The sequence below is a fragment of the Polyergus mexicanus genome, unplaced genomic scaffold (genome assembly GCF_030449975.1).
Source record: "Polyergus mexicanus isolate NDT 795.1 unplaced genomic scaffold, iyPolMexi1.0 SCAF_3, whole genome shotgun sequence".
Lineage (NCBI taxonomy): Eukaryota > Metazoa > Arthropoda > Insecta > Hymenoptera > Formicidae > Polyergus > Polyergus mexicanus.
Genome location: NW_027223323.1, coordinates 10,799,399 through 10,871,487, shown reverse-complemented (window position 1 = coordinate 10,871,487; position 72,089 = coordinate 10,799,399). Strand labels below are relative to the sequence as shown.

Sequence of the window (72,089 nt, the reverse complement as noted above, 5' to 3'; positions counted from 1 at the left end):
CCAGCTGGAAAAGCGACGATACATGATCTTTGCGCTGCAGACTGGCAGAAAAAATGCTGAGTCAAAAGATATTACTACGTTCGACGACTAAATTGACCAACGTTAAACTCTATCTAAACTCCGAATTTTATCCCTATGATGATTTGAATTCAGATTTCGATAAAAATAGATTCGCCCTCTTGTTCGATATGTACTCTCGTTTTCGCAAATCTTATTACGGATGTGATAATGATGATGTGCTATTAAACATTTCAAAATTTCTACATTGCGGTCCTCTCACGGTTATTGACTGTTCGCGACAAAACGAGTTTGTCAAAAATTCTACCGTGGGCGAGAGATTAGAGTTTGAGTGCAAGGAGGATATATCGGCAAACATTATCGCCTATTGTCTCATCTTGCACGATCGCGTTGTCGAATATTGCCCATTGACTAACGTAGTTTGTAAGATTATCTAGATCAGCTAATATCCCCTCCAATGTCAAAAATATATAAAGATTGAAATTTTGTCGATCGACAGCAGTCGTACATCATTCTTGCAATCGTACAGTAATATTATCAGCATGATCGCGCCAACGTTTGTGGATCTGCAAGGATTCATTATCGGGCGAAACTTTGTCGTGAAGGAAGTAGCGATACTGAGAAACGGATTATTCTCTCTCACTACCTTCCTGCAAGTCCCGTACCATAGCGTGCCCTTACAAAATCTGAGAAATGTCAAGCTTCATGGTTAATCGAACATCACCATGGACTTCAATGGAAGGATGGAAACGTTCCATACAGCTTCGCTAGGCGATTGATTACGAGAGCTGTAATGGGTGCAACGGAAGAGGAAGATGGAACATCTTCTATCGTGTACGTTAAAGGACATGAAAAACGAAAATGGCTCGCCGATATACTTGATGATAATGCGAAAAACGACGTTATTATCGAGATCTTGGATGTGGACTATGAAGATATCACTTCGTTAAATAAGCTAGATGTTACTAATACTATGCGCTGTTGTTGTGCCTCCGGGAGAGCCACGGTAGTTGGGATTGTTTGCCGGAAGGAATTTAGGAATTCGGGCTCCGCCCGAGAACTTCACTAACTTTATTTAAACAATTTAGACACTTTCCACATTAAATAAATAGATAAATTTGTGCTTTATTTGTGATTTGGCTTATTTACAATGTTCCCGCACTTTCGCTCGCGTCGCGTATCGCGATAGCGGATATCTTGTCGTGCGCGTGTCTAAAGTTGAGTTTCGGTCTCGAGACTCACTTCTCGCTTCTTTGTATGTATTTCTGCCGACTGTTAGCGATTTCACACGCGTGGAGGTAATTAGGAATAAAGATTGCCCGTTTGGTAGTTATTGTGACTACCCGCGTAATATTAATTAATGATGAAGACTGCCCGCGTAATATTAATGGTAAAGACTGCCCGCCGTTCGTTAGCGGTGAGCCTTTTTATTAACTCCCCTTGGCTTCCCGGGAGGGGGTCGTTTAGCGACAAGGCTGTGTGTCGTGTCGCTCGATTTTGGCAATATCCGGATGCAAGCTAAGAAGTTCTAAGTAGGACTTCTTTGCTTGCACTTTCGCAATTTCTTTATTCTTTTTTATTTCGCAACGAAATGATTGCGCAGTCGCTCGGGCTTCGCACGTGGCTCGCGTTGTCAGCGCTTTGTTCGGTCAACGCTCGTAACGTGATCTGTATTCGCGTTACACGTTGAAGAATGCTATTATATAAAATAATATATATCTAAAATAGTATATATCTAGAATAGAATAGTATCGGGTTATTACACTGTGAAAAACATTTAAAAAATTGCGTTTTACAAAATGTACTGTATTTAAAAAATTCAATTGGTGGACGAATCATCATAAAGACTCACCCAAACATTATTTAGAATAAACTATTGTCAAAATATATTTTTATTCTCTTTTATTCTTCCCTTTTCTTCTTTCTTATCCCAGTATGCGAATATTAAATTTTAGTACGTGATGATATCGGCGTCAGTCGTCTTATCAGACGGCTACAGATGTTGCATTTCAATACATGGGCATAGACTTTAAATATTTGAATGGTGTATAAATAATTATTTTGTCGTTCAATAGTCGTTTATAGCCATTCAATAGCCGTTCAGAGCTATTCATAACCGTTGGATAGCCGTTCAATAGCCGTTCGATAGTCGTTCGATAGTCGTTCAATAGACGTTCGATAGTAGTTCAATAGTCTTTCATAGCCGTTCGATAGCCATTCGATAATCGTTTAATAGCTGTTCAAAGCCGTTCATAGCCGTTCGATAGCCGTTCAAAAGCCGTTCGATAGCTATTCGATAGTCGTTCGATAACCGTTCTGAAGCCGTTCGATAACTGTTCAAAACTGTTCGATAGTGGTTTACATATTATAATAATATATTATTCATAGTTAGAAAACTTTAGATAATTGTCCGTGGAAATGTGGTCACTTTTGTCTTCTTATCATGTGCAGAAGGTAAGTATTCTTTGTAAGTGATACATCCCTTACTCTAAAATGTTCGAGACATGTCTATTTTGTTGTGTCCGTCACAAAGTTTCGAGCAGTCTGTGAATATAGTTTGTTTAAAGTATTCAACTGTTTGTGAATAACGTTTGTTTAATGTAGAAAATGCCGTCGTTAATAGAATTGATATTACAACGAGGACGGTTAAACGCGTCGTGGTGGGCGCAGGATTTAGCGATGGGATTGTTAAGAGCCCTGTTAAATCTGTTGTGTTTTAAAGAGTAAGTAATGTTTCCGCATATTTTACATTGTATTAATTATTTATAACATATATTATAATTCGATTTCATTTAATTTATAGTATCAATGTACGAGCAATATCGAAATTCCCGGATTCGTGAATATAAAACGCTGGAAATTCATAAGAATTGTGCGACGCCACGAGCACGAAATACGCGAAGACGTCTGGGAGGATAACGGCCCGGACGGCCTCCACGTAGATCTGAGATGCCTCTTCGACCTCTTCATGCCCTACGAAGAGGACATAGAGGAATCGTGGGACGAGCCTCCGAGCAAGAGGTCGAAGGGTTGATTGTATCTTTTTAAGATTTGTAATATATTAAATATTAAATATTAAAAATTAAATTGGTATACTAATAAGACTTGTATTTTTCTGTTTCAGATGGAGCGCTACCTTATTATATTTTTATATTTTTTTATATCATTATTATTTTTTTTAATATACACACGCGCGCGCGCGCTTTTGTTTTAAACACAATTTTGAATAAATATTATTATTATATTTAAAAAATGTCGATTATTCCTGCGCCTTTTTCTTTCCTTTTCTTACTCCTGCATGCCTCGCGCTATCTTTCTTTCTCTCTCTCTCTCTCTCTCTCTCTCTCTCTCTCTCATACCTGTGCGCTATGCTTTTCTTATACGTGAACGCCTCGCGCTATCCTTTTTCCACGTTCATGCGAACGCCATCCTCTTCCCATATGCATGCTGACGCCTCGCGCTATTCCTTTCCCACGTTCATGCCATCGCCATTCTTCTCGCACCGCCTTGTGAACGCTCTCTCTCCCACACATTGCGGACGCCTCGCGCTATCTCTCTCGCACCTACTCGGCTTCGCCGCGATCCCACTCTTCCCCGCAGACCCCTCTCCCACAGATTTCGCCGCGGTCCTTTTACCCCCTCTCTGCGGATTCCTCGCCGGCAAGTTTTGCCGCGGTCCCCCTTCCCTCCTCTCGCGGATCTCTCGTCAACCGGTTAAGACACAGTCTCCCCGCGTGACGTCATACCCCTGTGCCGGTTTCCCCTCGCCTCTCACCCCCCCCCCCCCCCTTAGAGAACCTGTGTTAGAACCGGCCTTATCACTCTACTTTACGCATATTACGAAATATAATGCGTAATATAACCCTAAACATTTGATATCTTCGGTCTGAGAATTGGTATCCCATCTGCTTTTCATTGGCGTCGCAATGACCAAATATATTATGCCAGCCAATCACGAAAAGTCTGGTTGGGTTGGCGCCTCTCTCTCTCTCTCTCTCTCTCTCCTACAGACTTTCTATTGTAAATAGAATAGAATGTAATGTTAAATAGATAAAAGAATGCAAAATTTTATATTTTTAATATTTTCTGCATCTTACATTAAATAGATCTACTTTAGTTATAAAAAATAATTCAATTGAATATTATGCATTATATTTTTTTAGATTTACTTAGCGCGATTTTTTGATTTCACTTATTTTTGATGCTAATATTTTAAGTTTTGATAAATCTGCATAAAAGGTTATACCTCATCGATTTTATCGCTACTTAAATATGTTATAGGGGAGGTTTTTCTGAGTAATTCCCCGTAAGAAAAAAGTAGGGGAAAGCATTTGTTTAGAGGATATAATAAATTGAAGTTTCACAATTTTAATGCTTTCTTTGAAGCATTATAAAATAAAATTAGGAACTGTGATATTTGTGTACATTTTATTTCTTGCAGAGGACGTAGGAAATGTTTTTGTTTACATTTACGAGATAAGTACAGTCATAGATGGGTTATATAACCAAATTAAATTTTAGTTTTAAATCAGAAATAGGTTTGGGTTTGGTTACATTATTCGGGAGTGGAGCCTCCTAGAAGAGGAGATGGAACTACTGCACCCACGCATATATTGTACTTTCCTATTCACACAACAATTGTGGGGTGGACCTCGCTTCGCGTTGTAAAGTATATACGTGGACGCAGTGGGTTCTGCCCCCCTCTACGGGGGGGCTCCACTTCCGGAAGATATAACCTAACCCAAACCCATTTTTAGTTTTAAAAGTAAAATTGAAGATATGATTCAAAAATTCATGTAGTCGCATATTGAAAGCTGTTAATAAATTGCGAGAAATAGGTGAAACCGATTATTGACAAAATATCTATGATCATGTACCTATCCCGTAAACAAATATTTTTTCCATGTCCGCCCTACAACAAATACAACATACACAAACTTCACTTTTCCTAATATTACTTTATAATATCCGAGAAAAAGCATTAAAACTGTGAAATTTTAATTTGTCATATCTTCTAAACCAGTGCTCAGATGTAGTTGCACATTTCAGCCCGATTCCGTGGCTCACGCCTATTGCTCCTTACTCACCGCTCGTGCGTTAGCGATGAGTCGCCAGATACGCATAATTAAGGAGCGCGACGCTTTGTCTCAGGAGCGTCCGTATATAAGAATGCCCAAATATAATAATAAGACAATACTTCTCTATAATTAAAAATTCTTCGATACTTTGTATCAATATCAAATATAAAATATTGAAGAAAAACTTTTAGAATTTTGAGAATTTTTGCGGTGCATTTAAAAAAGTATTCCCAGTCACCAAAGTCTGTTCAAACAGATTTTACCAAACGTCTGCTACAAATTTTTGTCAGCAGAAAGACTGCAGATTGTATACAAAATCTGTTATATCAAATAATGATAGCAGAATGTCAGCAGAAATATTACAGAACCTGCTGACATAATTTGACAACAGATCAGTAGCAACAAACCGAGCAGGATTTATACAGAATTATCATAGCAGATTGGCAGCAGAAACCAAGCAGGATCTGCGCAATGCAGTTTGATGCCAGATTGATGGCAGAAACCGCGCAAGATTTGCGCGTGCTTAATTTGATAACAAATTGGCAGCAGAAATCGAGCAGAATATGTAGCTTTTAGCTATTTATTGAAATAATATATTTTATTCGCTTACGGCTATGCGGCGCATTATTCACTTTGTATACTCGTATTCAAGTTCTTGTCATGAGCATATATAAAGCCTGCAAAATAAGGCTAATAATATATGTAATTATTTCCATCAGTTTAATTTCTGATATGGCTCTCGTACAGGGAAATTCAGATATTGAACTGATTTTTGGGAAATCGGACAAATAAATGTCTGATTTTCACTTATTCGGTCAATTTCTGTCCGAACAAGTAAAAATATTTTGTTATTACCTACTTAAGATATAAAAAATAGAAATTAACTTCTATTGTATATAAATAAAATCTTTAATTTTATAAATTAAATTATTTAAATTTTTCATTATATTATATTAATAAATGTTATTAATATTATATATTTATATGTTATTAATACAAATGTCAACAAATGACGTCCCGTGAATGTGATGTCAATTATTGACGTCATTTTCGAATCTTATGACCTAATTTAGGACGTCTAATTGGTCATTTGTGACCAAAATTTAACATTTTTTGTCTCAATAAAACAAAGATATATTATATACATTGTATATTTCATTTATTATCTTTTAAGCAAAACGAGCAATATAAATTAATGAAGCATTTAAATGCTCGCAATTCAATTTAAATTATGATGAAAGATCCTGCTCGATTTCTGCCACTAATCTGACATTAAACTGCGTTGCGCAGAATCTGCTCAGTTTCTGCCGCCAATCTGGCATTTAATTGCGTTGTGCAGATCCTGTTTGATTTCTGCCGTTAATTTGCTGTCAGCTTATGTCGACAGGTTCTGCCGGCAAAACACAAGCTTAATACGGACGCAGTTGATGCCAATCTACTGCAATATTCTGCTTGAATCTGCTCGCAAACTGCTGGCAGACTGCTAACATTTTGCTTACTGGATTGCCATAATCGAACAACTTGGCGATTCTAAAGGCGTAGCTTTGCGTCGATTCTACACATTGGAGCGAAAACTGAATAAGAATTAAAGATTACGAGCTCAGTATAATGAATTTCTTGACGAATATCAACAATATGGAATTGATCGAGGATTAAGATTCAACGTCAGCGAGCTATTATTTACCTCATCATCCGGTCTTCAAGGAGATCAGCTTAACCACGAAATTGCGTGTTGTTTTTGATGCATCCTGCAAAACTTCGACAGGAATTTCACTGAATGATGTGTTCATGGTAGGTCCAACTTTACAGCAAGATCTTTTGGACATAATCCTTCGATTTCGTTCCTAGCAATACGTCATGACATCAGATGTCGAAAAGATGTATAGACAAGTTCGTATTGACCAATCTCAAACTCAATACCAACGCATTTTGTGGAGAGCAAAACCTAAAAAAGAAATCAAAACGTTTGAATTCAAAACTGTAGCCTACGGCACGGCTTTCTTCTTGGCAATACGAGCGTTACAAGAAGTTGCGCATCTCGAAAAAGCAAATTCCATTGGGAGCAGCAACGGTGCTGTCAGACTTCTACGTTGACGACTTGTTGACCGGAGCAAACGATTTGGGCCGAGCAATAGCGATTCGTGATGAAGTGATAACCGCACTAGCCAAAGGCGGATTTAAATTAAGAAAATGGTCATTGAACTCTAAAAAATTGTTTCCGGATTCAGTGTCATCGGAGCCGATCTTGACCCTAGACAAAAGTGAGTATTTATCGACGTTGGGATTACAGTAGCATTTGCTCAACGATACCTTGCAATACAAAGTGAAGAAGCTAACGCTCTCTAACACCGTAACAAAAAGAGCTATTTTGTCAAGTATTGCTCCAATTTTTGACCCTCTCGGGTTACTCGAGCCAGTCATCATCACCGCAAAAATCCTGATACAGAAACTTTGGTTACTCAAAATCGATTGGGATGAAACAGTGCCCTTGGAAATTGAGACTAAATGGCGTGCTTATGAAAATCAATTGAGTCTTCTAAACACATTAAGAATTCCTAAAAAAATTATCGCACATTCGCCGCCTTACACTATCGAAATACACGGTTTTTGTGACGCCAGCATGGATGTGTATGGAGTCATGGTATATATCAGAAAAATAAGCTTTGATGGTCATAGAGAGACTCGTCTGTTATGTGCAAAGTCGCGTGTCGCTCCGACGAAAAGTGTCACCCTGGCAAGATTGGAACTTTGTGCGGCGCACTTGCTGGCCCAATTGATTCACAGGATTTCACAAGCTCTCGGGATCGAATTTGATGGCATTCATCATTGGTCTGATTCCATGATCGCCTTGGCATGGATAAGAACCAACACAAAACGTTGGAGCATATTTGTGTCTAATCGTGTAGGACAAATTCAAGAATTAACCGATATATCATCCTGGAAGCATGTGAATACTAAAGAGAATCCTGCAAACGCGATTTCTCGAGGAATTTCACTTTCTTAGTTAATTCAATCGCATCTATGGTGGAGTGGGTCACAATGGCTTAATTTTAAAAACACGAATTAGGAGACAACTTCAACTGTCACACCTATTTTGGAAGACCTTCCCGAAGCGCGCAAGAGCACTTTGATGACAACAAATACTTGTCAAGAATGGAACGTTTTCTACACAATTTCTAGTATGACTCGATTAATACAAATCGTAATACATCTTACGTTTTATTGAAAATGCAAGAAAAATCAAGCAGGAGTATCGGCTTGATTCTCTCTCTGCTTAAAAATTGAACCAAACAATCATACGATTGCCAAAATCGTTCAAAAGTATGCATTCTCTATTGAAATAAAGGCATTGCAGAAAAATCAATCAATGGCTCGCAACAGCAAACTGATTAGCCTATCACCGTTTATCGAGAATGGTGTTATCCGGGTTGGAAGCAGGCTATCGCATTTTAAGTTGCCATATTTCACGAAACACCCCATCGTGCTGCTTTCCAAATATGAGTTCACAAAGATGCTAATATAGTGCATGAGCATCAAAGGCTATTTCATGCAGGACCTCAATCAAATCTGGCGTTCTTATAACAACGTTTTTGGCTAATAGCTGGAAGAAATGCGGTAAAACAGGTTACACGAAACTGCATAAAGTGCTTTCGTACAGTACCGATCTCAAAGCCAACAGTCATGGGGAACCTCTCCATCTCAAGAATATTCCCCACAAGACCGTTCATTCATTGCGGAATTGATTATTGCGGGCCGTTTATGGTGCGGGAGTCAAGAAGACGCAATTAAAAACATTCCAAGGTTTACGTGGCTGTATGCCTATCCTGTAAGGCAATTCATCTTGAGTTGGTGTTTGATTTATCGATAGAATCGTTTTTAACTGCTCTCAAAAGATTCATTTCGCGAAGAGAAAACCTGTCAGATATATACACTGATAATGGAACAAACTTTGTTGGAGCTGCAAGAAAATTGAAGGAACTACGTCAAGTTTTTCTCAATGAAGTAAGTCGAGATAGCGTGATAGACTTTTCAGGATAAAATGGAATAACATGGCATTTTATTCCTCCACAATCAAGCGTACTTTAGTGGTTTGTGGGAAGCTGCCGTCAAGGCTATAAAGTTTCACTTTAAGAGGGTCACCGGAACCGCGGCTCTTATATCTGACGAATTGCACCGTATTAACTCAAATCGAGGCAGTGCTTAATTCCTGACCTCTTATCCCCTTATCAAGCGATCCTAATGACTACACGTATTTAAGCCCTGCACATTTCTTGATTGGAAACCACTTTGCTGCCATCCCGGAACCTGCATTGTTAGATATCAAGGAGAATCGTCTGTCCAAATGGCAGCGCATTGAACAAATCAACCAACATTTCTGAAAGAGATGATCAGTTGACTATCTCAACGAATTGCAACAACGCACCAAATGGAAAACTAATGCGCCATCACTGAAACCAGATGATTTGGTAATCATACGCGAGGACAACATTCCACCATTATGCTGACCCTGGCACGAGTTAAGACCGTGCATCCCAGGCTTGACGGCGTGGTGCGTGCGGTCACGGTTAAGACTGCCAAGGGAATCTACAAGAGACCAGCCATTCGACTATGTCCCCTTCCGTTGAGAAAACTCGTAGACCGTGACTTATTTCCTGCCAAATTCAACATGTTCATTTAAGTCAATTCGTTTATATTAGTCAACTCACGTTAATTTCTTTTCAATTCGCAAGATTATCTCATTTATTTTTTGTTTTATTTTGTTTTTGTTTGCTTCTTGTTGAAAAGACGCTCTTTTCAAGGCGGCCGATATGTTTAGGCTTTTTCACACGTAAATCAACGCGCTGTTATCAGGCGAAAACTTACCACAGAGCGACGGTTGGACTCAGCCTGAGCCCTCCTTTTTTCGTTCCATCTTTGTTTCTCGTGGCCCTGGCTTCGCGTCGCTGCAATCCGGCAGTTGTGTGCAAGCTCTCACGTGTTGCAAACCAAAGAAAATTTATTTGAGATAATAAAGGTGAATTTATTATCAATAAAAAAGTGGACTCGTGTCTTAATTGCTTACCATATATGGAACAGTAACCTTTTATGCATATTTACCATAATAATTTTATCAATAATGTTTCATTATCAAGATGAATAAAATAATATTTTAATTAATCAACAATCATGATATGTGATTATTTAGAGACAAATCACGCCTGTCAAATATGACAAATTTATGTGTCAAGGCATTCCTCTATTTCCGATCGTATAACAATTATTAAAACTTTAAAAGTTATTGTAAATATAATAAATATTAAGACGGGGGGCAAGATGGTGGTTGAAAGGAATAACACGTGTAATCGTTACTCGTCAAGAAAGTGAGGAGAAGAGGATTCAAAGAAGAAGGAGAGAGTCAGAAAGGGGATGAGTAAGAAGGAAAGAATGAGGCGCACACGTACGAATAAAGGGAGAGTTGGAGAGTAAAGGAACGATGAAAGAGAAGAGGAAAAGTGGAGTAGTCTGGAGGTTAGGTTGTTGGGGGAGAGAGAGAGAAGGGGAGAAGAGCGATAAAAAGGAAAGCACGCCGGAAGTGTGGAAAGGTAACGGAAAGTAGAAGGAAAGTCGGTAAGGAAGAGGATGGAGCGGGTAAGGAAGAGTTGGCGTAGAAGGCTCAAGAGAGGGCGTCAGAGGACCGAGATGGATCGAGCAAGTCGTAGATCGATATGGAAACAATGCAGTGGAAGTTAGGTTAGGAGAAAGGTAGTGGATGGAAAAGCTGGAAAGGATAAAGTGCGTTGTGAGAAAAGAAATGAAGGAAGTGAAAGGAGAGAGAGGCGGAATAGAAGATTAGAAAGCGTGTGAGAAGAACGGAAGAGGACAGGAGGGAAAGAGAAGGAAGGAGATAAAGGAGGAAGGGAGAGTGAGAGGAAAGAAGAAAAGGAGAGAAGTAAGAAGGTTGGGAAAAGGAATTGGGAGGAAAAAAAACAGATGGAGGACATGCAAAGTGGTTGAAGGAGCTGGTGGTGAAGGTAGGGGGAATAAGGAAGGAGCTGAAATTATGGAGAGAAGAGAGAGCGAGAGGAAGGAGAGAAAAGGAGGAGGAAACAGCGGTATCGCAGGAGCAGGAAGAGGAAAGTGAAGAGGAAGATGAGGAAGGGAGAGAGGAGGCGAGGGAGCAAGGAAGAGGAGAGAAGAGGGGGATAGGAGGTGTAAGGATAGCAGTGAAGGAGGAAATTGTGGCGAAAAAGGATGAAAGGAGAAAGGAATCAGAAGAGACAGGCAGTGAAAGAGAAGGAAAGAGAGAGAGAGAGAGAGAGAGAGAGAGAGAGAGAGAGAGAGAGAGAGAGAGAGAGAGAGAGATGAGAGGGAGAATAGGATGAGCAGGTCGGGAGAAGAGAGGAAAAAAGAAGAGAGAGGAAGAGGAGGGAGAGAGAGGAAGGAAGGGAGAGCACGGTAGAAGGCACAGGAGGAGAGAGAAGAGAAAGAATTGGAAGAGAGAAAAAGGAGACAAGAAGTAGAAAGGAGGACGAGGAAAGGGAAAGGACAAGGAGGAGAAGAGAGGAGAGAGAAGAAGAGAGGAATGGAGGAAAAGAAGAAGGGAGTGAGGTGAGGAAAGAAAGAAAGGCGAAGGAAGTTAAGGTGAGCAGGAGAGAAGGAAAGGACATAGAAGAGAGAAGAAAAGAGGAAGAAGAGACAAGAGAAGGACTAGAAGAAAGAAGGAAAAGAATTGTAGTGTGGAGAGGCGTGGAAGGAAAAGAGCCGGAGGAGAGAAGGGAGGTTGTGCTAGAAGTAATGGAAGAGGTATTGGGGAGAAGGGTAAAAATGAGAGGGGTAGTGGAAAGAATAGGGGAGGGGGGGAAAAAGGCATTATTAGTGGAAATGGATAAAGAAGAGGACAAGGATGAGATATTGGAGAAAAGGAGTGAGATAAGGGGATTGTGGAAGATAGACGTGGACGAGGACTTAACGATGGAGGAGAGAAGAATGAGATGGAGGATGGTAGAAAAAGCGAAGATGGAAAGAGGATGCGGAAGAAGCGTGGTGGTAAGCAACAGAAGGATTTGGATAGACGGGAAGGAATGGACATGGGACGAGAGGAAGGAGAGATGGAGGATGAAGTGAGAGGTATAAGAGAGAGGAAGTAGAAAGAAGTTGGAGTTTTGTAAAGGTTCGGGTACGCTCCTTAAAAGCGCCTTGAAACCCTTAGGGGACCAATAAAGCATATTCTATTCTATTCTAATAAATATTAAGACATTTAATAGAATGCGATAAAATTGAAAGTAATGTAACTAAATTTAATGCGAAATATTACATTAGCCTCAGATATTTTCTGTAATAAATAAATATAGAATTATAGAATAAATTAGAAATAAAAATTACCTTAACTCCTCCCCAAGTAAACAAGGTGACATCAGAAGACGACATAATGACGTCTACTTTTAGTCATTTATGGTCTATGACGTCGGCGGCTAATAATGAACGTTTGTAAGACATCATTGCTGAGACCAACTAAAGACGTCATTTTGAAGGCGTCTTAAAGTTGTCTGAATAAAGTTTTATAACATAACTATTTTTACTTTTAGATATTATATAATTATAGATATTATATAAAAATTAAATATTATATAAAAATTAGATATTATATAAAAATTTAGATATTATATAAAAATATACTAATAATAAAATAAAAACCACAAAATTAACTATAATATGTTGTTTCGAAACTTTATGATTGAAACGCTGAATTTATGTTAATGGATGCATTAGCCCGGATCTACAATAAATGTAGTAAGCCTCAAGCCAGTAAGAAATTGATCAATCAAATGTAAAGATAATAATCAATTGTTATTGCTAATTTCTTTATGACTTAGAGGTTTAGAAGGATTACTATACACCTATTTTGTAGAACCGGCCTTATACGTAATTGACGTATTCACACACGCGCACAAAGTGTTGCGCAGATTTATTCTTACGTATGTTGCATGTTTACGTTACGTGTAGTTGCGTGTGATTAACGGTTACGTGCGTTACAGTCTTTGGGTGCGTTCGGGGAGACGCTATTCGCGCTATTTAGCGCTATCGGCTGTTTGCGGAGCTAGCTGGTAGCGCTATCAAACACAATCATGACGTCATTAATGGTAGTGTGCTACGTCATAACTGCGTGCTATCAACGCAATTCCTTCCGAGATGGTGTAACGATAGCGTTAGCGTTTGTGAGCTCTCTGAACGGTGGTAGCACTATCAATTTAAGCTGTACATATGTACATTTTTATTACAAGTTTAGACGTGACTTTTGATTTGCGATTTGCATTACTGATTTGATTGATTTGATTTTGCATTATGGATGACTTATGTTGAAGTAAATCTTCAGGACGCCGAATCTGAAGAGCAGTTCAAATTTATTTATTTTTAGATAAACGTAAAACTAATGATATTGCTCAAGCAATTTTGGAAAGTCGTCGAATGGCTGAACTGGAAAAAGAAAGAAAAGGCACAAGGAAAGAATGGAGACAAAATTTAAATTAATAGAAAAGCTTGACAAAATCCTGGAAAAGATTTAAAAATATAAAAAGAAAAGAAATATAAAAGATGTAACGATAATAAATGCTAATATAATTTTATATGATTTATAAAAGATTTTATAAATGGTTTTATTGATGAATCTATTAATTCTCGCGCTATAAGTGCTACTGCTACTTAATAAAGTTTGTCTATCTTGTTCCATGATTTCAACGGGTACTGTCACATACAGTATCATATGCTAGGAGGCGCCATGATACTGCGCTAAGGCTGTTCATGGAGTTCACAATCGCCAGTGCCTTATTGGCTCTCCGAACAGATCTCGCAGCGTTTGCGTCTACAGCGCGACAACAAGGGTCGAGTGCGGACGTGTTCTTGGTGTCGAGTTTGCGTAATAAGTGCACGAGTTTGTTTAACAATTCAGCTTAACCAGCTTTGCAGTACAACAGCTCTTTTCAGAGCTTGTCTCTCTTTTCATCAAAGTGTTTAACTATACTCGGATTAATCCAAGGAACAAGTGACACGTAATTTTAGGCTGGCTACGTACCGGGCCTTTGTCCGGCGTGTGCCCGCCATATTACATCATCCACTCCTTTGTGTATCGTAGCGTGATATACTTTCTCTTTCTTTTGGCCACTTGCGCATTAAATTAACATAGCACATTGCTTATTTTAAATGCTACCATGCCGCCTCCGCGGGTTAGCAGTCGGTCGCGGTCGCCAGTAAAAAAAAAGAGGTCCTTCCCTCTCAAACATTAGTGATAATGCAAGCGATCCTGAAACTCAAGAAGCGATTCTTAACCTAATCGCTAGCAATCTAAAACTACTGTCTAACGATTCTTCCGATAGTGATATGGAAGTCGAATCAATCTCACATAAAGCTCCCTTGCTACTTTCCAAACAAGAAATTCAGTTCGAAAAAAAAACCGTCCCTCTAGATCCAGTAATCTCAAGTGTCTCAAGTGAATTAAGCTCCTCTACTCTCAAGAGGCAAATTCAAAAAGGTTAAGAAGAAGACAACTCTGTTCCGAAAAAACTCAATGCTTCTAGAATCATTCCAGACACAGTCCTAAACAATAGATACACCAAATCCTGTCAAGGACCATTTGAAATTGTTATCACGTCCACAGGCGCAGCCAACACTTTCATTCATACCCTTACAGTGGGCCGTCTCCTCAGCTCCACTCTCAAAAAAGACATTATAGAAATTAAAAAACTAGGCTTCTCTAAAATATCTGCCCAATTCAAATCACGCAAGGCAGCAAACAACCTTATCAATAACCCAATCCTCAACGCCAATAATCTAGTCGCCTATATTCCTTCTTACAGAGTTTCGAGACAAGGAATAATAAGAAACGTTCCACTTGACCTCACTGAAAGCACTATCAAGGAAGAAATAGACTGCTCGGTTGGGATTAACTCTGTGCGTAGGCTCAACAGAAAGGTTATAGATCTATCGACAAGATTGGTAAGCTACGCACCTTCCAAATCCATCGCAATCATCTTTGAGGGACAGGACATCCCACAGTTTCTTTACTTGTACATGGTCAGGTACGAAGTTTCTCTTTTAATCTCAAATCCCTCCCTTTGCTACTCCTGCTATCGCTATGGACACATCAAGTCCCAATGTAGAGGACAACCTCGCTGTCCCCTCTGTGGGGATAAATCCCACGATAATATCTCTTCTTGCCCAAATAATAATCAACCCCCTTCATGCATCAACTGCAGGAAGAAAGTGATAATGTCCATGTTCGGCCTCCAAAATTAAAAAAGAAGTTTTTAAGTACAATTCAAAGAACTCAAGAAAAGATTCCAATTTTTAGACAAAGTGAGTTATTATAATTTTACTAACAATATAATGTATGTGTGTTATCATAGTGATATTAACATTTCATTTTTTTATTATGTCAAAGAAAATTCTTAAATAGTGCTGAACTTTTACTGTTGTTTTTACTTACCTATATAATTTTGATTGCATTTTTTATGTTTAAAAATAAGTTAAATAAATATAATACTATGCCAAACACATTTTTATATACATTATTTTATAAACATTTTTCAATTTAAAATTTGGTTCTTAAGCAGATTTGTCCGATGCAGATTCTTCTAAAGTCATATTACAAACTTTACATAATACTCCAAGATTTAATGCATATAATACATCGAGATCTACTAATCTAGAATATTTTAAACTTAATTCGCATTATAATTCAAATTATTTTAGCGTTGACAAAATCTAAACAAAGAATAAATGCTTTTTTATTTTATTTCTCTGGTGACTTTAATTTCTGAAATTATTTCAAAAATTTCAAAAATATAAATTTTATATTCAAGAGAAAAAAAGAGAGAAAGATGTAGTTAAAAAGTTATGTATTAAAATATCATTATAATTTATGCTTATAGTTTTTAAAGTAATACATACAAATATACAATAAAGTTGCATATATTTGTTTATTATATCTTCTATGTAACAAGAACAATATGAATTAGTAAATAAAATGTGTTTGTATGTGTTCAATTTATATTTTTGTAGTGCATTTTGATACAAAAGACAAGTTAAAAATAGATATGAAACATATAAAAGATATATTCGATATAACTCATATATTTTTGAAATAAATTCAAATACATATATTATACATAAATTTCTTTAAACTTTTACACGATACAATAATAGTTGTAAATTTTCCCTAAAACAATTTTTTCAGTTTTTCAAGATAAGATTATTTCTCTTTTAACTTACATTAAAACGCAGAATTCACAGATGGTCGCTCTTTTACAAAATAAAGAGGAAGTATTTCCATTACAAAAAGATTTTGCTTTTCAATTTCCCATGAAAAGTTTACATGAAGTTGATCTTATGGAAGAAATACTTAAAGAGAAGATACAAATAGACGTTTTGGTGTGTGGAATTTTTATATATTTTTTATTATACTTTATATATATATATAGTTTTTATATGATTTGTTTTTTACAATGTTAAAAAGTACATGTTGTATAATATTAATTTTGTAATTTTATAATCTTTTCAGAATGCTTGTCTATCTACAATTGGTGAACGAGATCTCTCTTCGAAAGTATCAAGAATTCTGAAATACCTTTTTGTAGATACATTAACAGCAAAATTTAGCTTCTATGGAAAACGATTGAATAAACGACTTTTTTCAGATTTATGTTTAAGAACTGTAATTGTAGGTGAGCATATTTCATTCATGTGATGTTTTTTTATATATCATGTTAATGTGATATTTTTTTTACAAAATGCTTTTTGATGATATGCATGATTTGTTAATTTCTTTTAGAATCCATCAAACGTAGTACACCTGAAGTGACCAACAAGGAAATAAAAGATAATATTATGATATGGCTGAAGCACGCTTTTGACAGAGAGAAAAATGAAATGAGAAGAAAGAAACAGGATAATCTAAATTAGAATAATAAGATAGAATATTAAAATAATTTTTATTCTTATTAAGAGGAGAGAAGTTAATTAAAAATGGTTGGCAAAGTTGAGTACAAAAAGAAAAGTATTGTAAGTACCCGTCAGTTATATCGACGAATAGCTGTAAGTATACGAGATACTTGGAAAGAAATACAACAGTAAAAACAGGTTAGTTAAAAGATAGAGACCAATCATAAAAAAATATATAAATATAGCATTAACCCAGCAAGCAAAATGATGCAAACTTTGCACAAAGTTTGCAGCAAACCCGAGCATGTCTTTACAGCAAAATTGTAACAAGATGTGTCCGGATAAAGCTTAGCTTTTGCTGGCAAGGCTTATCGCAATAGTGTGATGCACATTTTACGCAAATAATAGAGCAAACCTTGCCGTGCATGGCATGACAGCAAATTTGTGGCAAGAACAGGACAAACCTTGCTGTGCACGGGATGATAGCAAATTTGTGGCAAGAATAGAGCAAACCTTGCCGTGCACGGGATGACAGCAAATTTGTGACAAGAATAGGGCAAACCTTGCCGTGTACGGCATGATAGCAAATTTATGATAATTCTCTGTATAGGATTATTCAGAAACTCTGCGACAAACTCTGAGGAACGATAAATCTCGCAGAGAGGAATATTTTTTGTGAAGCAATCCATCATGTTTTCTGACGTGTCGTTTAAGAATATGCGACCGAGCAGACAAAAGTCTTAGGTGGCATTTATTATAATTATGAGATGATGATAATATATGAATAATTGAAAATGAATTCATAATATAATAAATATATGAATTTTGTATATATATATATATATATATATATATATATATATATATATATATATATATGTCAAGCGTTTGCTTTGGGGACAAAATGTCGAGCGAATGAATATTTTGGAGACTTTTGCATACTTCGGGGTCAGGACTCAAAGTATCCATATATTAAATGTTTAATTTGAGGACATTACGCATATATATTAAATGTATAATTCGAGGTCACTAACAGATGGCGCCACTAATATTATAATAATCAAAATAGAGTGTCTCCTGAGTGGGAACGAGGCGGAATACTCCATGTAATTTCTGCTTGTCTTGTAAAAGACGATCAAAATCAATATGCGATTTATTTACAAAAAATGAAGAATTCATTTTGAAAAAAAAAATAGATTAAGTAATAAACTATAAATGTATGATCTCAAATGATGCATTTGTCTTCTGATTATACAGTATATAAAACAGTACTTCATATTTTATACTCTACTTTTAAAGTAAAGATATTGAGTCAATTTTTTTGCAACATGTACAAACATTTTTGCTTATCTTCGATAATATAGAAAAATGAAACACATAAATAAAGTAAAAAAAAAAAAATAAGTGCAGACAATAAAAATGATCCAGACATGGACATAACATGTTGCAAATTAAAAAAGTCAATGAAGTTCTACTCTCTCTACATTTTTCTATTTATATTTACTTTCTATTATTATTTAAAAAAAAAACATAATATGATATTCAAATCATGCTTTAAATACATGTCAAAAAACTTTATATACGTTAAAAAATATTTATACTTATACATTTAAAATATCGATTTTGACATTCAAAAACTACTTAAACGTTCTAATATTTAAGTTTCAACAATGTTTCATAAACAACAACATATTTTAGAGTCATAACATGTATCAAATAATTTAATGTCATAAATTGTATTACCGAAGATAAGCAAAAACATAAGCTGAAAAATTTATCGTATTTAAAAAAAAAATATTGAATCAATATTATACTTTTTTTGAAAGCAGCTTATAATGTATAAGTTGGTAAATAATATTAGTAAAATAAATTTCCTGTGTGTTTCGCATATTGTATGGTTATATACACCAGCAAAAATGGTGTTTGGTGGCGGGTGTGTATGTACAGTCGAAAGCATCACCGTATACAAATGAAAATCGCGTACGCACATGTAATTTGAAGCGCAAAGAAAATCAAGGAGTGAAGGAGAAAGTGGAAGGAGGCGGGGGGGGGGGGGTATTCCGATATTCATTGCATCGCATGTCGCACGATCGAGAGAGAAAGCAATGCAAAACGTAATGTCGGCTAGTGGTGTCCAATAGCTATCTCACTCGCTCTACGCTTGAATGCAGCGCGTGTAGCGAGACAGCTATAAGACACCGCGCTGTCTTTATCATTATCTCGTTATCTCATTTTGATCTCATACTTCTCTTTTTTATTAAAATGATCTTTTGTCAAATTAAAGACAAAGAAAATTGACAATTTATTATTTAAGAGCAACTTAAATAATTAATAAATTTAACTTGTAGGGATATCTTTAAAGCTTGTGGTAAATAATAACGATTAAGATCTGAAACACCCGACTTTCCTTGGATCGAGCCGACAACAATGCTATCGCGCGGCTCGATACTCTTGCGAGATAGCGGCGAAACGCGGTATTCTCCTAAGATCAAATGACAAAAGTCGCGCCGCCAGATTTCCAATATATATTGTATATAAAATATAGTTAAAACGCGATATCTCAGAAACTATGATATAATAGAGTTATGCAATTAAAACTAGAGTTATGAAATCTTTACTTTTCTTTTTCGTCTTATCGAGTATGGTTCGGAACTTAAGATTTTTTACTAGAACTTGTATTTATTAAATTTTTCATAAAAGTATATTAATTTTAAAAATTCGATCTTTCGATAATTATAATAGCTAGGACCATGCGGTTTTCGCGATTATATTTGTCTTATCGAATGTAATTCAAAACTCTAACATTTTCGATCAAAACTCGTGTTTTTCAAATTTTTTTATAAAAGTATATTAATTTTAAAAATTCGATATTTCGGTAACTATAATAGCTAGAACCATGCGGTTTTCGCGATTATACTTGTTTTATCGAATATAATTCAGAACTCCGACATTTTTAATCAGAACTCGTGATTTCCAAAATTTTTTATAAAAGTATATTAATTTTAAAAATTCAATATTTCGGTAACTATAATAGCTAGGACCATACGGTTTTCGCGATTATATTTATCTTATCGAATGTAATTCAGAACTCTGACATTTTCGATCAGAACTCGTCATTTCGAAAATATCTCTGATATTTGAAGTTAATTTTTTAAACTAAAAACTGCAGAACTTTTGCAAAAAAGTATGAGGAACTATGTAACTATTCAAAAGAGCATCAGAACTATGCTCAGGACTATTTAATTTTGATGTGTCAAAAATCGTGAAGTTGGCACCCCCATTTTTCGAAATCTGCTTTCATTGTGATAATGGACAGAACTCTTTATAAAAATTATCAAGAACTCTTTCTTTTGTTCTAAATAACTCAGAACTCTTAACAGAACTATGGTATCGTAACATAGGGGTGCCACTTCACACATCCATATACGTATGTATGATTTTCGGTTGTTTACGCGTACACACACATCTAACGGACACCATTCATACCGGCACGTGTATGTACATACATGGCTATTGTCTTTTGTAAATCGTTCTTCTCCCTCTCCCCCGTCGCACGCCGAGCACTCATGTAACATTAAACTGTTTCTTTTCGCCGCGTAAGATTGGGTTGTTTCGTCGCGCAATTGTACTCGCGCGGATTGATTGATTTTTATTAATTAATTTCTTATTAATTATTGCAAAAATCGCATGAAATGGTAAAAAACCTTCCTATTCAGTTTAACCCGCTTCACATGCAGGTGATGAGTGGGGCGCAAATTACCGAACACTTTCTTACATAGTAATATTTTTACAACAAATTAAAAATAAAAGGTAAATATGCATTGTTGTGCCTCCGTGGAGGTACAGAGATTTTGTTGAGATCGTTGGCCAATTGGAACTTAGCAGCTCAGGATCGTACAGGGTCTTCTCGTCGCTTTCATTAATTATGGAATCGTATTAGAATAAAAGGTCGTTTATTCGAATACATTAACTTTAAATCTTCTTTTCTTTCTCGCACTTTAACTCGGCTTATCGCGGTATAGAGTTGCTTCGCATGTCTGATATCGCGGCTGCCGTCGCAAGATCAGCTGAGAAGTTCTTTATTAATAAACCATTTACGTTTGTCCGTCTCGTGGTTACTATTGTTAATCTATTCGCACTATATAATTGTATGATTATAACTGTTTCGTGTGATTTTGCGATTAAGACTGCCTAGCGCTCGTTTGAGATGGGTAGTTTTATCACCTCCTGTTTGATTCGTTTTCGGAGGGGATAGCTTAGCGACAGGACCATAGGTGGTCGTGTCGCTCGATTTTGGGTGGAAAAAACCCGGATGCAAGCTATGTATATTCTTTGCTTGCATTTCCGGCGGTCGTTCTTCAAGTCTTGCGATCGCGTGGCCTCCGCGCGTGCCTCGCTTTGTCAGCGGTTGCGCTCGTAATTTTATACGTCTTCCTCGGCTTGGAGTTATAGTTGGAAGACGTTAAATAATATTTAATAATTAATAATTATGCTAATTTGGTTATAGCCGTTTTGGGCTATAACATCATATTAAGGTCCCACCCCCGCAGGATAGTGATGTTGACATACATATGTTGTCAAAGTCATCGTCCTAAATGACCTTGACCTTGAAATAAGTGGCGGTCGCGATTCATTAAAAAGTTATTAACAAAAAAAGATGGTAATTATGCAGTATAGGGGAGCCAGCTCCGATGACCTTGACTTTGACATGTGTTGTCAAGGACATGACCCCGAGTAACTTTTTCTTCTAATTTAATCGTCGCTCGTTGCTTATTAAAAAGTTATTACCAAAAAAATTTTGAAATATACCAAAGATATACATGGACAGGAAGCACGCGCGCGCGCACACACGCACACGGGGGGTGCAAGGGGGGCCTTTGGCCCCCCTCCCGCACCCACCCCGCCGATAGACAGGGTGGACCTTGCTTTCTTTACAATGTAGCACGTACTTTGTAAGTTGTAAAGCGAGGTCCACCCTACCTACCGGCGGGGAGGATGCGGGAGGGGGGCCGAAGGCCCCCCTTGCACCGCCCGTGTGTGTGTGTGTGTGCGCGCGCGCGTGCTTTCTGTCCATGCATGTACTTTGGTATATTTCAAATTTTTTTTGTTAATAACTTTTTAATAAGCAACGAGCGACGATTAAATTAGAAGAAAAAGTTACTTAAATTTATGTCCTTGACAACTATATCAAGGTCAGTGAAATCGGTGAGGTTGCCCTTAATCTTAAGCTTTACTATCTTTTTTGTTAATATTTTTTTAATGAATAGCAACCGCCACTTATTTCAAGATTAAGGTCATTCAGGACGATGACGTTGATAACATATGTCAAAGTCAACGTCATCCGTGAGTGTATCTGCAAACACATATTAGCCAATTACTTCCTTTAGTACTGATACAAAGTGGTAAATTTCTCAAACTTCTTTATTCTTATAACTTATTCTTATAACTTTTTAATAAATAATGACCGCCGATTAAGTTATAAGGAAAAGTTACTCAGGGTCATGTCCTTGACAACATATATCAAAGTCAAGGTCATCGGAGCTGGCTCCCCTATACTGCATAATTACCATCTTTTTTTGTTAATAACTTTTTAACGAATCGCGACCGCCACTTATTTCAAGGTCAAGGTCACTTAGGACGATGATGTTGACAACATATGTTAACATCACTATCCTGTGGAGGTGGGACCTTAATATGCATATTTACCAAATAAAAATATTTTAAATAAAAAATTTATTTTTTCATAACAAATATATTTTTGTTTACATTAATTATTTAATTAATTAATTAATTTTTGTAAACATTGCAATCTAATAGTAAAAACTTTAAGTAATTATGATACTTAATTTAAGTAAATTAAAATAAATAATAAATTTAAGTAAATAATTGTTTCATGTAATGGTGTTTTATGCGATATTCTTATATTAGAAAATAATGCCTTTAGAGTTTTTAATAGAGTCTTTTTCTCTAAGTATTTCTATATATATATTATATATATATAAGAAACTGAATTTGTTGCTCGTCTTAAAGTATTAAAAATCGATACTTTGTCGCCGCGGATCCTATATGACGCGCTTTCCTAATATATAAATTAACTAAAAGAATTTGTTGCTCGCATGTTTTGGGTATTAAAATAATCTGTGGACAATATACTATCGAGATATATAAAAGTCTGAATTTGTTGCTCTTTACAGAATACATATGATTATCTTTTATCGTTCTATATCTCGAAATTTCATTTTTGTTAATTTCAAACAGTTTTGCATATATGTATATATATAAAAAGGCATAGTAGTGTCTTACGCCAATATGTAGTATATATGTTTCTTGAAAAGAGAAGCCTTTTCATGTCATCGTGCCGAAATGTTCGGCAGCGCTTTGTATTGTCTGAAAGTAGATAAAGGCACGTTTTGTTTTGACATCGGATCCGCGTCGCGCACGACTATCTCGCGTTCCTTCTTTTTTATAGATTCTTATATATTTCGATAGTACATCGTCCACAGATTATTTTAGTACCCAAAACATGCGAGCAACAAATTCTTTTAGTTAATTTATATATTAGAAAAGCGCGTCATATAGGATCCGCGGCGACAAAGTATCGATTTTTAATACTTTAAGACGAGCAACAAATTCAGTTTCTCATATATTTCGATAGTATATTGTCTACAGATTATTTTAGTACCAAAAACATGCGAACAATACATTTTTTTATTTACTTTTACTTCGCGCAAGTGAATGGTACGGCGCGGCGAGACTGAGTATATAGTGGTATTAATTAAATAATATACTTTTTTTAAAATATTTTTATGTTATTTTAGAGCAACAAAATAGCAACAAATTCTAGTGTATTTTATTTTTTGATTCGAGCATTCTATATATTTTTTTCACTATGGGGGGGGGGGCTGGCTTAATGTCAAGCTAGCACCCCCCACTTTGAATGTAAATTCCTGCTAAACGGTTTGAGCAACAAAATTCGGACTACGGCAACTAATTAGCACATAATTAGCACTAAATTATTTGATGTATTTGACTTAATTTGGCGTTGGTGGGGGGGGGGGGCTAACTTAATATGGGTTAATATCAAGCTAGTTCCTAGACTTAAACAGTTATTTCAAGATTTAAAACTTGTATATACAGTTAATTTAAAAAAGATTTCAAGTTTAAACGCGCATAATTCATAGACAGAATAAGAACTTCCTCTTTGCATAATTTGGGAACTGTCTCCAAAGTATTCGTTTATTATACAAAAGAGATCACAACTTCCGTACAATAATTTATTAGCGTGTGCTAGAATCAAAATAGAATAAAAAATTCTAAACAAAAATAAGGCTGCAATAGTTTTTGAGTTATAAGCTATCAAAGTTTACCACTGATATCGCGTAGATCTCACATGCTCAGGCGCCTAACTACATATAGACGTACCGATTCGTCATTGATTTTTTCAATCAATAAAATAAAATCAGCCTTGCCGTAAAAATCAATATCACAATTATTTCAAAAATGAATAACAGATGACATCGGCACATGTGTCTAAATACAGCGCGAAAATTCTTATAATTAAAAGTTTTTCTTCAATATTTTATAATTCATTGATATAAAATATTGAAGAAAAATTTTTATATATAGAAAAGTATTGTCTTATTATTATATTTGGGCATTCTTATATACGGACGCTCCTGAGACAAAGCGTCGCGTTCCTTAGTTACGTATATCTGGCGACTCGTTGCTAACGCACGAGCGGTGAGTGGGGGGCAATAGGCGTGAGTCACGAAATCGGGCCAAAATGTGCAAGTAAATCCCAGCACTGATATAGTACAACAAATTTCTGGTTTTACACATAATAACAAATCGCAAAATAATTCTGACATTCAATTATCAACACTAAATAATATTCAACATTACACTACTAATGTTAATCAGTCTACTAAAATTGTAATCTTAGAGAAAACTGCAACAAAAAATAGTATAGTTCAAAATGATACGTCTGAAAGTTCAATACCTAGTGGTGCTACAGAAATTTTAAATGCTATTGGCGATGATTGGCTAATATCTTCAACTGAAAATAAAGATGATAATAATTGTGATAATGTTAAAAATAACATTCGTGATAATTATGATGATCAAGAAAATAATAATAAATGTGATAATAGTAACGAGCTAGCAAAAACCTCAGATTATTCTTTAAATGATAATACTAACAGTTCCAATAAGAATAATACTGATAATACTCATAGAACTTCACAGTCTCATTCGATGCAAAGTAACTCATCAATGGAACTTAATTCTGTTCAAATTCATGATGTATCACCTCTTGATATTCGCAAAGTACAAGTTCCGTATTCAAAAGATTCCTCTTTGAAAAGAACAATCAAGAAATACTTTTGCCCATACTGTAAAAAGTTACAAACAAAATTTGCTCGACATCTTGAAATAAAACATAAAACGGAAGCTGATGTACAAAAGTTTATACATATTAAAAAAGGAATACATGAACGGGCGAAAGTTATTGCAGCTATCCGTAATCACGGAAATTATTTACATAATACATATAACAAATTAAATACAGGTACATTAATAACAGTTAGACAGTGTCAGGCTAAATATAAAAAATCTGCTGACAATTATATTTGTTGTACGAATTGTAAAGGTTTTTATTCAAAAGATACTATACGTATCCACTACAGTAAATGTAAAACAACACATAAGAAAGGTGTACGTGAAATTACTGTCATGGGTAGACGATTAACAGGATATATTCATACTTCTGCTACTAAAACTCTTCGCGAAATTGTATTCCCTGTTTTAAGAGATGACACAGTTACAAAATGCATCAAGTATGATGAATTATTGATATTATTTGGCAATAAACTCTGTGAAAGATATACGAATACTCATCAACATGATATGATAAGAGCACATTTAAGATTGCTGGGACGTTATAAACTTGCCATTCAAGAGATTAATAAAGAAATTAATGATTTTCAATTAATTTTTCAGCCACAAAATTTTAATTCAGCTGTAAGCGCTCTTAGAATAGTTGCTAAGTGGGATAGATCTATAATGTGGTTTAAAACACCTGCAGTTGCTAATACATTGACTACTTTATTAAAAAAGTGTGCAAGTACATTAAAGGCTGAATGCATAAAAAAGCAAGATTATAAGAGAAAACAAGCTGTTGATGATTTTCTTGTTTTATGGCATGAAGAAGTTCCGACTGTAATAAATAGAAAAGCTGTAGAAGATCAAATAAAATATAAACGACAAAAGAAAGTTATTATTCCATCAAAACAAGACATTAAATTACTATATGATTATTTGAGAAAACAATGTGAAACTTCTCTTTATACTTTAGAAAAAGAATTTGATTTATCATCATGGAAAATCTTAACTGAGTGTACATTAATCTTGGTTCAAATATTTAATCGCAGAAGAGCGGGTGAAATCGAAAGACTTACAATGACAGATTACAAAAATCAGGAAATTTTGGATAAGAATGTAAATCCCGATCTTTATGAAAAACTCTCTAAAGAATCTCAACAATACGCAAAAAGATTTACACGAATAACTATTCGCGGCAAATTAGGTAGAACCGTGCCTGTTTTACTCGAGGCAATTGTAATAAAATCTATAGATACGATTCTTAAATATCGTAAACGAGCTGGAGTAAAATCTAATAACGAATATATCTTTAGTGTTCCAAATGCAAATAAATTAAAAAAAAAATATTTAAGAGCCTGTCCTCTTATAAGAAAATTTTCTCGTGAATGTGGTGCAACTATTCCATCTTCTTTACGGGGAACTATGCTTCGAAAACAAATTGCTACTTATACTGCAATGTTAAATATTGAAGATACTCAAGTCGATAATCTCGCTAATTTTATGGGGCATGCCAAAGAAATACACAAAAGTATTTATCGAATACCGGTTCCTGTAAGAGAAATGACGGATGTATCTCGATTATTGGAAGCAGCAATGGGAAATGACTTAAATGAAGACGAGAATGAAGACTGTAATAATATATCTGACACTGACAGTGTATCGCAATTAAGCGTCACTTCCGAAGAGGTTGCGCAAAGAAATATTTATATACCAGAATTGGATAATAATAATAACACCGAGGGTTCTTCTACTGATGCAAATAGGTCTTCTTATGAATCTCATAATAGTGAGTTTTCTTGTTGTTTTTCTAATCAAAATATTTAATCATATTTAATCAATATAGATTTAGTAAATTTTATTTTATTTATTTTTCTAATTTGTAATTTGTAATTTAATGTACTTTTTATTATTTTATAATTTAATTAGATTGATTTCTTTATTTCACTTAGCTTCTCAATGTAACAAAGAAAATTTGGAATGCAATGAACAAAGAAAACAAACTCGTAAACGTCGTAGCAGTGAGTCTTATTATTTATATTTATTTAATAAGTATTAAGTAAATTTTTTACCCGTTTTTTATAATTTTCGAATTGTATATTTTTTATTATTTTAATTATATTAATTTTCTTTTCATTTAATTCAGCTTCGCCGTATGGAAAAACAAAACGTATAAGATGGAGTGAGGAAGAAAAGAATGCAATTTCAAAACATTTTGGCAACATTTTTACATTATCACAATTACCATCTCTTAAGGATTGTCAAAATGCAATTAATAAATATAAATGTTTAAAGAAGAGACAACCTCAACATATAAAATCGTGGATTGATAATCAACGAAGAGCTGACACTCGTCATGAGGCATATCAGATTTCCAAAAATTGAAATGATTTTATTTGCTTTCTGAAGTTACTATATACACTACTCTTTCATGTTTCATATATTAATATTTTCTTTTTATGTTATTTTCTCCTTTTATTTTTCCTTGTTTATCGTTTTTTCGCCTCTAATATTAAAAAATTTTTTTTTCTATTTTCATTATTTCGATTTTCTTCATTTTTTTTTACTGATTCTTCTTATTATCTCTTTTTCTTTTTTTACTTTTCTGTCACTTTTTTTTTAAATTATCCTAATGCTAAATTAATTAAGTATAGAATATGTATTAATTTCATTCAGTATTTTAATTTTAAGAAACTTTTAAATAATATTATCAACATAGAAACTATACGAATATCAAAAGTAAAATAATTGGTTATATAATAGTTTTAAGTACATAACGTATTTTACGTCAAATTAAAGTTAAAAATATTTTGAATAAAAAAATTTATTTTTTTATAATTATATTTGCATATTTTTGTTTTAGTTACTTAGTTTAGTTACTTAGCTTAAGTTATTGTAAACATCGCAATAGTACTTTAAGTAATTGTGATATTTGATTTAAGTAATTGTTTTATATACTGTTGTATGTCATGCAATATTTTTTTATTAAAATGTTCTATTAGAATGTTATATTTAAATTTCAATTAAGATTCCTATTAAAACATTTTTCTTTGCAACTTCATTCTTGATGTATAATTTCTTTCATTAATCCTTAACATAAATAAAATACTAATAACACATTTTTACTTATTAAATTAAAAACAAATTTTTATTTAGATGTAAATATATATTAATTATTTACTGTTTATTCATACATTAATACCAAACCAATAATATATAGAATACTTTAATGCAATATAAAAATATTTCTATGTTATAGACTAAAAAAATATAAACAGTAGTGGATTGTATATATTTAATTGGATGTATATATTTAACACAATATAAAATAAGAAATGATAAAAAAACATTACATATTATAACAAGCTAACATATTAAAAAATATTGCAAAGTAATATGATCATTATCTTTCCAATAATAATTTAATTATAACATGCATAATAAAATATGCTATCTTAAGTCTTATTCGACGTATTTTATGATTCCGAAGTATGTAAAATGTACAAAATAAAATTATGTCATGTACATATTTAAAATTTTAAAAATTAAAAATTAAAATAATTAAATAATAATATTGATATGACAAAAAAGTTTTTAGTTTTGATAATAAATAAATATAATTTGTTTGCAGAAAATTAACTAATATCACGCTACCTCTTAGATGTAAACAATTATTTCAATTTAATATGCGGAATATAGTTAATTTAAAAAAAATTTCAAGTTTAAATACGTGTATTTCATGGAGAATAAGAATTTCCTATTAATATGAGAACTAGAAAATATTCGTTTATTATATATATAAGATCTTTCATATATTAACCGTATACTTTGAGCAAATATACAAATAAATATAATAACTGGATACTTTGGAGACAGGTCCTAAATTATGCAAATCCTTTACAATCCTATATAAAATAGAAATTTATATACAGGGGTGTCCGAGAAAAGTACCTCTATCATTTTGCGATTTTCGCAATAATTAATGAGAAATTAATTAAAGAAAATCAGTCAATCTTCGTGCCAATATAAGAAAAGACAATCTAGGCTTACGTCGTTAATAAGCATGCGGCAAAATAAAAACAGTCTAATGTTACATAGTTGCTTGGCGCACGACAGAGCGGAGAGGAGCGCTTTACAAAAACAATAGCTATGTACGAGTAACGCATGCTGAACCTCGAGTCAGCTGTCTCTTCTCAACGCGCGCTTGTAGTCACGCAAATTGGCTGATTATTTATAATTTATGTCTCATTAATTATTGCGAATATCACAAGATAATAAAGAATTTTTCTACTTAGTTTAACACGCTTTACATGTACGTGAAAGGTGATTCACGAATTATCGAATAGCCTGTATATATATATCCTCAAAATATGCAATTAATATAAAGAAAACTTCAAACTTAATCCGTACTTTGTGAACACAATATAAATTTCCATCATATATAAGAATCGCATAATATGGGAACGGTTTCCAAAGTATTCGTTTATTATACAGAGTGTCGCACAACTTTCGTACAATAATTTACTAACGCATTCTAAAAAGTGAAGTAAAAAATTTTAATACAAAAATGTTGAGGCAATAGTTTTTGAATTATAAGCGATCAAATTTGCCAATGATATCGCATAAAACTAGTGCGACCCATAACTAAACATACGCGTACCGGTCTGTCAACTGTTATTGATTTTTTCAAACAACAAAATAAAATCAGCTGTGCCGCAAAAATTAATATCACACTGACTTGAAAAAAAACATGTATGCATAGTTACAAGCCTGACCGCGCGAGTCCTTTGCGGTATCATTGGCAAACTTTGATCAATTATAACTCAAAAATTATTGCAGCCTCAACATTTTTGTATTAGAATTTTTTACTCTATTTTTACGTCTAGAATACACTAATAAATTATTTTATGGATTTTATGAGATATTCTACATATATAAGATCTTTCATATATTTACCGCATACTTTGAGGACAAATGTATATATAATAAACGGATACTTTGGAGACAGGTCCCAAATTATGCAACTCTTATATAAAATGGAAATTTATATACATGGATATATTTTTCCTCTACAACACGCTCATAAATTATTGTATGGATTTTATGAGATATTCTGCATATATAATATTTCCCATATATTTTCCGCATAGTTTAAGGACAAATGTATGTAATAAACGGATACTTTTCTATATATAAAAGTTTTTCTTCAATATTTTATATCAATGAATTATAAAATATTGAAGAAAAACTTTTAATTATAAGAATTTTCGCGCTGTATTTAGAAAAGTATTGTCTTATTATTATATTTGGGCATTCTTACATATAAACGCTCCTGAGACGAAGCGCCGCGGTCCTTAGTTACGCATATCTGGCGACTCGTTGCTAGCGTACGAGCGATGAGTGGGGGGCAATAGGCGTGAGTCACGAAATCGGGCCAAAATGTGCTTGTAAATCCCAGCACTGCTTTAGAGACAGATCTCAAATTATATAATTCCTATACATGGTGACCCATTTTAATGTACCACCTTCAGAAACTTTTATTTTTGATTGTAGAAAAAAATACTTTAGACAAAAGTTGTTTGGTTCGAAGGGGGACATAAGATGGTGTCATTGGTTTGACCTGGGATAATCTTTTGTAGGTCACATAAAGGTCACCTTGAATTTTTTAATTGGAACATCCTATATATTTTTGCATATTCTTGTAACTTATCTCGAGAGCTTTTCAAAACACTATAACAAAATATTTTTCCTTTAAGTACTTGTTGAGTTATAAGGCTTGAAACTTAACAATTTTTTGACATAAAATGTAAAATATCTTGAGAAACATTTAATTTTCGATAATATTACCTTAATACTTTTATGCACAAAATAATGAGACCAATCAAGTGGTGTAAAAAAAACACATAGTTGATCTAAAAAAAAATATGTTGCAAATTAGATATTTTTTTTTAAGGCAACTATTTTCTTTACACCACAATTTAGCAACTATTTTCTTTACACCACTTGATTGATCTTATTATTCCGTGCATAAAAGTATTAAGGTAATATTATCGAAAATTAAATGTTTCTCAAGATATTTTACATTTTATGTCAAAAAATTGTTAAGTTTCAAGCCTTATAACTCAATTACTTAAAGGAAAAATATTTTGTTATAGTGTTTTGAAAAGCTCACGAGATAAGCTACAGGAATATGCAAAAATATATAGGGTGTTCCGATTAAAAAATTCAAGGTGACCTTTATGTGACCTACAAAAGATTATCCCAGGTCAAACCAATGACACCATCTTATGTCCCCCTTCGAACCAAACAACTTTTGTCTGAAGTATTTTTTTCTACAATCAAAAATAAAAAAGTTTCTGAAGGTGGTACATTAAAATGGGTCATCCTGTATAGGAATTATATAATTTGAGATCTGTCTCAAATTAAATTAATAATCCGGAAAGTATCCGTTTATTATATACATTTGTCCTTAAACTATGCGGAAAATATATGGGAAATATTATATATGCAGAATATCTCATGAAATCCATAAAATAATTTATTAGCGCGTTGTAGAGGTAAAATAGAATAAAACATTGCAATACAAAAATGTTGAGTCTGCCATAATTTTTGGGTTATAAGTGATCAAAGTTTGCCAATGATATGTAGAACTTAGGCGCTTAGGCGGATAACTAAACATACACGCGTACCGATCTGTTATTCATTCTTTCTTCTTCTGTTATTCATTCATATCTTTCATATATTTACCGCATACTTTGAGGACAAATGTATATATAATAAACGGATACTTTGGAGACAAGTCCCAAATTATGCAATTCCTATATAAAATAGAAATTTATATACGTATTTTCTCAAAGTAAGAAATTAATATAAAGAAGACTTTAAATTTAAATATATATTTTGTGAATAGAATAAAAATTTCTATCACATAGGAGAATCGCATATTTTGGGAACTGTCTCCGAAGTATCTGTTCATTATATATATATATTAATTCTGAAAGTATACTGTTAATATAAGAAAGACCTCAAATTTAAACGCATGTTTTGAGGACAGGATAAAATTTTCCGTCATATATGTAAATCGCATAATTTCGGGACTGTCTCCGAAGTATTGCTTATTATATATATATTTCAGTCCTCAAAGTATGCATTGTATATAAGAAACCTATATAATTTTAAAATTATTGACTTATAAATAATTTTATAAATTGGGATATGTTATTGAGGTTGTATTACACACATTTATAACTAAAATCGAAGTGGTCTCAAAGTATACGCTTGACATATATATATATATTGTTGCGTCCGCGGATCGAAATCGATATAACTCGAATCCGCGTGACACAACCGACACTCGCGTACCGCAAGTAAATAATTAACACTCCTTTGAAAGAACGAAAGGAACTTTAATATAATAACACAGAACACTATTATACAAGGAACACAGAACAATAACGGTTATCGTAATCTTGAATACGTCCGCCCGGAATGGCATCCGTCGCGAGACTCTAAGATGGCCGATCTCTCTTCAGATGAACGCCGTTGTTTAACAACAACCCTTAGCAACGTTCTCCCGGAGACGGGTACAGCAGATTCAGGAATAACGCTCACAGACCCGCAGGGACGCAACAATATATTTACATTTTAAGTAAACAATAAACGGATGATTTAAACTTTTTTAGACATTTATCTGTCCGATCTAAGAGAGACAATCAGTCCAATATCTTAATTCTCTATGTTTGGGATTGTATCAGTAATTGAACTGATAGAAATAATTATATTTTTAATCTTCTGTCAGTTGCTTTTTGCAAGCTTTATATACTTCTCATGACTAAAAATCAAATACGAAATGGATGCATATAGCGCGTCGCATAACGATGAACAAATGAACTGTCGGCTGAATACTATATTTTTGTAAAGTTTGTAATAAAGTAAAGTTGTAAATTTGCTGTCATGCCATGCATGGCAAGGTTTGCTCTGTTATTTGCGTGAATTTTGCATTTCGTTGTGCCAGATTATTCTTTGTTCTGTTCTTTTCGTAAATATGTTATCATATTGTGTACAATAAGGTTTGCTTTGTTCTTGTCGTAAATTTGCTATTATAGCGTGTATAATAAAATTTGCTACTAATTGATGTAAAGTTTGTGTTACACCGTGAATAGCATCATACATGTTCTTCTTTGCGTAAAATTTACGAGCAAACCTTTTTCTATTATTTACAGCATCGTGAGACAAAAAATTTTGCCGTCAATTTGCTTCAAACTTTTTGACAAACCAAATCAAGACAAATGTTTGCTAGACAATTGTTGTCAAAATTAAAGCACACCTTGTCGCAAAGCTTTGGCAAAACGTGATTTTAATATTCTTGGCTATCTGGGAATGATACTGATATTGATAATTTAAATGAAAATAATATAGGAATTAAAAATTCAATAACTTAAAATATTTCCGCTGATGTTAATTTTTATTACAATTTCATAAATGATCCAACTAATATTAATGAAATTTATAACTGTGTGAATCAAGATTTTAGTAATGAAAACATCAGATCATTTAATAAAATTTAGTATACAAGTTTTTCATTGAAGATACACCTCATTTATCTCAAGATAGTGTCGAGAAAAATTTGTTCTTTCAATTGAGGCATTGGGCTGTGCAACATAAAATTCCTCGATCTGCTCTTAATGATCTTTTAAAAATTCTGATCCCTTTTCATTCAAAATTGCCATTAAATAGTCGTACTCTATTACAAACAAATTTATCTATGCCGAGTCGGCAATTAGAGAACGGAGGATTATGTTACATGTTTATTACAGCCATTGAAACAATTTGTTTCTCGATGTACATCATCACAGTTACAAAACAATAAAATAAACGTTAGTTTTAATATAGATGGGCTTCCCCTTTTTAAAAGTTCAAATACTCAGTTATGGCCTATTTTAGACTTAATAAAAAATTACTCTGAAGAAAATCCTTTTGTCATTGCTATGTACTGTGGTAATTCTAAACCTTCACCACTTGATATTTTCTTAGAAAACTTTGTAAATGAATTATTTTAATTGTTACATGAAGGATTTTTATTTGAAAATAAATTATATATTGTGAAAATTCATAGTTTCATTTGTAATGTTCCAGCTAGAGCTTACATAAAATGTACGAAGTCACATGGTGCTTATCCATCTTGTGATAAATGTATAGAAACTGGGGAGTATGTTTAAAATAGAGTTATCTATAAAAGTGTTTCAGCTCCAAGAAACACAGATTTGGATTTTCAGTTATTTAATGATGAAGATCACCATACAGTTTCCCCTCTTTCAAAATTTCCAATTAGTTTAGTCACAAATTTTCCAATTGATCACATGCATGCTGTATGTTTAGATGTTATGAGAAAACTTTTAAATATTTGGATGTGTGGTAATTTGAAGATACGCTTGCCTGATCGATTAATAAATTGTATATCTGAGAAATTAATTTATTTTAGAAAATTCATTCCTGTCGAATTTAAAGAAGATCTCGTAGTTTAGCTGAGCTTGCTCGTTGAAAAGCCATAGAATTTAGAATGTTCTTCATTTATTTAGGTCCTGTAGCATTGAAAGACATTCTGCCTATTGCATTATATGAAAATTTCCTTTTATTTCATTGCAGCATTTTTTTGTGTTCTGAGAAATATATTAATAAGTTAAGCATTATCTAATGAGCTTTTAGTTATGTTTATAAAACACTGTGAAAAGATTTATGGCTCTCAATTTCTCGTTTATAATGTTCATATATTGTGTCATTTAAGTAATGATGTTAAAAAATATGTATGATTAGATAATTATTCAGCATTTCCTTTTGAAAATTATTTGAATACTCTCAAAAATTTAGTTAGATCTCCTCATAAACCATTACAACAAATTTTTAGACGTTTAAAAGACATTGGTGTTTCCAATCAAAACATTTTGCATCATGAAATTCATAATATTCTTTTGCTTTTTTTAAAATATAATTCAGGACCATTTCCTGTTAATGACATTTTTAAATATTAAATGTTTAAGAAAATAAAATATAAAAATTTAATTTTTTATGTTTGGCATTATCGTAATACAGATTGTTATTGTTATATAAAAGGAAAAAAAGTAATACAAATTCATAACAGTTTACTTAGATGCCATGATAACATCTTATTTTTCTATGGAAAACAGTTTTTATCTTATTATCCGTATTATGTATATCCCTATAATTCAGAGTTTACAGATATATTTCGTATAAAAGATTTGTCAAATGAATTTGTGATAGTTGAATTTGAGGATGTCATAGCAAAATGTATAGTGCTTCCTGATGAAAATAATTTTTGGGTTTCTTTTCTTTTAATCCATCAAATTGAATAAACAAATTATTTTCTGCTTTATTTAGTGGCATTTATTTAAAAGATATTAAATATCAAATATACAATATTTTAGATCTATATTGATGAAATAGTATATTACAATTATTGGCCTAATTATATAAATTGATTGTAGATTTCAATTATAACTCAATAGTTCACAAAACTAATAAAAATAACAAAAAATATAAATAAATAGGGCCTTTATGAGCAGTATATAGATGAACAATTTAGTTTTTTATTTACTTAATTACATAAAAAATGTGGGACGTTTCGACACTCAACACTCAACTTGTGTCTCCTCAGCCAATCTATAAGTTAACAGATAAGGCGCTCGGCGCAAGATCAATCATACCTCTAGATTTGATTATTACACATATATATGATATCCATTACCCTCGTTAGCGGTCGCAAATGTGGTCCTTTGATTTTGAAATTTAAGAGATGTCAATGTGTTTTTACCGATGATATTGAACGTCATGTTGGTCAAAATTGTTAAAATCGCAATGCTATATTTATTATATTTTAACGGACGACGCTATCGCGTTTCTTGATTTTGCTATATAGAAGCTATATAGATATTGCTATACAGTTTCATCCCCCTTCTCAAATTATTCTATATTGTACGGAAAGAATGCAGTACATTATATAAATTATGAAAAATTATTATTTAATATATTATTAATTTTGTTACGTCCTGCCGACTCCACGATTCCTTCCTTCCGCGAAATTGCGGCAAGAATCGGTTGGCAATAAAAATAAGTCTTTCGATAAATGGAACATCTTGCACCACATAACGTTTTAAACTTTACACATTTTATCATTTATCAGTAAATATATCTATGAGTAACCGCGAGAAAAACAAGAAGAAATCACGTCAATCAATAGATATTCCACATATAGAAAAACTTTCCAGCGAAAGAACAAATAAACAGCGAAACGACGACGAAATTACCTTACAAAATATCTAACAAAATAACTGCATCATTATTGATAGAAATCATTAAAAAATAAGATCTTTGCTATTCACCTCAGAATGACGTGCGCAAAGCCCGCTGGAAAATGATTCTATCTTCGATTTATCAACGAACTATAAAAAGGGAGCTCGCGAAACCCACAGTTCAGTTCAGTTCAGTTTAGTTCAGTTTAGTTCAGTTTAGTTCAGTTTAGTTCAGTTTAGTTCAGTTTAGTTCAGTTTAGTTCAGTTCAACTCAATTCAGTTCAGTTCACTTCAGTTCAATTCAGTTCAGTTCAGTTCAGTTCAGTTCAATTCAGTTCAGTTCAGTTCACTTCATTTCATTTTAGTTTTCATTTAGTTTTCGTTAGTGTATCAGAAAAGACGTTCATCACTGTTTTCCAGAGTCACCCAGTTAACGAGTCAGTCCGCCAGTAAACAAGTCAATCTCTAAGTCAATTAGTTAGTTAGTTCTCAGTGCAATTATTACAAAACGCTTACATCAACTGTGACCAGTGCCCTTCAACGCCATCTCTCTCATTCCCAGCGAAAAGATTGCATAAGGTCCTATCCCGCGTAAGAGGGATTAAATTCTTTTACCGAAAACAAACCACCGAACGAACGTCTGAATAACCAGCGTAATAGCGACTCAGTCGTTTACCTGCTTTTCAGACCTGTCAATTCGTTCGACCTGATTCCAAACGCCACGAAACATTTAACTTCGGGATAATAAAAGATAGTTGTTGCGCCCTTCCGTTGACTCATCCTTTCCCGAATCTGGACGTAACGTACTGTTTTTAAATTTTTGGGGGCTCGTCCGGAATTGTAATGTGCGATCTTTTAAATTGGAATGAGTAAAGGGGTAAGAGGTACAGCTAATAAAGACGAAGTAGAATGAAATTTTCAAATTGCTCAAGAAACATATAATTGAACAAAAACTAATAAATCAGAAAGATACCACACTTCTACTCCTAATAAAACCGCTAATAAAGACATTAATTTTTCATTAAACGAAACGGTAATTGAAAAAGATTTTGAAAAAAGGTTTAGCAAAACAGCGTCCGAATCTCATTTTACCGATTCTTACAATAAGACTATTATACCTGAATTTAATAAATCTGAAAGAACGGAAAGCCCGAGTGGTACCGACGGCAATATGACTCAAAATAACCTTTTCGCTACTTTGAAATACGTGGTCGAAGCCGTCCCTTATTTTGACGGTCAGAACATTCCGTTAAATTATTTTATCGAGGGATGTGAAGAAGCTAAATCTATGTTGCCTAGTGAGGCTGAACCACAGTTTACTAAAATAATAAGAACTAGGATAATAGGCGAGGCTCGCCGAACTATACAAGACCAAAATTTTAATAGCGTCTCCAAATTAACAAAGTTCTTAAAACAAATTTATGGACCAGCAAAAAATGTTTATCAATTACAAGGGGAATTGGGTTGTATATATTAAAAGGAGGACGAAGATGTAATTACATACACAAATAAAGTAAAAATTCTCGGGAAACAAATTTTAGAAGCATATAGAAGTTTGGGAAACGTGTCATCTGACCAAAATATTAAAGCTTTATTGGAAAAGGACATGTGCAAATGCTTTATTAGAGGACTAAAACCAGAAATTGAACAACGAGTTGCAAGAAATTTATTAGATGTACAAGAAACTACAGCTGACGCTATAAGGATAGAAAGAGAGCTACGAGCAATGACAAATTTACGACAGGGAATAGATAACATTTCAGGTAGACAAAAAACTAACAATTTAAAAGAAATTTGTCAAATCTGCTACAAGGGCATGTAGGTAGCAATTGTAGGAAATATTTACAAACCTCTCAGCAAGTTAACAACCAGACTGATTTAGGAACCGCAATATTAGTTTGTCAAATTTGTAAAAAACGCGGGCAAGGAGAAGTGTCGCTTTTGCGATCCACAAATTCGCCGACCGGTAAACGTAGTTCGAAAAATAATCTTGTTAATTATGCTTAAAACCTGGTCATGATGCAAAATCGTGCCGATAGAATAATACAACTAATAACAATAAAATTTCGGTAATTTGTCAATGGTGCGAAAGACCCGGCCATTCTGCAAATAATTGTTGAAAGAAACAGAATGAATAACGTTATACGGAAAATAAAATTTGCGTAACTTGTCAAACTTGCAACAATTTTGGACACATTGCTAAAGATTGTCGATCAAAACTAAATCAGCAAACGGATCAAAAAATTCTTTATTGTGTCGTTATTGTAAGGAGCAAGGTCATCTTCTGGAGGATTGCCAATTACGTCACGCTAGTAACTTTCGAAAGAAAGCAAATAATCAGGGAAACTACAACGGCCACTCGACGTCGGGTGCGCAACAGGGGTCCGAACGGGAATCGCACTCGTCCAAATTTCAAGCAACCAAATAGATAAGCCCAAAAGAAACATAAGGCCCGTGACTGTAAATCTCGACAAATATAATCGTATGCCTACCATTCAAGCCGGTATTGATAACATATCTATCAGTATAACTTTTATATTAGATACGAGATCTGGGCCAAATATTGAGTTGAGTAAAAAGTCATTGCGTATTTTTTGTATGTTTTTCAAAGTCATTTATTTATATAAAAAACAAAGATCAATCAATGATATATTTTCTGTTTTGTTCGATGACCTTTTGCCATCTTTCGGTGAGCTTCATAATTCCCCCGTTCGTAGAAGGACCTATCTTTATTGGCGAAAAACTGAACAAGGTGCTGATTTACCGCCTCATCTGAATTTAACATTATTCCACGCAAGGAGTTTTGAAGAGAGCGAAACAAGTGGAAGTCTGACGGCGCAAGGTCAGGCGAGTGGTGAGGCAACACATCCCATCCAAGCTCCAATAATTTTTGACGGATCGCCAAAGATGTGTGTGGTCTCGCGTTGTCGTGATGGAACACAACTCCTTTACGATTGACGAGCTCCGGACGTTTCTGGATGACAGATTCGTTCAAACTGTCCAATTGCCGACAATACACATTAGAATTGATTGTTCGGTTCCTTGGTAGGAGCTCAAAAAACACCACACCTTTCCAATCCGACCACACTGAGAGCATAACCTTCTTCTGATGAAGTTCTGCTTTTGAAGTCGTTTGAGGCGAATCATCACGTCAGGACCAAGACCGTTTGCGTTCCACATTGTTGTAAACAATTCACTTCTCATCACCAGTTATCATTCGTTTCAAAAAAGGATCGTTTTCTTCGTTTCATGAGCATATCGCAGATGTTTATACGCGCCGTCAAATGAACTTCTTTGAGTTCATGAGGAATCCAAATATCGAGCTTGCTTACGTATCCCAGCTTCTTTAGGTGGACGTGAACACTTTTTTGACTGATCTTCAATGTTTCTGCAATCTCTCGTGTCGTGTAACGTGGGTTTGACTTGATCAATGTCTTTATTTTGTCGTCATCAACCTCGGTGGGCCTTCCTGACCGAGGAGCATATTTGAGATCAAAATCACCAGCGCGGAATTTTTTGAACCAGTTTTGGCACTGACGTTCTTGTAGAACATCGTCACTGTAAACTTTACGCAATTTTTCACAAGCTTGACGCGCGTTCTTCCCTTTACGGAAGTAAAACAGTAAAATATGGCGAAAATGCATAGTTTGGTCTTCCATCTTCAACTTGTTGTAAAATCTCCAAAACTCAACCAAATCGTTCAATTTTTTTTAGGATGAAGCTTAAACCGTCAGCTGTTAAACGATATATGACAAACATATGTGTGAATGACTCTACTGCCAAAACTGAACTAATGCCATCTGTTGCAAAAATACGCAATGACTTTTTACTCAACCCAATATAATCAAAAAAAATTTTGTTCCCGAAGAAATAAACATTAATTATACTAATATTCTCAAATTAAACAATATAAATAATTATCCTGTCTACACCTTAGGTGAGATTACGTTAACTCTTTTTGAAATACCGGTAATATTTCATCTTGTATTTAACAATTTTTCGATATCATAATCCGGCACCTTAGGAAATGATTTCTTTAAACAAACGTCATCGAAAATAGATTACGCACAAGGACACTTGGATGTCTCCGGAATCAACATACCTTTCTTATCACCTCAAGCCATTATATGTAGTAACTTCGCGATCCGAATCATTATTTTACGTGAGAATATAAAATCCAGAAATACAAATAGGATACATACCAAGACTAAAAATAGTATATAGAATTTATTTGGGAGACACCATCGTGGAAAATGTTTCTGGAAAAGCATATTTAAATGTTATAAGTACTTTAGATGAAGAGGCAGAAGTACATGTTCCGACTTTGCGCTTAAAATCATTGAGCGAATTATTAGAAGACCATGATTCAAAGCCCGAGGCTCTGAATAAGGAAAAGGAAGAAACCACTTACGAAACATTTATACATAATGAATACAATTATGAAAATTATATGAATATTGAAAATGAAAGTAAAAATGAAGATGAAGAAAATATTATTATCCAAGAAATCAACTATGAAGACGAAGAAAAAACTTTAAATAAAGAAGAAAATAAAATAAGAATAAAATTAAAAATGAAGAGAGAGAGAGACGAGATAAAAATTAAAACTGAGCGGAAAAATGAAAAATTAAACAATTCAAAAATCCTTGGAGAGGGAAATTACCAAACCTCTCCCGAAAATCCAATGAATCCAACCATTCCTGAAGGGAAGTTATTAAACCTTTCCTAAAAATTTAATTAATTTAATAATCCTCGAAGAGAGAAATTATCAATCCTCTCAAGAAGGGAATAATTCTAGGATTTCGAAAAGAAATTTCCAAACCTTGTCAGAAAACCCTAGCTCCATTGATTGCGAAGAGGAAAATTATCACTACGTATTTCGACACAACCTCATTCCAAAAAGAGGAGAAGTCCTTTATCCTCCCCGGATATCAAATTTCCTAAGGTTGGATTATTTAAAGAAGAAAATAATAATGAAGTAAAAACCTCTCACATGTTACTATAAAAGACCTCCTTGAAGAGGCTCAAAAATATAATTTAAATATTAAAAATTCAAATGTACGAAATATGAAAAATAAAAATAAACCGTCTTCAAAAATCCTTACATCCTTGTTAAATAAAACTCAAAAAATTTTAGAGAAATTCATGCAAAAACGCAAAACGAAATATAAAGGAAACCAACAAATTATAAATCGTAATTTACATAATTGTTTAGTAATCTCCGAAGAAAAAGGAAAGAATCAACTCGCCGAAATCATAGAATCATTACGATTAGAACATTTAAATGAACCAGAGAGAAAAAGCATTATAAAATTAATAACGGACAGTCAAGATCGATTTCATATTCCCGGAGAAAAATTAATCGCAACTCACATCGAATACTTACTATAGATGATCAACCAATAAACACTCGTCAGTATCGATTTCCGCAAATTCATAAAGAAGAAATAAACAAGCAGGTAGAAAAACTGTTACAAGGAGGAATCGTAAAACACTCACAATCGCCATATAACACGCCTATATAGATCGTGCTTAAGAAAGAAGACTTCAAAGAAAACAAACGATGGAGAATGGTATTAGATTTCTGCGCTTTAAATGATAAAATCATCGGAGATGCATATCCTCTACCGAATATCATCGATATATTAGATCAATTAGAAGGAGCTCAATATTTTTCAGTATGCGATTTAACATCTGGATTTCATCAAATAAAAATTAACCGTGACGACAGTCATAAAACAGCTTTCACTACTCCTTTTGGACATTACGAATTTGATCGAATGCCGTTCGGTCTAGAAAATGCTCCTTCTACTTTCCAACGCCTAATGGACTTAATGGTATTAACTGGGCTACAAGGCGAAGAATTATTTGTTTATATGGACGATATCGTTATCTATGCAACCTCATTAGAAGAACACGAAAAAAAATATTGTACAACTGTCGTAACTCAAAATCGAATAACGTAATTACGACCTATAAAAGTAAAAAAGGAGCACAGCGCAAATTCAGCACTTTGTAAGCTGTTACGCGCGCTCTCAAAACCGCGATTAAATGCAAGATATGCAATTCGTTGCAATATGCAATTAAGACCTAATACCGAAAAACCACCTACTTTCGGACCATAAAAAGAGAGGTAACGAGTATCTCGAGGCCGTATTCCGAAACTAAGTGGTAACGCGTGTACTTGAAGAAACTGTGAGATTCTGCAAGCGCCGACACTGTTACATCGCCGAAGCATCACCAAACCGAACTCTACGATACGTAAGCTGTACAAATAAATCTCTTTGCACGGAATCTTTGCCTCGTGTTTTTCGACACTCGGAGTCCCTACTCCTAAGACGAGCCGAACCCTTGGATCATCTCCAAAATTCCCGTTGTACCCGGAGAGGCATAACACAACGCTTTAATGGAACGTCTCTGAGAAGCTAACATAAAACTACAAACAGACAAATATGAATTTTTAAAAACGGAAGTAACTTATCTGGGACACGTAATCAGTAAAGACGGAGTAAAACCAGATCCGAAAAAATTAGCAGTACAACGATTTCCAAGACCTAAAACTCATAAAAATATTAAACAATTTTTAGGACTTGCAGGATATTACAGACGCTTTATATCAAATTTTTTCAAATTTGCCAAACCATTAACAAATTTATTAAAAAACGACACCCGCTTCGAGTGGATCTCCGTGCAGGAAGAATCTTTCAAAATTTTAAAACAAAAACTATGCGAAGAACCAATACTATTACAATATCCAGATTTTTCTAAACCATTTATTCTAACGACCGATGCATCAGGAATAGCCGTTGGAGGAATGTTATCACAAGAAGAGATAAATAAAGACCAACGGATAGCATACGCCTCACTAACCTTAAGAGGATGCCGGAGCGACGGGCGAACTCCGACGGGTGAACGCCCTCATCTAAGTGTAACTAAAAGTGTCGGTATATTACCAACGCTTTATAGTTACATTACCGATATCATTATGTAGAGTAATGGCGTCAAGGATATGTGCATACTTTGGAAAGAGCAATAAAATATAAGCTTTTCGCATTCTGTTAAATATGTAGAGCCAAAAAATATGTTGAATTTCTACTCTATTTCTGTTTTATCGTCTCGTAGAAACAACGACTTTACATAGATATCTGTTTGTGTCGCATACATATATTGAATACAAATCTATAATATTGCTCATATATTATCTCTTTTGATTTTATCATAGTATATATATATATATATATATATATATATATATATATATATATATTTTGTTTGACAATTACAAAGAAAATTATTATTATTATTATATATGAATGTAAAAATTTATAAAAAAAACTTCTTTTTTTTCCTCTTTTTTTAATTATATTATTATTAATTATAGAAGCTAATTATTTATACATATATATATATATATATAATTTGTTATTATATATAAAAAGTTATTGTTAATATTATAGAATATATACGTGTGTGTATATATTTTATGTAATCTTAATTGATATTGGGAGATCCTCTTTTATCTTATACTACGGGGAATATGTTTGTTGTGACATCATCGACAAGTTGAACGTGTCCTAGCTGTACTAATAAGTCTCGTAAATTATGAGCCCTTTCGGTATGTTTGTTATATATCGCTAGTTTTACCATAGCAACTCTATCACCAAGAGGATGGACAATTTGTATCCAACCTTTTTGTTGGGCTGCAAGAATCTTGCATAACTGTCTTGTCTTTTCGGGCCATTCTGTAGTTGTAATTACAGGGTTCGTATTCGCCAGGCCGCATTTGAAGCTTTACCACGACAATTCTCGGAACCGGTCTTCTAAAAGATATACTTGCCCCATTGGTCTCCATACTGTCATCCCCCAGTCTCTTAGAGATATCTTGAATGTCACCCTGTTGACTTTAATGATGATGCCGCGTTGCCAGATGTCCTTTACTCTGACTGCACATGGTTCGTTTTCTTTTAAGTCTTGTGGACACAAATGGAGGTATTGTCCGCGTCGGTCCATCCGGAAATTAAGTTCTTCAATGAGTTCCGCCAAATCCTTTTCACCGTTTTTTAATTGGACCCAAAAGAGTGACGGAGATTCTGCGCGAGTTATCCGCACTTCCAAACGTCTGCGAGTTAAGCGGTTAGTGTCGATATTCTTGATTTCCATTTCTAAAATGGTTAAAACTGTTTGATATAATTGAAAAAGGTTTAAAAAGAGTTCATTTTCAAAGTTGATGGTGAGGAAAGGAAAAAAGAAAATGTTTTAATGGTTAGTTATTTTTCCTCTCTTTTGTTATTGTTATTATAATTGTTTTATAATAACATTTATTGTTATTATTATTATTAATTTATAAAAATATATATATTATATATATTTTTTTATTTTTATTCTCTTATCTCTAACGTGTAAGTAGTGTTTTCTTCTGAGGATATACCGCGTTCATTTCCATTTCGTTTATGTTATAGGGTTCTTGTTTAGTAAATTTTATTGCTCTTTGATCTGCTTGTGGTGCGCTTGGTGGTGGATTTGGTTGCGGCCTTTCAGGTCGCCTACGTGCAAGATGTAATAAAAGATTGGTGAGAGAAACCCAGATTGCTCCAAATAAATATATTGACTATCCATATACGGTATGCAAAACATCCGTGCACGATTGTACCTAATATCAACTCGGATACCCGTGTCATTAGATATATTTCGAGTAGTCCAGCGTTGATATTGCCGAAAAACAGGAACTTATTCCAGAATTTTTTTCAAGTGGAAGCGGCTATCTTTCCCATTGATGGTTCGTTCAATAAGTTGGAAATAGAGCCCTCTTGTAGAGAAATAGATCTTCCCTCCTCTTGCGTGTTAAGTACTGACGGTCGTTCGACATTAACATTATATGAAACATTATATGATCCCTAAGGGCTCGTTCCCACTGAGCGCGTCTCGCGTCGCGTCACGTCGCGACGCGACGGCAGTTCAAGACATGGCGTTTTTTGTTATTCACATTGAACGCGTCGCGACAAATCATGCGCAGAATGTACTAGTTCGCCAGGTTATTGGTTGCAATAAATGTGAACATAACCTTTAAATTAAAATATAGTACAAATCTGATTATCTGTTTTCTGTAAAACAGTATATGACCTAAAACACTGTATTAAATATCGGAGATATTCGATTGAAACAGAGTGAGTATAGTATGTACGTATGAAATTATGTTATTATCAAAATTTTTAAAGTTACTTTTTTCTCCATTACTAATTATATCACTGGCAAGTCAATCTGTTGCTTATTTTTATTTTTATGTCATTTGTTGGGTTTGTATTTGTAGAATTATGGAAGCCCACCGACAGAATTGACGAGAGAAGATTATAGACATGATGCTGTTCTACCACCAAATAAAACTTGCCGAAAGGAAAAACAGAAGATTTCGCAGATTCTGGATGCGTCCCATTCTTCAAAGTAGAAAAAGTCATGGAAATTGGGAACATTTAATACAGGAGCTGCGCTTATTTGATCATGAAACCTACTTCAATTTCATGAGGATGACACCACAAACTTTTGAAGAGATTCTTTCTTTGGTTGGATCAAAGCTTACGCGACAAACAACAAATTGTCGGGAGCCAATATGTGCAGAAGCTCGATTATCGATGACAGTTCGGTAAGCTATGAAATACTTATGTTAGCTTTTCAGTTATGAATGCCTGAGTTCCTTTATTATTAGTATAATTATTATTAATGATATTTGCAAATAAAAATGTTGCTGATACATAGTCTGTTCTTTATAGCTGAATTGGCTGCACTAGTTCAGAGTTTATCTTTCTCCTTTCTATATGGAGAGAAAAAGATAAACTCTGAACTAGTGCAGTCAGTTCAGCTATAAAAAACAGACCCATAATTTGTAAAAGGGTTTACCCATTAATAAAATGAATACGAGAACTACTCTGGAATTTTTCAGATATTTGGCTACTGGAGATTCCCTCAAGTCCATGTCCTTGGCCTTCAGGGTTGGGATATCTACTACATCTCAAATAATTCGAGAGACATGTATAGCGATATGGGATAGCATGCAGCAAGAATTCTTTACGTCTTCTCAGGAAAATTGGTTACAAGTTCACAATGAATTCGCACTACGTTGAAACTTTCCACACTGTGTTGGTGCATTGGACGGAAAGCATGTTGTAATCACGGTAAATTATTTTTATCATAGACAATATAGCTACTATTGGTGTCGAAGCACTACCTTCGAACAGTATTCGAAGTAATTCCTTTGCGTCTTCATATCGGAAACTTCGTTTTCGTAAAAGGCGTTAAAGCATTTACAAATATTTTTAAAAAAATTATAATCTTTATATTTTTATATTGTAGGCTCCAGTGAATTCGGGATCATCGTTTTATAACTACAAAGGACAACACAGTATCGTGCTAATGGCTTTAGTATCAAGCGATTATAAATTCCTGATGGTGGATATAGGAGCTCAAGGTCGCCACAGTGACGGGGGTATTTTTAAAAACTCTGAAATCGGTCGTCGATTCAGTGAAGGTCTAATGGACCTGACTCCTCCATCACTTATTGATTCAGCGCACACCCACCCACTTCCATTCGTTACAGTGGCAGACGAAGCTTTTCAGCTGAACTCATTCACTATGAGGCCATACCCAGGGCGGAATATAACTTCAGAAAAGCGAATATTCAACTACAGATTGTCCAGAGCACGAAGAGTTGTTGAAAATGCTTTTGGTATCATGGCAGCACGGTGGAGAATTTACCATAAGCCCATGAACACTTCGCTGGCTACGACCGAAGCAATTGTACAAGCTACCATCTGTTTTCACAATTTCATGATGATGAGGGATCATTATTGTGACGCCAACTTTGCTAATTGTACGAATCGTCACGGTACAGAAGTGACAAATGTGTGGCAAGATAACATACCACTAACAGGTGCAATTCAACATTATCAAGCTGCCGGTCCAAACAACCATTCAAGACGAGCAGGTGAGATCCGAGATAAATTTGCTGAATATTTGATAAACGAAGGAGCTGTACCCTGGCAATGGGAAGTATAATAAATAAAACAAGAATCGAATATATATCCAAACATATATTTATTAAAATTTTGTATTAATTAACGCAGTTTATCACAACTATCTTATAAGTGTAATCTCAGTACGCATATCCACAGCCTGAGGTTCCTTAAAAAAATCTAATAGAGTACTACTCTAGAAAGAAACTAAAAAAGCGGTAGATATAAAATCTGAACATGTGTTTTTGGCTATTAAACAAAAATTATTTGAAAACAAAAAATTAAAAAGTTAAAATAATTAAATTAAATTATTTTGTAGCAAAAACCTGCACATTAAAAAGAATTTCATCATTGGCAACAAAAATTACGATTGAAAATAAAACAAAAGCGATATAAATAGAATTTCTTTTTTTTTCAATTTGTTCAAGAAAGTAAGCGTTTTATAAATTATATTATTAATTTTGTTTCTCGAACGTTCTAAAGCGAGACGTTACGTGCGAAGTCTTGTTTTCATTCCGTGTTTGCGGTTTCTTCGTATCGTTCGATTCTGACAAACACCTCGTTGTCGATAGCCGATTGGCTCTCGGAATCGAACGATCGAAATTCCTCCTTTTTTGTAGCACCCGTATCAACCAGGACTATTGTACGTGGATCGCAGAGAAGGTTTTTCGTTAAGACACTTCGTCGCAAGCCTTCACCGGGAGCACACCGAACGCCTCACGCTCATAAAGTTATAATTAAACGATAATTCGTGTGTCCGCTCATATCTTGCTGTCGCGTGCGATTACCTAAGACGGTCCGGGAGTTGGTGTCGAAAGGAATAAATACTGTTCAACAAACTAAACCCGGACAAATCAATTACGTCCTATCTCTCCGATCGGCGAAACAAATAAATTCTGTTAATGTGGACGTGTAAATCGAAGGCGCGGCTACATTAAATGGTCCTTCGAGCCGGATATTGGAAAAACAGATAGTGATTCGGTAATCAGTTCGCGGAGTGCGAGTGAGAACGCTGACACGCTAAGGTAACAGCACTTATAAAAACTATCGCGAGACGGAGACGGTGCGCGATATCAAAACATCTATCCGCATTCCGCTGCCGTAAATAATAACGCGAGTGCGTTGAAAGGACTTCCGGGAAAATAAAGTGCGCGAAGTCAACTTTGCATTTCTTTGCATTATTAAAGTTGTGCTCTTAAGCACAACGTATCATTATTATTGTGCCCTGCGTAATCCGCAGTGCCGCGCAAATCTCGCGCTTCTTAGCGCTTTGCACAGCTTAAGTGCAATCTTTGTGCTCTTTAGCACTCCGCACCTCAAAGTGCGTCCTGCGTAATCCGCAGTGCCGCGCAAATCTCGCGCTTCTTAGCGCTTTGCACAGCTTAAGTGCAATCTTTGTGCTCTTTAGCACTCCTCGCCTCAAAGTGCGTCCTGCGTAATCCGCAGTGCCGCGCAAATCTCGCGCTTCTTAGCGCTTTGCACAGCTTAAGTGCAATCTTTGTGCTCTTTAGCACTCCGCACCTCAGAGTGCGTCCTGCGTAATCCGCAGTTACACATAGTTGTCGCACGCTTTAGCGCGCGGCACTGTTAAGTGAAAATTATAGTGCGTCTTCGCACATCCGCGTGCGACGGACCAGTCGTCACGCTTCAGCATCTCTACAACCCAAAGGTGGTGAATTGTTGCTGAAAGGCTTCATCTTATCGGCCTACCATCATGACGGACTCGCTGCAGGGCCTCCTCATCGAGCAATCTATTACAATAAGCTCGATGAAACGAGTGTTCCCCAACTTTAAGAAAATGGGCAAGGCCAACGTCACGCAATACAAGGCGAAGAGTCGACTGGACGCCTTGGAGACATTATGGGAAAGGTGTCAACGTCTCAACGTCCAGCTTCAGCAAATAGCAACGGCCGACGAACAGCGTACAGTCCAATACTTCACCGAGGAGGAATTCTTTACGGCAGAGGACGTCTACCACGAAGCGGCGGACTACCTCGCAGACGTGATAGGTAAATTCTCCCGGTGCGACCCAAATGCGGCATCAACGGTAAGCGACATTTCTTCTCGCGAATTGTCTGGCGCGGTTTCATTGCAATTACCACGCATCCCGTTGCCGAAATTTTCCGGTAAGTTCGCGGAATGGGAAAACTTCCGCGGAATATTCGAATCGCTCGTCGCCTCGAAAGAATCGCTGTCGAATACGCAGAAATTACATTATTTAAAAGCCAGTGTCACGGGCGAAGCCGCTGTATTAATTAATCATGTTAAGATTGCAGACGCAAATTACGATGGTGCGTGGAAATTACTTATTGAAGAGTACGATAATCAAAACGCGATTATTCATGCGCATATTCATGCTTTCGCTGATTTGCCTATTATGAAAACGGAATCCGCTGTCGAACTCAAAGGTTTACGCGATACCGTTGCCGCGTCATTAGCCGCGTTAACAAATTTAGGCAGACCTGTTGAAAAATGGGATGACTTATTAGTCTATATTGTTTCGCAAAAATTTAGTCCACGCACACGTAATGAGTGGAATCTGCAACGCGGTAAATCAACCGCATCTCCGACGTATGAAGAGATTCGAGATTTTATGACGTTGCGAATTCGAGGACTAACCGATCATTCTAAGTTAAATGCCGATACTTCGTCTCATAAAAATAAAGGCTCTAATCGGGCCTCGGTGAATAACGTAGCCACCGAAAAATGCTTGAATTGTTCCGGCAATCATAATTTGATGTTATGCGACGAGTTTAAGCGTAAATCCGTCGAACAGAGAACTCAGTTTCTCAAATCACACAAATGTTGCTTTAATTGTTTAAAAGTCGGCCATTTCCCGACCTCTTGCAAGAGTAAAAAACGCTGTAATTTGTGCCGACGAGCACATCATACGCTCTTGCATCGTGCATCAAATATACCAGTACAGAAGATTAGTGAAAATTCTGTTTTGGAAAACAAAACTCTTAACGCTCAACCGAGCGGCTCGGCCACCCCTGAGATAAAGAACGAGACCGCCGTCGCTTCCGTTCAAACGATTCATTCGCCGCTGAAAAATCCGCCGAACGTGTTACTAGCCACCGCATGGGTAATACTGCGTACCATCGAAGGACGTAAATTTAAAGTTCGTGCGTTGTTAGATCAAGGCTCGGCTGTTAGCTTTATTTCGGAATCGTTGTGTCAAACTATGCGCACGAAACGTTCCCGCGCGAGCCTCCACGTACAGTGTTTCGGCGAACGATACAGTGGCGTAGCGAAATCTCAGGTGTCTCTAACTCTCGAGTCTTGTAATGGGCGAGGTTCCTCCACCTTTTCTTTGACTGCTTTCGTATATCAAAAAATTACGTCATACGCTGGCTCAAAGACTCAAACCGTAGATTATTGGCCGCATTTACGGAAATTATCTCTCGCGGATCCGGATCCGTTTAGCAATCATCCGATCCATCTGCTCATCGGATCAGATTTATATGGATCGTTATTAAAGCAAAGGGTAAAACATGGTCCGACCGGAACTCCGACGGCCCAGCTTACTGCTTTAGGATGGATATTATCCGGTCCTACCGGCACTTCTAATTCAATTACCGGTTCCGCGACTTCATTAAATTGCGTAACAATTCCTTCGCTCGATTCTCTCCTTCAAAAATTTTGGGAGATCGAGGAAATTTCTTCCGAAATTCAGCTGTCGGAAGAAGATAAAAAATGCGAACAACATTTTGTCGAAACACATCAGCGTGCCGAAGACGGCCGCTATATAATACGGTTACCATTTAAAACCAACCCTCCGCTCGATATAGGAGCTTCGCGCGAAACTGCCGCGCTTCTTTATTCGAAATTAGAACAACGCCTACGAAAAAATCCGGATCTCGCGAAACCCTATCATTCTTTCTTAAATGAATATAAATCTATGGGTCATATGGAACCTGTCTCCGACGAAAATCCGACGCTTAACCAAGCGGTGTATATACCGCATCATCCGGTACTACGCGAGTCTAGCAGCACGACGAAACTTCGCGTAGTATTTAACGCGTCGTGCAAAACGAGCAATGATTCTACATTAAGTAATCATTTAATGACCAGGCCTAAATTACAACGCGATTTGTCCTCAATTATCCTTCGTTGGCGTCAGTGTCGTTATGTGTACACTGTCGAACTCAAAGAAGCTTCCTTGTTTTGGCTCCGTTACGTGCAACAACGTCATTTTCCATCCGAAATTCAAGCGTTAAACGATAAAAGTTTACTGCCAAGATCCAGTTCTTTGTTATCGCTTTACCCCTCTCTCGGGAAAGATAAATTAATTCGCCTTGGCGGGCGGATTGACCATTCGTCACTCAGTTATGATGAACGGCACCCTATAATTTTACCGAAACATCGAATTTCGGATTTATTAATCGCTCAAGCTCATAAAGCCTCTCTTCATGGAGGCACTCAATTAACGTTAAGAATTTTACGCCAAAATTATTGGATAATTTCAGCGCGCACCAGTGTAAAATCTCTTATACGTAGTTGTGTAAAGTGCGTACGCGAACGCGCACGTACCTCGCAACAGCTGATGGGGAATCTCCCCCAGCCCCGCGTCACGCCTTCGGCTCCGTTCTCGCACACAGGCGTCGATTACGCCGGGCCGATGAATATAATTCCGTCAGTCGGCCGCGGTCAACGATCCAAAAAATATTATGTTGCCGTTTTTATTTGTCTCTCGACAAAGGCCGTCCATTTAGAATACGTAGATGATTACGCTACTAACGGTTTTCTCTCCGCCTTTCGGAGATTTGCAAGCCGTCGCGGTCTCCCATCCGACATGTACAGTGATAACGGCACTAATTTTCAAGGCGCGGACCGCGAATTAAACACTACCTTTCAGCGACTTGTCGCCGACCCTCAAATACAAGACGCTATAGCTAATGATAACGTAAAATGGCATTTTATACCTCCCTCTGCTCCGCATTTCGGCGGACTTTGGGAAGCCGGTGTCAAAGGATTAAAGTTTCATTTGAAACGAGCGATTGGTTCCCGAACATTATCGCAGATCGAGTTCGCTACGCTGCTGTGTCAAATCGAGGCTTGCCTAAATTCCCGCCCGATTTCCGCGTTACATGATGATCCGAATGACTTTTCCGCGTTAACTCCGGGTCATTTTTTAGTCGGTCGCCCGTTAGTAAGTCCGCCTGAAGAATCTGTTTTAGATATCGATTCGAATCGGCTGTCTCGATGGCAGCAAGTGCGTACGATTTTAGAGCAGATCTGGCGTTCTTGGTCTTCTGATTATTTGCATACATTGCAACAAAGGCGTAAATGGCAAGAAAACAAACCGGAGCTCAAAATTAACGAGCTGGTATTGTCGAAAAATAATTTGGCACCTCCTTCGAAATGGGAACTTGCCCGAATATTAGACGTACATCCGGGATCGGATGGGCATGTCCGAGTAGTTACATTGCGTACTGCCAAAACCACTCTAAAGCGACCAATAACGCAGATCTGTCAGCTACCGATATCAAGTGACACTGGCTCTTAAATTAATTTGCGTTTTCTTTATGCGTTAATAATTAAGTTTGACTTTAATTATCGTCACGCTCTGTATATGTACATATATCTATTATAAGAACGCCTATGTAAATAACCCTATGCTAAGATTTACTGATTAGGTTAATTCATGTATTTCGATTGAATCACCGACGATCTTTATCTGTACTCTTTTCCTATTATTGTATGTTGAAAAATTTGCTGTAGAGCTCTTCGGACCGTCTGATCGAGAATTATCATTAAGATGCTGTGTATCGATTATGGTGGTAGGATTTAACCAGTTATTTCGTAACCTACCCGGTATACGAGGCGAGCGGGATGTTCAAGAAAGTAAGCGTTTTATAAATTATATTATTAATTTTGTTTCTCGAACGTTCTAAAGCGAGACGTTACGTGCGAAGTCTTGTTTTCATTCCGTGTTTGCGGTTTCTTCGTATCGTTCGATTCTGACAAACACCTCGTTGTCGATAGCCGATTGGCTCTCGGAATCGAACGATCGAAATTCCTCCTTTTTTGTAGCACCCGTATCAACCAGGACTATTGTACGTGGATCGCAGAGAAGGTTTTTCGTTAAGACACTTCGTCGCAAGCCTTCACCGGGAGCACACCGAACGCCTCACGCTCATAAAGTTATAATTAAACGATAATTCGTGTGTCCGCTCATATCTTGCTGTCGCGTGCGATTACCTAAGACGGTCCGGGAGTTGGTGTCGAAAGGAATAAATACTGTTCAACAAACTAAACCCGGACAAATCAATTACGTCCTATCTCTCCGATCGGCGAAACAAATAAATTCTGTTAATGTGGACGTGTAAATCGAAGGCGCGGCTACACAATTCATTCGAGAGAGTACTGTTGTTTTCCTATTTGCCATATGCATCATCCTGTGCCTTTATCAATGACTCCATAAAATTTCGTATCAACCTCGTCACTATCTGATCTGGGAGTGCTCTCATTTCAGTCTCTAAGTACATAATGAAAGATCCAATACGGTTGGGTACCGGAGATTCGAGATGCTTTCTGCAAAAAGCTTCGAAGTTCTCTGTCAGAGATTTCACAGGTTCGGCACTCTTGTTTTTTTTTTTGTGCAAAAGAACGTTCGTTACCGGCGTTCGTTACCGAAGCTTTCATGTCTGTGATGGAACGTTTATTCTTCGGGAGGTTGCTTGTCGTCCTGTAATTGGGAAATGTATTTAGTGTATGGATATCTCTCGTTTTTTTCTATAGAGAAAGATTTGTTTATTGGATGTTCCCAAAAGTTGGAAAAACAAATGTAGAAATCATCTTAGGATGTATAAGTGTATGTGCTGTTCCTCCAAAATTGGAACGTTAAAACTTGAACTTACGGTCTGTATTCGACACTGGAACGAAGGAAATCGAGCTATGTGAAGTACTTCCAATCAACTTTGCTTCCTGCGCCACTGCCACTGCGCTTGGAGTTTTTTTCTTCAGCAAGCAGTCTGACGTAGCGATCTCTTAATGATTTGAAGATTTTCTGACTCGATCCATTGTGTACACCTGAACAGTGATATTAAAAACCTAAATATAGACATATATAGTATATTTAGTTTGTAAAGATTTGTATTTACCTAAAGCAATGTCAACTTCAACCCACAACGCTGACGTTATTTTGAAACTCCTTTCAGCATACGGAATTAATGAATTCCACAAAGGCTCTCTGCAAAAGACTGATGAGCAATTCTTTGTCATCTACTTTGACAGGGCTTAAGGGTTTATTTCCAAACGCTTCATTTCTGGCGTACTGTTGTGAGGTCCCTGGAATGTACAAGCATTCTTCCTCACTCTCTTGCTCGTGCACAGTACAAATCTTGTAATGTGCTAGGGCAGCTACACTGCCTTCTAAAACTGCATCACATTTATCGCAGAACTGAAACAAGGAAAATAGTGTTTAATGGTCACAGTAATGGATGATCAGTATTGAACTTCAAATAAGAAATAATTGCAATACAGTTGCATCGATTGTGATACTTTTTAGATAGTGAATGAGAATCCGAAAAACAATTATTTTCTATGCCAAGCACTATGCTGTTACATATCATTATCATATCACTTACAAATGTCAGTTCTGTGTCGGTGGACATGGTGACCAACAATGGCAAACGCGAGAATGTCGAGCAACCAAACGAACCAAACCGAAGCGTCGCGCAAGAAGGTCGTGTCGGAGATGATGCAATAAAATAGACGTTCTGATTGGCTATCTTGTAACGCGACGCATGACGCGACGCGAGACGCGCTCAGTGGGAACGAGCCCTAAGATCTTTTAACTCTCCTTCAGAATATATGCCACTAGTGGCGAGTGATCCTGGATTAATTTATTTCCAAGTAGGCTTGGTTAATGGTTTCATAATGGTTGGTGGTAAGATGTCTATCGGATTAGGTATAAATTAGTACCATAAATCTCCTAAGAGGTACATGGCAGGTGCAAATTAATTACATGCAGTTTGCGTTCCTTGTTGTAGTAGTATATGAGTTTGAGGCGTTAAAAAATGTGTTCAGTTCCCTCGGATTACTGGTAATTGGTCATAGCATTCTTTTTTCTTGCAAGTTTTACATCAACTGGTACACACTTGACTATATGGATTACTTTCCCTGCCAAAAGAGCCATATATCCAGGTCGTTTCATTAAGTGGTATGCAAAAATGTCAAGTGCTTGAGTAGCTATTGCTAATGCATTATGCAACATTCTTTTTTTTAAATTATATTAGTGTAGTAATAAATTTCTATAAAGTTCGTTTATTTGAGTCCAGATATCTACGTATACGAATTTAGAATTCATATAGGTAAAAATACCGAGATTGGAGGTGCCGGATTGTTTTTTAAAGACAGTGGTACCGCGTACAGTCTCGAAAATTAGTAATTTAGGATGCTGTGTTGTTATTAATGAATATCCACATGTATTATATTTTTCTTTGCTAGTCAATGCAAATATTGTTTTGCGTTGTTAAAGAATAAACTATTTGAGGATGATCTTTATCTTTGTCAACTATTCTGCATATCCTTCGAATAATATACCGAAGTTATAAAGTTTGCAAGTATCGGTAGGCACGGGGTCCCAATACGTATCTCCTCCTTCTACATCTGTACAAATTGTACAGTACAATGCATAGAGCCGAATGCTACATTGGATCTAAGCTGCACGCGATTGGTGTTTATTTTTACATTGATTATGTAATCTTGTAGCGTTATTTTTATGCTTGCAAGCACAGTTACATCTGCCCAAGTTCCATAGGAATCAGAATAAGCTCCTCCGATACACGCTCCGTCATTGTTCACGTTGCTAGCAAGTGTTACTGGATGTGTTGTAGTTTGATTTGATTTTGAACCAGTTATGTAGGTCAGTTCCATTTGAAAGATGCCATAGTCATGCATTCGTCTGCATGTGTCACGGGGTATTTCTTTTATGTATGAATATTTTCCATTGTATACATCCATGGAGTGAGAGAACATTCCACATTTTTTTATTGACCGATCGATTTCAATTTTACACTGCATTACTTTTACTGACTCAAACTCGTTAATTTGGAGTAATTGTATATCTGCTGGTTCGCGTTTGACATTTTGTAGTGATATATCGCATTCTTCGATAGTTAATAAAGATAAAGTTGTTAGGTTTGCCGAAGGAGATTCACAGTCGTACCCTATTATTCCATAAGTCTGATAAAATTTAGTTATTAGCACTACCAGTATCACAATTAGACGCGTAATGTCGAGGTCCATCTGAAAGTACATTATTATTATTTGGAACTATCATTTGGCACAAGTTTAATGTATGAAACTCGTAAGCGGTTGGGATATATAATTCGACTATTCTTTTTTATTCTAATTTTTACGTTATTTTCATTCAAGATTTCTAGAACTTCGTGAGGCCCAGTATATTGGTCTCCGAATTTACCTGATTTTGGATCTTTATTATATTAGATCTTTAATAAAAATACTTGATCTCCCGGTTTAAAAGTTTGTGAGTTAATTTTTCTATCATAATAATTTTTTAATTTAATTTTTGTTTAAATGACATTATCGCATGCATTTCCCTGAAGTGCATGAAGTTGAGTGATAAGATTTATTAAATATTCATCGTAATTTGCTAATTTATCCCCAGGAGGTAGAAATTCGTTCGATGGAACACGTGCTATCTTTCCCAAAACCAGCTCATATGTGTCGTAACCCGACCAATTTGTTAATATATTAAAGAATAAAACAATAAAGTGACAGAAAAGTGTAAGAAAGAGCTGAGTAAAGCAAAGCATTAAAATTAGAAAAGAGATCAAGAAAAATTAGGAAAGAGTAAAGTAATAAAAGAATATTAATAAAATAAAAGTAAGATACGTGACGAAAGAGAAGGAAGTCACGGTCAAGTTCTTGGAAGCTGAGCAAGCAGCTGACGAGACAGACTAACAAGCGGAGCACGAGACGTGCTCCGGTCAGGGACACCACACTCCTCCCCAATCAACGACCTAATTAATTAAAAGATATAATAAGCGCGAGATGCACCTCGCGAGACTACTTGCTGACTACTCGCTGACTACTCGCTTGCTCAATATTATCGAAGTACCGTACGTATCGCGACCGACTATTATAATCGCGAATAAGTGAAAGTGTATTAAATCTTGCAAAATATACTAAATTATACCTAACATCCGGAAGTGTCTTATTTCGAGCATGGATCCTAATCCTTTGGGTGTACAAATCCCAAAGGACCTCTTCCTTAGCGGCTAGAGGCACAACATTAATTGGTGGCAGCGGTGGGATGCGCCAGCTTTAACAAGATCAACACCGGCAAAGGTCCATAACCACGAAGCAAAAAATTCCGTGGAATCGAAAGAACGAGAGACAGCAAAGATAACTCCGTCAGACAGTCGACACCTACAACCGAGGGAAAAGGAAGTCTAGCAGGAACTTCGAGACACCCGGTATATCGAGCGACAACGAGAAGCGCAACCTGAGAAGGCGCACCGACCTATCTCAAGGGCATGCGACGATCAACGGCCGACATCGAACGAGAGAATGCTGCTCATCGTATTATTGTAAGTCGAGAAATTAAAATTTGTAAACGCGTGAATGTCGGAAAACCGAAACGCACCACAGAAAAGCGTAGCAAATAAATCATGGTTATTTAGTGAACCAGCGAATAGAGCCATTAGAAATAGCGCAAGTCCTATAAGAGTAGCAGTAGAAGCACTCCGGGATATACGCGATAACGTACGAAGAAATCTAAGCACATTAAGGTGGGTATACATTTAGCGAACGAACACCGAACGAACAGCGAATGCAAAACGTTTTGAACGTTTTTCTCGCACGAATTGTCTTTGATGTACCGCTTCATGAGGGAATCGAGCCGAATGCGAATCGAACGCTCTGTTCGCATTCGCTTTGGCGTATATATCTGCTGAATGATAATAATGAACGTTTGCATTCGCTGTTCGTTCGCTAAGTGTATACCCACCTTTAAATTCAAGCGAGAATTTGTCCGAACCAGAACTCGGAGCAAACGTTGTAATCGAACGCGAGTAGGATAGTAAGGATGCTTTTGGCTCACTTTGTCATGAGTGTGAGAGAGAGGGTACCGATGGAGAGGAAGAGAGAGAGATATTTTCGGAGCAGTTTGTTGGCGCCCGCGGGGGGGAGTTCGGGCTGGGCGGGTGAATGGGAGGGTAAGTAGGGCGAGGGGAGAAGCGGGGGGTACGAGTCGCCGAGAGCGCTCGAGAGATGGCGCTCGGGGGGTGGCGGTTCCTCCCAATTCGACCTTGACGCGACTCGTTCTTTAGGGGCGCGCGCCGCTTATAGCGCGCGATCCGTTATCGCGATTCTTTAGGGACGCGCGCCGCTTCTAGCGCGCGATCCGCGAGCGGACGGCGGACGCCCGGCGTCGAGGGGGGCAGGGAATCGTCGGTGGGCGGTCGAGCGGACGGAGTGGGCGTCCCTCGTCGCTCTCCTCTTCTCGAGGCGCGCGTTAGCGGCGATACGAGCGCGCTTATCGCGTTTCAGGGCGAGTTTTTTTCCATTTTCCGGCGACGTCGCGCGTCCGGTGGCGAGACGCGTCCGAGAGCGAGTATCCGGCTCGGTTAATCGGGGGCGCGTCCTCGCTATTTTTCCCCGTTATAAAAGGACGCCGCGATGATCTCGAGGTATTAGTACGTTCGAAAATATTTCGCGGCGCGATGAAGCACGCGCCGAGGGAGCTTCGCGGAAGAGTTCGTGCGAGAGGCGAGCGAGACGCGATTCGACGAGCCTTTCGCGAATGTCGGAGCCGACGGCTATTTGCTTTATCGCAATTGGAAACGGCGATACGGAATTCCGAAATTTTTGTGGGAGGTGAATCACGTCGTGCATTGTTTTTTTAAGTTCGGTTGCCGATTCGAGAACGGAAATTATTTCGAGGAGGACGAGAGATATTGTGCGTATTGCGCGCGTAGCTCGAGTTTCGCGAGAAGCATATCGACGCACGTGACGAAAACGGTGTATAGCGAGATGGTGCCCGCTTGCGATCTCGTCGACGAGGTTTTCGACGTGTCGAATAATTGGTGCGCCGGCTGCGAGACGAGAGCTTTGTTCTACATCGAGAATTACGACGAGGAAGAGACGTCGTTTATCTGTAAAAAATCTTGGCGTTCGTTAGACGACGAGTGACGAATCGAGAAACGATGGAGGCGCGCGATCTTCTCGATAGCGCGCGGGACGTCGCGACGGAGGACGCGTATCGCGCGTGGGCGCGACGGTGCGACGAGCGTCTCGAGACTCTGCGGGAGAGGTGTCGAGGCAAGCGCCGGGGGAGATCGACCGGAGCGATCAATTCTCTTATCGCTCGAATCGTTCGATTGACGGGCGCGAGAGACGATCTGCGTCGACGTTTCGAACGCATGGGAGATGGCGTAGAGAGACGCGAGGGATTCTCGTGGTCCGAGATCGAGACGGCTTTTTCTAGACGCGTTTTAACCGGCGCGGTTATTAATTTTGATTATATCGAACCTCAGCGATTTCTCGAGGATGCTAGAGATATCGTGCTCGATCGAATACGCGATGTTATGGATGGATATAACAGTGTTAAGGTCAATACCGCATTCATCGGCGAGTTCGTCTCGGGCGACGAGAGAAGATCGGTGTTAAGACTATCGTTACGAAGAATTATCCGCTTCTACCTCTTTCCGACTTGCAAGAGTGGTATGAGAAGCGAGTGGTCGACGCTACTCTAGCCACGTTGGAGGAATTTCAGGAGCGCGATAGCGGATGGGCGTTATCGCGAATATTCAATTTAACGGTGAATGTGAACAAATACAATCCTATGCGCGCGGGATGCCACGTTAAATTACCGCGAGAGATCGTGTTGAAGAGAGCGGTAATAAACGTGCGATCTAATGACAATGCGTGTTTCGCATGAGCGGTGGTCGCCGCTCTGTATCCAGCCGAAAAAAACGCGGGTCGGGAATCTTCGTACCCGCATTACACGACAGTGCTGAATCTGGAGGGCGTTAAGTTTCCTATGAGTTTGAACAGAATTACTAGATTCGAGCGTATTAACGACATATCTATCAATGTGTACACCGTTCGAAATAAAAAGGAGGGAAAAGGCGGTTGCCGCGTCGTTCCTCTGCGTCTCACTGACGATAAAAAGGACAGACACATTAATCTGCTGTATTTTGACGATACGACGCGACGAGATAACGCGACGCATTTCGCATGGATCAAGAATCTGTCGCGACTCGTCGGCTCGCAACTGAGCGGTAGGCGAAATAAATCGCATATATGCGATCGGTGAGTACAAATTAAAAGAATCGTCGCGCAATGTTGATAATGCGCGCGATTTAAAAATGTGCGTTATGTCGCAGATGCATGCACTATTTTCGAACGAGCGATAAGTTATTGGCTCACAGCGTGGACTGCGGAAAGATGAACGAGTGCGCTATAGTCCTTGCTACCAAAGACGACAAATGGTTAGAGTTTCGCAACTATAGTAGAAAGGAGCGACTTCCATTCGTGGTGCACGCCGATCTCGAATGCGTACTGAAGAAGAAAGAGGAGAGGAGAACGTTGAACACATCTATCGTTCAGCATCACGAAGTCTATAGCGCCGGATATTACGCGCGATGCGCGCTCGATGGCGTTAGCTCGACCTACAGAGCTTATCGCGGCGAGGATTGCGTATCGTGGTTCGTTAAAGAACTGCACGATCTAGCGCTTTGCGCGAAGACTATTCTCGATACCGATGCTCCTATGACGGATCTTACATTGGACGAGTGGGAGAGATTCATAAGCGCGACGCGCTGTAACATATGCGAGAGACCGTTCGAATCGGGAGACGCTCGCATGCGCGATCACTGTCATCTGGCCGGACGGTACAGAAGTCCGGCGCATTCGAATTGTAATTTAAATTATAAGGATACTTACGTAATTCCCGTATTCTTTCACAATTTATCGGGCTACGACGCGCATTTTATCATTAAAGATGTAGCTAACGCTTTTCCCGGCAGCGTGGAAGTATTGCCGATAACGAAAGAAACGTACATCTCTTTCACGAAGAACGTCGAAGATGCGTGGGACGAGGGATGGTTCGGGAGACGCTTGAAATTGCGTTTTGTGGATTCTTTCAAATTTCTAAGCGCGAGTCTCGAGAAATTGGCGTCGTATCTAGACAAGAGCGAGTTGAGGATCGCGCGTTCGGAATTTTCCGATCTTAGCGACGCCGATTTCGAGCTTCTCGCGCGAAAGGGCGTATTTCCGTACGAGTATGTCGACGACGTAGATAAATTGCTGGAGACTCGTCTACCGCCGCGCGAGGCTTTTCACAGTTCGCTAACCGGTGACGCGATATCCGAGAGCGATTACGCGCGCGCGATAAGAGTCTGGAAGCGGTTTCGCGTCGAAACGTTGGGCGATTATAGCGATTTGTATTTAAAGACCGACGTTCTTCTATTGGCCGATGTCTTCGAAAATTTTCGCGACGCGTGTATGAGGAGTTATAATTTAGATCCCGCATACTATTACACGTTACCGGGATACACGTGAGACGCTATGTTAAAGTATACGGGTGTGCGATTCGAATTGTTAACCGACATCGATATGGTGATGTTCGTGGAACGCGGAATACGCGGCGGGTTAAGTCAATGTTCCAACAGATACGCGCGCGCTAATAACAAGTATTTACAGTCGTACGATCCTTCGGAACCATCGTCGTATCTCATGTACTTCGATATAAATAATTTGTATGGATGGGCGATGTGTCAATCGTTGTCTTACGAAGATTTTCGATGGGTCGATGACGTTACGAGCATTGACTTAACGTCCGTGACGCCGAACTCGCCTATCGGTTACATTCTAGAGGTCGACCTTGTGTATCCGTCCGACCTTCACGATTCTCACGCTGACTTGCCATTCTGCCCGACGCGCGATAAGCCGCCCGGAAAAGGAGACGAGAAGCTTCTCGCCACGCTGTACGATAAGAGCCGTTACGTAATATATTATCGCAATCTGCGTTCGACACGGATTACGCGTTACGAAAATACACAGAATATTGCGATTCGCGCAATCTCCATGGCTGCGCGAATACATCGAACTGAATACGCGATTACGAATTAACGCGAAAAACGAGTTCGAGAAAAATCTATACAAATTGATGAATAACGCCGTGTTCGGCAAAACTATGGAGAACGTGCGCAATCATTCGAATGTCCGACTCGTGACTCGATGGGACGGGCGATACGGCGCGGAGGCGATGATCGCGAAGCCGAACTTTCACAGTAGAAGCGTCTTCGCGGAGGATCTCGTAGCTGTGGAATTGCGCAAACTCGAGGTTAAGTTCAACAAACCGATCTATGTGAGTATGTGTATTCTCGACATATCTAAGATTCGTTTGTATGAATTTCACTACGAGTACATGCTACCATTGTATCGAGATAAGTGTAGAATAATGTACACCGACACGGATAGTCTCATTTATCGCGTCGAGTGCGAGGACGTGTACGAGGATATGAAGCGCGATATCGACAGATTCGATACGAGCGATTACGCGACGGACAACGCGTACGGTATGCCTCTCGCTAATAAGAAAATACCCGGTGCGATGAAGGATGAGAACGCTGGCGCAATTATGACCGAATTTATCGGACTCAGAGCGAAGATGTACGCGCTGCGAATCGACGGTAGAAGCGATACGAAAAGGATCAAGAGTGTTAAGAACGGCGAGAACGATAACGTTCGACGATTACGCGCGCTGTCTTCGACGAGGGATCGAGATGAAGCGCGAGCAGTTTTGTATAAGATCCGAGTTACACGAGATATATACAGTGTCGGAGTTGAAGATCGCGCTCAGTCCGCACGATGACAAGCGATACGCGATATCGGGAACTACGGATACGTTACCGTGGGGACATTATAAGATACCGCTGTAAGGAGCGAAAAAACGTATATCGAGAAAATACTATTTACGTTTAATAAAATACTCCGCGAGCGCAATAGAAGAGAATAACGAGCGCGCGTTTCGCGAGGATCGAACTCGCGAGCGCTTCGTAATATTGCGAGGCGCCTTCGCTATTTTATCTACGACGCTATCAGAAACGTTTCTTAAAACATTCAAACTTTAGTAGTTTATTGTTAGTATAAACATATTTTATAAATAATATATTACCATTGCATTTTTGATATAATATTTCGCGGTCGCGCCGAAGATAATAGTTCGAGAAGAACTTCTAACTGAAACACATGTTTTTAACTCAAAAAGAAAAAATTATATATTTCGATTTAAATTTCACGTCAACGTATACAAGTTTTACATCACAGGCTTGTATTCTTTGACTTGGAATTTCGAGACTCGAAACATCGGTGGACGTTCTACGAATCGTTTCGAAGAACGCGCGTTTCGCGCGATGAGAAAACGTTGGTTAATATTCTACGAATTATCGCGAAGAGACGCGTTTCTAAATTTCACGTCAAAGTAAGTAGTGATACTGGGCCGGTTCTAAGCCATGGTCCTCTGGGGAGGGGGACCGGCGCGGGGGGTATGACGTCATGGGGAGTATGACGTCACGGGAGGGGGGTATGAGGTCATGGAGGGTATGACGTCAGGGGGGGATGTCACGGGGGGGGTATGACGTCACGGGGGTGGGAATGACGTCATGGGGATGGGAATGACGTCACGCGGAGGTGACCGCGGCGGAACGGTAGGCGCGGGATCCGCGGAGAGGGGGAGGGGACCGCGGCGGAACGGTAGGCGCGGGGTCCGCGGAGAGGGGGAGGGGGACCGCGGCGGAACGGTAGGCACGGGGTCCGTGGAGAGGGGGAGGGGAACGCGGCGGAACGGTAGGCGCGGGGTCCGCGGAGAGGGGGAGGGGACCGCGGCGGAACGGTAGGCGCGGGGTCCACGATGAGGGGGAGGGGACCGCGGCGGAACGGTAGGAGCGGGGTCCGCGGAAAGGGGGAGGGGGAACGCTGCGGAACGGTAGGTGCGGGGGCCGCGGGGAAGAGGGAACGCGAAGGTACGATGCCGCGAGTAGGTGTGACAGAGATAGCGCGAGGCGTCCGCAATATGTAAGAGAAGGATAGCGCTAATGATATTCTATGGGCGTGGGAGAAGGATAGCGCGAGACGGTGCGAGAGAGAGAGCATACGCGAGGCGGTGCGAGAGGGATAGCGTCCGCATGCACTTGAAAGAGAGATAGCGTCCGCAAGTTAAATTTTGCAAACTGTGTATATCTATTACACCGTTTTTATTCATGCATAAAGAATGGGATAAATAATTAAATTCACAGATAATTAGTAAAATAACTTATTTATTACAAGCCTCGTGAAGAATATCATTTACAGCACATGTTAATAACTCGCAATCTATGAGCGATTCGCTGTTAAACATATCACTTTCATGTATAGTTTTTGTAGCGTCGCATACATTAGCGATATTATTCTGTTGTAAAACAGTTACAAATTGTTTGAATTTTTCATTTACAATATGCGTATTTTCGCATAACCAGTAATACATATGATCTATACATTTTTCAAAATCGAATAAATAGAATAGAGTTGGCGGTTTCATATATAAAGAATTATTTGATAATCCAATTTTTATAATATTCGAATCAGATATTTTAACCACTTCGAATGTCAAATCTCGAATCCGCAATGGGATTTCAGCCGATTGTAGAAGCCGTTCAATGTCCGCACGTTTCTGCATTAGCGATTTCCACGTTTCAAAGGGCAATATTATTTGATTGCCCCGATTATAGCCGAGAACCAATTCCACGCAAGATACAGCTCCAACGTTTATTCCAATGTCCAAATATTTGTACGACGTCGGAGTTAAGGCGTATCGTCTTCCGAGTATACGAACCGCGCGACGAGACTCGGATGAAATGCTAGGGAGTAAAAACAATATTATTTATATAAATATTTAAAAAGTATAAAAAATATTTAAAAAGTATAAAAATTTTTCAAGTTGATTAAAACTTGTTACATTTCTTCTTACACGGTGAAGTTTCATCAGCATCTTGAATCGGAACGTAATAATTCATGCGGCTTCCTTCAGTGGGATACATTTTTATATAAACCTTTCACACAAGTGGTCGATGCAATACTGAACGTATTGAACATATTTAAAATATGTATTAGCGTTTCAAAATTGCAATGAGGTGGGGATTATTGATGACGCGATATTTTTTTCAATTTTTCCATTCAAGCGCCGATATACGGCTGCTTCGCGATGACATCATCACCAGGTGTGAGATTTAGCCAAATGCACAAAAATGCAACTTAATATAAAATTTGCAAGCGCCGATGTGCGGCTGCTTCGCGATGACATCGCTTATAGATATCAGATTTCAAACGCGCGTGTCAAAACATGACAAAATTCTAAAATATAAGGATAATCCTCATGATTAAATTGCAATAACATTGGGCAGCTGCATGTAATTTGAAACTTTTGCGATACACCTGGGATTTGACATCATCTCTAGACGACAAAATGCAATAATCGACATTAGCCAAAATGTACGTGACAAATCGCGAAATAAAGATTTAGATACACATGATGGAAAGAGACATCAAGATAGAATATAAAATCATGGTAAAGAGGCACATCCTGTCAGTATTTTCGCCAAGAGTTCCGAGACAAGAGCTGTTAATAAGGAGTGGCCTTCACTTGGACACAGTACAATTGGACACGGTGCAAATGGACACGTTACAAATGGACACGAGATTGTGCACACGGTTCAATTGGACACAGTGCATTTGGACACAGTAATTTTGGATACAGTAGCTTCTGGACACGTAAGAAAATACGCATCGTTTACTTGGACACCGCTCACTTGGACACTGTTCATTTGGACACCGTTCGTTTGGACACAGAAAGACGCGCACTGTTCATTTGGACACCGTTCGTTTGGACATCGTTATTTGCCCACCGTTCGTTTGGACACCATTCATTTGCCCACCGTTCGTTTGCCCACCGTTCGTTTGGACACCGTTCATTTGTACACAGAAACATGCGCACTGTTTGTTCGAATATGTAACAGATGGAGAGAAATAAAAATCATTTTGGGAAAATATAATTAGTATTCTTATAACACTTTATACTGGTAAATCTATGTAAAATATGAAATCGTGAAAAGGAGATACATTTGAAGATTATAATATCTGTCAAAATAAAATATATTCATACTTATATATCTCTGATACTGATGTCATTAATTTTACATTGCTTTTAGCACTTTGTTTAGCCTTTCGCATATTTGGATGTCATGCATGGATACAGTGGGTTCCGCCCCCCCTGCGGGGGGGCTCCACTTCCGGAAGATATAACCAAACCTAAACCTATTTCTTATTTAAAACAAAAATTTGGTGTGGATTACGTCGTATAACTTAAATCAAATTTTGGTGTCCAAACGAACGGTGGGCAAATGAACGGTGTCCAAACGAACGGTGGGCAAATGAACGGTGTCCAAACGAACAGTGGGCAAATGAACGGTGTCCAAACGAACGATGGGCAAATGAACGGTGTCCAAACGAACGGTGGGCAAATAACGGTGTCCAAACGAACGGTGTCCAAATGAACGGTGCGCATCTTTCTGTGTCCAAACGAACGGTGTCCAAATGAACAGTGTCCAAGTGAGCGGTGTCCAAGTAAACAATGCGTATTTTCTTATGTGTCCAAAAGCTACTGTATCCAAAATTACTGTATCCAAATGCACTGTGTCCAATTGAACCGTGTGCAAAATCTCGTGTCCATTTGTAACGTGTCCATTTGCACTGTGTCCAATTATACTGTGTCCAAGTGCACCACTCCTGACACGATATCCGAGAGCGATTACGCGCACGCCGAGAACGTGTGGGAGCGGTTCTCCATTCGAACGCTGGGCGAATATAGCGACTTGTATCTCAAAATTGATGTCTTGTTATTAGCAGACATTTTTGAAAATTTCCGCGAGAGTTGTATTAAAAGTTATGGGCTCGACCCCGCGTATTATTACACTCTTCCCGGATATACGTGGGACGCCATGTTGAAGCATACAAATATTACATTCGAATTGCTTACGGATATCGACATGGTTTTATTTATCGAACGCGGAATACGCGGTGGTTTGAGTCAATGTTCCAACAGATACGCACATGCTAATAACAAGTATATGCAGTCGTACGACCCATCGAAACCTTCAACGTATCTTACATACTTTGATGTAAATAATTTGTACGGATGGGCAATGTGTCAACCCTTGCCCTATGCAGATTTTCGATGGGTCGACGACGTATCCGATTTTGATACATCATCGATCGCGCTCGATTCGCCTATAGGCTACATCCTTGAAGTCGATCTCGAGTATCCGCAACGTGTTCACGATGCGCACACTGATCTACCGTTTTGCCCGACACGCGACAAACCACCTGGTAAGCGGCAGGATAAGCTGCTCGCAACCTTATACGATAAGAATCGTTACATAATACATTACCGCAACCTGCAGCAATGCACGCGACACGGACTTCGCGTTACAAAAATACATCGAATATTACAGTTTTCGCAATCTCCATGGCTTCGCAGTTATATCGAACTTAATACACAATTCCGAACACTCGCGAAAAATGATTTTGAAAAATATTTATATAAATTAATGAATAATACGGTATTTGGCAAAACGATGGAAAATGTGCGCAATCACGTTAATATTAAGCTCGTGACACATTGGGATGGAAAATATGGCGCAGAGGCGATGATCGCAAAACCAAATTTTCATAGTAGAAGCGTGTTTTCGGAGAATCTGATCGCCGTTGAATTGCGCAATCTCGAGGTGAAATTTAATAAACCAATCTACGTGGGTATGTGTATACTCGACATATCCAAAATATGTTTGTACGAGTTTCACCACGATTATATGATACCTATGTATCGAGAGAAATGTAAAGTCATGTACACCGACACCGACAGTCTCATATATCACATCGAGTGTGAAGATGTATATGAGAATATAAAGCGAAACGTCGACAGATTCGATACCAGCGATTATGCGGTGGACAATGTGTACGGTATACCGCTCGCGAATAAAAAGATACCGGGTTTAATGAAGGATGAAAATAAATAGGGGGCCCATAGGGGCGGGTGGGGTGGCGGCTGCAGGCCGGGCCTTTGGTGGCCTCTTCTCCTTAGGGGCCTCCGAGGAGGCCCCGCTATCCTCCGCCCCGCGTTTGCGGGTGTCGGAGGGTGCTGCGGTACTCTCGGCCGGTTCTGCCGGCCGAGATCCCGCCGCGGCACTCGCCGCCGGGAGCGTCTCCCGTCGTCGGTCCGGCCGTTTTTTAGGGGGGGTGCACCTCGCACTTCCCACCCTATGGTCGGCCGGACGACCCAGTCCGGAACAAACCGGGCACCTGACATTATCGGCGCAGTCCCGCGCCAGGTGTCCCGGTTTGCCGCACCTGTAGCAGCAGCCCCGTCTATCTATGGGGCTGCTGCAGTGCTGCTGGACATGTCCCTTCTCCAGGCATCTAAAACACTGGAGAGGGCGTTTGTCCAGCAGCTCCACCTGTGCCCGGGACCATCCAACTTGGATGGCCCGGGCTGCCGCCACTTTGTTGGCGGCTCTCAAAGGGCACTGCACCCATGCAGTGCCCAAGCCGCGGGTGGGGAACTTAATGTCTCCCACCCGCACTTCCTCCGCCGCACAGCCTCCTCCCCCGGCGACGGCCGCCGCTATGTCGGCGGCCGTAAGGGAGCGGTCGAGGCCGCGGAGCTGCAGCTCCGCCTTCCTGACGGGTCGGGCGAGTTGGACCTCCTCTTTGCCAGCAAATACCCGGCAAAGGTCCGCGTAGAGGGCGTCGGCCCTCTGTGCCGCCGTCGGCCCGTCCTTCTCACCCGACCCGGTGAGCTCGATGACCATGGCCCCCGTGGCGGCTTCACGGACGCGGAGGGAGTCTATCCCCAACTTGAGGAGGTCGATCTCCCTCTGGGCCACGGTCATCGTCTCCTGATATGCCCCGTCGACGCAGGTAATCGTTACCGCAGCCGAACGGGGCACTCTGCGCCTAGAGGCGTCTCCTCCCCGACGCCCATTAGGCCGCTGCCTCTGGCGCGTCCCCCCGGCTTGTCGGGGTGGAGGCGCCTGCCTGGCAGCTCCCTTCTTGGCTAGGGGTTGGGCCTGTTGTGCAGCCCTTGCCCTAGTCGTCCGTTCCCTCTGCCCCACCACCTTAGACCAGGGCTCGCCCTGGCCGGGTACGTGTGGGGGGGAGGATGGACCTCCTGCATGGGCCTTGCCGGCCGGGAGTCGCCGGGGGGAGGAATCCCCCCCATCCTCCCGCTCTTGCCGGCGGGCCGGGCGGGGCAGGGGGGGCTTAGAGCCCCCTTCCCCCCCGTGCTACGCCCTTTTTTCTTCTTCCTCCTCTTCCCCCCCCGACCCGGTGCTACAGCGCCGGCAGGGGGGAGAGGTGGGAAGGCCCCTCCAGGCGGGCGGCCGGCTGTTGCGGTGGGTCCATGGGGCCCACTCCGGCCTATTGCCGCCCGCAGGTCGACAAGGGCGGCGATCTGATCGGTGTACCACCGATACCAACCTCGCCGACCACTCCCGGCGGGTAGCTCTCGGAGAGCGGCGCAGAGGTACCCCTCAAAGGGGGCCTCATCGCCGCATTACCCCGGCCACCCGCCAACGTTGGGGACATACGTCCCATACCCCCCCCCCCCCGAAGACGTTGGGGACCCTCGTCCCATAACCCTCCCCGACGATGGGGACCTCTGTCCCCTTCCCGCGGCTGGACGTTCCAGTCTAATTGGAACGTCCAGCTCCTCCACCAACTTTACCCGGGGAACCCCCCGCCTTTTGCGGGGAGACCCCCCGGGCGAACCGGGAAGTTCTAGCCGGGAGGGGGGCTTCGCGCGACGAGTCGCGTCGAGCTCCTCCTTTAGCTCGCGGATCTCCCGTTGGAGATCCGCATTGCGGTCTCCGAGGGACTTTATGTCCCTGCGGAGGGCCGCTAGCTCCCCTTTCGCCTCGTTCTGTTGGGCTCTCTCCGCCAGGGTGCTGGCCGTTACCCTGACAAGGGCCGCGGCCTCCCTGAGCCTCTTCTGGAGAGAGCCCTGCAAATTTCCGGAGCAGACGGCGATACGGTCTATGGCAGCCGCCTGCTCCATACTCCGCGCCGCGATATCCGGGGTCGGGGCCTTTCAAACCTCTTCGGCGCATTCCGCCTCATAGGCCCGAAGGCCCCTATTTGGCGGAGAAAGGGGAGCATCCTCCGATAGGGCTTTCTGGGCCCTACGCTCCCTCTCCTTCTCCTGCTTGCGGGCGGCCTCCTCCTCGCGTTTCTCGCGGAGGCCTACGAACTCGCCCGTGGTGGGCGGTCTCCCGCATCCCCTCTTCTTTGGGAGGTCGTCCACCTCCATTGCGTCCTCTTCGGGAGACGCGTGGTCCTCCGTACCCTCACTGGCCAGCGAGGTCCTGGAGGAGGAGACGGGGGTGGAGCGATTGCTGCCCCCCCGCGACGCACCTTCCACCTTCCCGCCATCTTGGCGGGTGAGGCTCTGGCCCCGACCCGCCTCGTCTCGACTATACGGGTGCGCCCTCGCAGACGTGACCGAGCGCGACCGGGACCCCGACTTTGATGAAGCCGGGCCCGGCCAGTCGATCCTCCGCACGACCACCCTCATCTCTCTATCATCGGCGATAGTCCGCTCGCCAGGGGTGCTCGTCGGCAACACCCCTGGTGGCCCGTCGTTGGATGACGACGAGGGGGGAACCGGGACTGTATCCCCCCCCCGCCGGTCGCTGTGGGATCCGAAGCCCACTGCGGCAGTAAACGTATTATCCTTTGTTGTACTGTCCATTGCGTATCAAGGAAAGATGGTTTGATTTCGGTGTTTTCCTTCACCTAGGCCGATTGGCTTCACCACGCCTGACGAGCTCGGCCTACCCGGGATTTTTTCTAGAGGTTACCTACCTCGCCACCTCACTCGATCACCCCTTCCCTAACAAACATACATCCCACACCCATAACCCATACACTCCCCACAATCCCACACAACCCCCCATAAAAACCCCATAAACCCCCCAATAACCCCCCACAATACCCCAATCCATTCCACAACACATACATCCAAAATAAATAAAAATAAAACACATTCTCGCGACGATCGAGATGTGTGGTGCACTCTTAGACCCCTTCCAAGACCGGAAGGGGAGCCCCTCCACCACGGCAAGGTGGTGCACCATCGGAGGGGGCAAAGTACTCTCTTATCGTATCTTGCCTATCGCACGCCACGTCGTCAAAGATAAAAATGGAATTCGGAAGCGCCTCGCTCGGTGGAATAACGTCACTATTATTAGAGAATGTAAAATAACCAATTTTATCGATCGATAATAGCAAATTTTCCAAGTATCGATATTTCGGTTGTTGAAGCGATT

The 72,089-nt window shown here is 38.4% G+C and overlaps 3 protein-coding genes and 2 pseudogenes across 3 annotated transcripts; 4 read left to right on the top strand and 1 right to left on the bottom strand.

The window, feature by feature from the left end:
- Positions 1 to 6,953: 6,953 nt before the first annotated feature.
- LOC138944996 (uncharacterized) lies at positions 6,954 to 8,839 on the top strand. The gene is made up of 6 exons (XM_070316141.1): positions 6,954 to 6,986; positions 7,081 to 7,357; positions 7,421 to 8,043; positions 8,164 to 8,298; positions 8,452 to 8,618; positions 8,698 to 8,839. The coding sequence occupies exons 1-6, from the start codon at positions 6,954 to 6,956 to the stop codon at positions 8,837 to 8,839; spliced, it is 1,377 nt and encodes a 458-aa protein (XP_070172242.1).
- A 36,601-nt stretch (positions 8,840 to 45,440) lies between these two features.
- LOC138931915 (uncharacterized) lies at positions 45,441 to 48,051 on the top strand (annotated as a pseudogene).
- A 1,357-nt stretch (positions 48,052 to 49,408) lies between these two features.
- Positions 49,409 to 53,203, top strand: LOC138944992 (uncharacterized). Its single transcript, XM_070316132.1, has 2 exons — positions 49,409 to 49,703; positions 50,184 to 53,203. Exons 1-2 carry the CDS (start codon positions 49,409 to 49,411, stop codon positions 53,201 to 53,203), a joined length of 3,315 nt encoding a protein of 1,104 aa, XP_070172233.1.
- Positions 53,204 to 54,044: 841 nt separating this feature from the next.
- Positions 54,045 to 56,998, bottom strand: LOC138931914 (uncharacterized; annotated as a pseudogene).
- Positions 56,999 to 60,089: 3,091 nt separating this feature from the next.
- Positions 60,090 to 62,232, top strand: LOC138944991 (uncharacterized). Its single transcript, XM_070316131.1, has 3 exons — positions 60,090 to 60,390; positions 60,609 to 60,950; positions 61,136 to 62,232. Exons 1-3 carry the CDS (start codon positions 60,090 to 60,092, stop codon positions 62,230 to 62,232), a joined length of 1,740 nt encoding a protein of 579 aa, XP_070172232.1.
- Positions 62,233 to 72,089: the final 9,857 nt, after the last annotated feature.

Bases quoted from the DNA above. Each gene is read 5' to 3' on its own strand.
- LOC138944992 (XM_070316132.1), top strand. From the start codon at position 49,409: ATGACGGACTCGCTGCAGGGCCTCCTCATCGAGCAATCTATTACAATA. The intron at 49,704-50,183 runs GTAAATTCTCCC...ATGACTTATTAG, and splicing joins CTACCTCGCAGACGTGATAG to TCTATATTGTTTCGCAAAAA.
- LOC138944991 (XM_070316131.1), top strand. From the start codon at position 60,090: ATGGGAGATGGCGTAGAGAGACGCGAGGGATTCTCGTGGTCCGAGATC. The intron at 60,391-60,608 runs GTATGAGAAGCG...GTTTCGCATGAG, and splicing joins CTTTCCGACTTGCAAGAGTG to CGGTGGTCGCCGCTCTGTAT. The intron at 60,951-61,135 runs GTAGGCGAAATA...AGTGCGCTATAG, and splicing joins CGTCGGCTCGCAACTGAGCG to TCCTTGCTACCAAAGACGAC.
- LOC138944996 (XM_070316141.1), top strand. From the start codon at position 6,954: ATGACATCAGATGTCGAAAAGATGTATAGACAA. The intron at 7,358-7,420 runs GTGAGTATTTAT...TGCAATACAAAG, and splicing joins GATCTTGACCCTAGACAAAA to TGAAGAAGCTAACGCTCTCT. The intron at 8,619-8,697 runs GTGCATGAGCAT...TTTGGCTAATAG, and splicing joins TTCACAAAGATGCTAATATA to CTGGAAGAAATGCGGTAAAA.